The sequence below is a fragment of the Pelobates fuscus genome, chromosome 1 (genome assembly GCF_036172605.1).
Source record: "Pelobates fuscus isolate aPelFus1 chromosome 1, aPelFus1.pri, whole genome shotgun sequence".
NCBI classification, from domain to species: domain Eukaryota; kingdom Metazoa; phylum Chordata; class Amphibia; order Anura; family Pelobatidae; genus Pelobates; species Pelobates fuscus.
The window spans coordinates 176,174,163-176,246,251 of NC_086317.1; the positions used below are offsets into that span (position 1 = coordinate 176,174,163).

At 42.5% G+C, this 72,089-nt stretch overlaps 1 protein-coding gene across 4 annotated transcripts; it reads left to right on the forward strand.

Annotated features, from left to right (window-relative positions):
• Positions 1–3,523: 3,523 nt before the first annotated feature.
• On the forward strand, positions 3,524–12,263 carry SRSF1 (serine and arginine rich splicing factor 1). Of its 4 annotated transcripts, none has more exons than XM_063452965.1 (5): positions 3,524–4,073; positions 7,604–7,836; positions 9,510–9,682; positions 9,859–10,061; positions 11,777–12,259. In XM_063452965.1, the coding sequence occupies exons 1-4, from the start codon at positions 3,880–3,882 to the stop codon at positions 10,051–10,053; spliced, it is 795 nt and encodes a 264-aa protein (XP_063309035.1). In that variant the 5' UTR covers positions 3,524–3,879; the 3' UTR covers positions 10,054–10,061; positions 11,777–12,259. The 4 variants fall into 4 exon arrangements, 3 of the variants coding, with proteins under 3 accessions (XP_063309035.1, XP_063309025.1, XP_063309014.1); XR_010090795.1 differs by having other exon boundaries at positions 3,525–4,073; positions 9,859–10,482; positions 11,777–12,263; XM_063452955.1 differs by lacking the exon at positions 11,777–12,259 and adding an exon at positions 10,379–11,101 and having other exon boundaries at positions 3,525–4,073.
• The last annotated feature ends 59,826 nt before the right edge of the window (positions 12,264–72,089 follow it).

The window sequence follows — 72,089 nt, forward strand, 5'->3', positions numbered from 1 at the left end:
GCTTACCTATGGGGGGAAAAAAAATCTGACGCTGGATGTCCTCATGCAGAGCGTAAGGGTGTCCAGCATCAGATACCAGACCAAAGGTCCGTTTGGATGCAGGAAGCGCCTCCAGTGGTTGTCTGGGAAACAGCCACTGGAGGCAGACTTAGTGCTGCAATGTAAACATTGCAGTTTCTCTAGAACTGCAATGTTTAACATTGCAGCATTAATTGCAAAAGGGACACTGAAGCCAGATGACTTCAATGAGCTGAAGTGGTCTGGGTGCCCATGGTGTCCCTTTAAGGACGGAGGCAATTGTACAAGTTCTAATGAAAATAAAACCTGGATTTGCACTATATGTCTGTTCAACCATAACTTACCTCTTTCATATTAACCTCCCTGGCGGTATTCCCGAGCGTGACTCGGGGTTAATTTTCGCTGCCAGAAGCGGTAACCCCGAGTCACGCTCGGGGTAGATAACAGAGCTGGAGCTGGTAAGATGTACTTACCTCTGCCGCGATCCGCTTCGGGAGGACTGCCTCACAGCCCAGGCAGCCCTCCCACGGCAAATCAGGCCCCCGGGGGCCATGTGATCACTCTCAAAGAGCGATCACATGGCCCTCTATAGCTGGCTGTGGATCTGCCAGCAGGGGGACTGTTTGAAATATCAGACAGTCCCCCTGCTGGTGGGAAGTATAAAAAAAAAAATAAAAGACAAGTGTAAAAATAAATTAAATATATTTTTATATATATATAATATGTATATATATTATATATATAATATATATACATATTATATATATGTAACGTCATACAAAGTGTATTTTAATATTAATATAAGTATATATATTAATATTAAAATACACTTAGAATGACGTTACATATATATAATATGTATATATATTATATATATAATAGATGTACATATATATATTATATATAAATACGTATAATTAAAATAATAAATAAATAAAATAATAAAATAAATAAATAAAATATTGAAACAAAATTTAATATAAATTATATATGCATATGTAATTTCATTCTAACTGTATTTTGTTATTAATATATATATATCGGTAACAAAATACACTTAGAATGACATTCTATATATATCTATATATATATATAAAATACAAATAACCGCAAATATATATATATAGATAAATACATATAATTGCATAAAAGATTACATTAGTATACACGTAGAATTTAAATACCTATAAATGCATATATATTAAAATTCTACATGTATATTTAAATAATCTTTTAACGTAATTATGTGATTTGATTAATTAAAATTTGATTGACATGCCTGACAACACAGGAAGAAAGTGCAGAGAATTTAATTCGCAAGCACTATATTTGACCCTGTAACTCTCCAAGACACCATAAAACCTGTACATAGGGGGTACTGTTTTACTCGGGAGACTTCGCTGAACTCAAATATTCGTGTTTCAAACTGGTAAATTGTATTACAACGATGATATTTTAAGTAAAAGTGAAGTTTTTTGCATTTTTTACAAGCGAACTGCACTTTTATGGTCTATATTATTCTTGTAATATGTTTTACTGTTTTAAAACACTAATATTTGTGTTTAGTGAAGTCTCCCGAGAATAACAGTACCCCCCATGTACAGGTTTGATGGTGTTTTGGAAAGTTAGAGAGTCACATATAAGGCTTGCATTTCATTTTTTTCACATTGAAATTTGCCAGATTGGTTATGTTGCCTTTGAGAGCGTATGGTAGCCCAGGAATGAGAATTACCCCCATGATGGCATACCATTTGCAAAAGTAGACAACCCGAGGTATTGCAAGTGGGGTATGTCCAGTCTTTCTTAGTAGCCACTTAGTCACAAACACTGGCCAAATATTCGTTTTTTGCTTTTTTCACACAAAAACAAATATGAACGCTAACTTTGGCCAGTGTTTGTGACTAAGTGGCTACTAAAAAAGACTAAACATACCCCACTTTCAATACCTTGGCTTGTCTACTTTTTCAAATGGTATGCCATTATGGGGGTAATTCTCATTGCTGGGCTACCACACCGTCTCAAAGGTAACATTACCAATCTGGCAAATTTCAATTTGAAAATGGAATGTTCTATATTTGACCCTGTAACTTTCCAAAACAACATAAAACCTGTTAATGGGGGGTACTGTTGTACTCGTGAGACATCGCTGATTACAAATATGTGCATTTTTTTGCAGTAAAACCTAACAGTATTATGACATTCACAGTTAAAATGTCAGACGGAAATGCAAATTTAAAAAAAAATCTCATTTTCTCACATTTTTTTTACTTTTATTCATAATAAATGATGTTCCATATATGAATAGTTAATGATAGATTAAAGCCATGTTTCTCCTGAACAAAATGATATATAATAAGTGTGGGTGCATATAATTTGAAAGAGGGGAACTACGGGTGAACAGACATATAGCGCAAATTCCAGTTTTTGTTTACGTTTTGTTTTGATCAGAACGTGCACTATTGACTCCGTCCTGAAGGGGTTAACTTCTCTTTGCGATCCAGCGATGTCCCCGCGCTGTGATTGCCGGTGAGAGCCCCGGCGGATGCCTCCATCTGACTTCCTGGTTCCGTCTCTGTGAGCCGCAGAGGCTCATGGGGGCGGAACTGGGCGTGTAATTCAAATGCAAAAAAATGGTACCGCTTTTGGTACAAAATTCCTGACATAATCATACCGCCAGGGAGGTTAAGTGCACTTATTACAGTTGTGCACAAAAGTTTGCATACCCTTGGACAATTGGTAATATATGTACCATTTTTAAAGAAAACACGAGTGAGCAGGCAAAGCGCATTTCTTTTATTTCTTATGGGATTCATATTCAATTGTAGGTTATAACAGAATGGCACAATTACAAAACAAAGTGCACAGATTGTTAGTGGTAGCATGAGCTAGTGTAGGAATAGCTTAGATGTGTGGTAGGTTGTATCTCCAATGTGATATAACGAAGGTACAGTGGAACTAGGGCACAGCTGCCTTAGTTAATAACTAGGAGCTCTACTACTTTTGGTTGAAAGAGGAGAATCATCTTTGGGCTGTGTGTAACTAAAAGAAACATTTGTTTTACACCATTGGTTAGATTTATTTTTTTGTTTTTCTGTTAAGTGTTAGATGTTCATTATTACAAATATAACATATTTGGAAAACATGCTCCAGCTCACCTAGGAACAGAAGAATTATTGTAGCCCATGTTTGGGATTTAAATGTAGGTGCCAATCCGTGTTTAGTGAATAAACCCAGTATATACAATGAATTGGCATAGAACACTCTAAAGATAATAACAACATGCTGCATTCCCTTTAGGGGGGATGGTCCATAAAGGCTCAGCAGACTGACTCTCATTGAGCTCTGCTATTGGAGGGTTAAAACAAAGACAGATGGGAAATGGCGGCCAGCTCCCAGCTATACAAAGAGCGTGCGAGCCGTTACCCAGCGCGGCGCATGGCTGCATTCTGACTACTTCAAAACCTCCCACACCAGCCAATAGGAAGGCGACTTCGCTCTACCGGAAGTGACGTTGCGGTCGATTAATGCCGTGGGCGTCGTCTAAGCAGTCCGGGCTCGTCCCATCAGGTTTCGTGTTATAAATACTCGGCGGTTTCGCTTTATTGGTTTCTTGCGGTAGTGCTGTGTGTCCGGGAGGGCTGTTCGGGCGTTACGTGCGGTCACCGGGCCAGTGTAAAGTCACAATAACTGAGCTCTCCATCTGCAGCGGAAGGAGCCGTCCGTGTAGAGGCAGCGCCGCCATTTTGTGTTCGTTTCTCCATCGGCGCGCGCTCTGTGGAATCTGCTCCACGCGGTCCTGTGACCTTTTTTTTTTACCTTTTTCTCCTGGTCCCGTTTACACTAAAAGGCTTCAAGCTGGAGATGTCAGGGGGAGGCGTGATTAGGGGGCCGGCGGGCAATAACGATTGCCGAATATACGTGGGGAACCTGCCGCCCGATATCCGGACCAAGGACATAGAAGACGTCTTCTACAAGTATGGCGCCATCCGCGACATTGACCTCAAAAACCGGAGAGGGGGGCCGCCATTCGCCTTCGTGGAGTTTGAGGATCCCAGGTAAACACTGCTCGCTCGGTATCCGGGCGGCCTCCTAACGGCGGGGGTGGGGGTCGGTGCGATCTCATGGAAAGATATCGGCACTGCTTTGTTCATTGTAGGGACATCTACACCATCACCCTCTCTGAGCAGCAATCCTCCTCCTGAGTGGGGGCTGGAATTATTATTTTAAAAAAAATTGCCAGTGAAAAATGTGGTACTTGCTGAGGTTATAAAACTTAAATTAAATGTTAGTGGTGCCAAGGGTCTTAAAATGCAGTTACTTTACGAGTGTTAATGTAAACATCGGGTTTATTTCCCTTGGATATGTAATTTCGGTGTGTGTGTACATCTAAGCCATTTGTTCTCGTTAACGTGTCCTTAAATCGTGGTTTGAAGAGATCCAGATGTGCAGCCATTAACACGTGCACGCTTACCATAAGGGCTCTTTACTGCCCCCATCTGATTTTATATATTTTTTGTTCTGGCTTGCTTCTCTTGGCTGTTCTATGCACATTGTTCCTTTGTGTTTAGTATATTATCGATTAGAATACCATCCGCAATTGCATAGTGGTTTACTAAAGTGAACTTCAAACTTGAGGCCAGATTAGCTGAATTCAAAGGATGTATATTTTAGAGAATTTTTCTAGTCTGCCTATTTTTACCTTTTTAAACTTGAAAATCACCTTGGATTATCATTTTCGTAAATAACCATCCTGCTAGTGTTAAGTCTGCATTCCCTGATGAAACATAAGTTACACTTTAGCATTCATTGGCAAACCTTTTAAAGGAACACTATAGTCATCTAAATTACTTTAGCTAAATAAAGCAGTTTTAGTGTATCGATCATTCCCCTACAATTTCACTGCTCAATTCACTGTCATTTGGGAGTTAAATCACTTTGTTTCTGTTTATGCAGCCACTTGCCACACCTCCCCTGGCTATGATTGACAGAGCCTGCATGAAAAAAAAAACTGGTTTCACTTTCAAACAGATGTAATTTACCTTAAATAATTGTATCTCAATCTCTAAATTGAACTTTAATCACATACAGGAGGCTCTTGCAGGGTCTATCAAGCTATTAACATAGCAGGGGATAAGAAAATCTTAATTAAACAGAACTTGCAATAAAAGCCTAAATAGGGCTCTCTTTACAGGAAGTGTTTATGGAAGGCTGTGCAAGTTACATGCAGGGAGGTGTGACTAGGGTTCATAAACAAAGGGATTTAACTCCTAAATGGCAGAGGATTGAGCAGTGATGCTGCAGGGGCATGTTCTATACACCAAAACTGCTTCATTAACCCGTTAACGCCGTTACGGCGTTCCATGCCGTCCCCATTATAATGGGCTTTAAAACCGTTGCGGCGGCATGGAACGCCGTAACGGCTTTGAGCCCCAGGAGGTAAGTTATACTTACCTCCGCCGCGATCCTCTTCTGGGGGGCTGCCTGACAGCCCAGGCAGCCCTCCCACGGCAAATGAGGCCCCCGGGGGCCATGTGATCGCTCTCAAAGAGCGATCACATGGCCCCCTATAGCTGGCTGTGGATCTGCCAGCAGGGGGACTGTCTAAAATATCAGACAGTCCCCCTGCTGGTAAGAAAGTATAAAAAAAGAAATTAAACATGTTTAAAAATAAATTGAAAATATTTTTATATATATATAATATGTATATATATTATATATATAATATATATACATATTATATATATGTAACGTCATACAAAGTGTATTTTAATACTAATATAAGTATATATATTAGCATTAAAATACACTTAGAATGATGTTACATATATATAATATGTATATATATTATATATATAATAGATGTACATATATATATTATATATATATACGTATAATTAAAATAATAAATAAAATAATAAAATAAATAAAATATTGAAACAAAATTTAATATAAATTATATATTCATATGTAATTTCATTCTAACTGTATTTTGTTATTAATATATATATATTGGTAACAAAATACACTTAGAATGGCATTCTATATATATCTATCTATATATAAAATACAAATAACCGCAAATATATATATATAGATAAATACATATAATTACATAAAAAATTACATTAGTATACACGTAGAATTTAAATACATATATATGTATATATATTAAAATTCTACATGTATATTTAAATAATCTTTTAACATAATTATGTGATTTGATTAATTAAAATTTGATTGACATGCCTGACAACACAGGGAGAAAGTGCAGAGAATTTAATTTGCAAGCACTATATTTGACCCTGTAATACTCCACGACACCATAAAACCTGTACATAGGGGGTACTGTTTTACTCGGGAGACTTCGCTGAACTCAAATATTAGTGTTTCAAACTGGTAAATTGTATTACAACGATGATATTTTAAGTAAAAGTGACGTTTTTTGCATTTTTTACAAACAAACGGCACTTTTATGGACTATATTATTGTTGTAATATGTTTTACCGTTTTAAAACACTAATATTTGTGTTTAGTGAAGTCTCCCGAGAATAACAGTACCCCCCATGTACAGGTTTTATGGTGTTTTGGAAAGTTAGAGAGTCACATATAAGGCTTGCGTTTCATTTTTTTCACATTGAAATTTGCTAGATTGGTTATGTTGCCTTTGAGAGCGTATGGTAGCCCAGGAATGAGAATTACCCCCATGATGGCATACCATTTGCAAAAGTAGACAACCCGAGGTATTGCAAGTGGGGTATGTCCAGTCTTTCTTAGTAGCCACTTAGTCACAAACACTGGCCAAATATTAGTTTTTTGCTTTTTTCACACAAAAACAAATATGAACGCTAACTTTGGCCAGTGTTTGTGACTAAGTGGCTACTAACAAAGACTAAACATACCCCACTTTCAATACCTTGGCTTGTCTACTTTTTCAAATGGTATGCCATTATGGGGGTAATTCTCATTCCTGGGCTACCACACCGTCTCAAAGGTAACATTACTAATCTGGCAAATTTCAATTTGAAAATGGAACGTTCTATATTTGACCCTGTAACTTTCCAAAACAACATAAAACCTGTTAATGGGGGGTACTGTTGTACTCGTGAGACATCGCTGATTACAAATATGTGCATTTTGTTGCAGTAAAACCTAACAGTATTATGACATTTACAGCTAAAATGTGAGGTGGAACTACACATTTTTAAAAAATAAATAAATTTCTCAGTTTTTTTTATTTTATTCATAATAAATTATATTCCATATATGAATAGTTAATGGTAAATTAAAGCCCTGCTTCTCCTGAACAAAATGATATATAATAAGTGTGGGTGCATATAATATGAAAGAGGGGAACTACGGGTGAACAGACATATAGCGCAAATTCCAGTTTTTGTTTACGTTTTGTTTTGATCAGAACGTGCACTATTGACTCCGTCCTGAAGGGGTTAAGCTAAAGATGTTCAGGTGACTATAGTGTCCCTTTAAGTGGCTGTTAATGTTTTATTTTTAAGTTTTTTTTTTACTCCAGTCGTTCTGCTATTAGAAACTAAAAATGATTGTTTTATTTTTTTCCCTTCCCCCTCAGAGATGCAGAGGATGCAGTATATGGCAGAGATGGTTATGATTATGATGGCTATCGTCTCCGTGTGGAGTTTCCACGAAGTGGTCGTGGGGCTGGAGGAAGAGGTGGCGGTGGTGGAGGCGGCGGCGGTGGTGGAGGAGGAGGAGGTGGAGGCGGCGGCGGAGGCGGTGGGGGGGCACCTCGTGGAAGATATGGCCCTCCATCTAGACGTTCTGAGTACAGAGTAATTGTTTCAGGTGAGCATGTCGGTGAAAATCATTGTCGAACCATCTCAAACTTAATTTTTAAATAGCATATTTAACACATCCTTAAAAAGAAATACCAATTCAGTCCATTATGTTCACGTAATTATCTACCCCCCATAAACCTGTTAAACTTGCCTTGGGATCTTGAAAGTTAATGATGCAAGCCTTGTGTTGAAAGCAACTTTGAGAACCCGCCATGTTCAGAATAGACCATGGCAGTCTTAGCCTGTCCCTAGCAGATGAGCTGAGTTGCCAGCTTCCCAGCACCAATCTTTGTGTGCGACAGGGAACTAGGCTCATTCAAAATAAACTAAGTGTTTTGAAAATAGCCAGTAGGTTGCAACATACCGCCACTGTGTTAAATACAGCAAAACCCATATCTAATATCAGAATTCATATTGACAGTGGATTACCTTAGGATTAGATTTAGGGCTGAGAGTATAGTAGGGTTACTTATTGTGGGGGTAGGTTTAGGGTAAGCGCTATGGAATCTGTTGGCGCTATATAAACAACAATAATAATAGGGTCGAAGTTAAGAGTAAGGTTACGGTTGAGATACAGCTACTGTACGCATTGGGTAAGGTTGTAAAGTTGACAGTCAATTTAGATCCCAAGTATACTATGTATTTAGCAATCATGGCTGTTTTATGAATCTTTTTAATTGCACTTGATGTGCAAATATTATTATAATATAATTTTTTTTATTTAAATGTAATGTGTGTACACATGTAGGATGTTAAATGACAGTCCTTTTGCTAAAGCTTATGTGTGGGGGCACTTGAAGAGGAACCCTTAAATTTTGGTGGATAAATCTATAGCTCAAATTCAAGGTTTTGGTTCACAATGTGGACAACTGCCTCAATCTGTAAGGAGATAACATTTAGATTGCAGGGACAGGCAATCATAGGAAGTGAGTGCTTTAATTGCATCACTATCCAAAAATATGTTGCCATAATTAAATCCAAATGCTAATAGATGGTGGTAGTACAGTAAATTGTGAAACACTTCAGATTAGATGGCAGATTTTGCTAACATGGCATGATGCTAGGAAAATCTTAAAGCTGGGTTTTAATGTAGCTTTTTCAATCTGAAGAATCAAATTTTATTTTTTTTATACTTAAAACATTTTTGTCTTGTGTTTACCAAGGTTAGTAATGTAGTAGTAAACATTATAAGCCCTACTCAAATCAGGTTGTCCCTAAAAAAAAAACAAAGCAAGGAAGTTGTAAATTCCGCGCCCAGTTTTTGTCACTGTAAGTGCCATTGTGTGTTTTAAGTTTGCTACTTATTGGCAGACTGCACCAAGGCACTCTTGGCACTATAACCACCTTAGCATGATGGATATGGTGCTTGCATTGTTCCTTTTCTTCAACCCAAAAGCTACAGTTCCAGCTGCTGGAGTACTCTGGGTCGCTTATAGATAAATTATTTAAAAATTAAATCTGCATTTATTAATACAATGTTCAGTCCAGACCTTGCATCCATGTGTCTTGTCAAGGCAAAGTTCAATTCCCTAGAGTTCCCTTTAGATAGGGCAAATTGGTTAGCACAGGTAAAATTATATTGTGTAAAACAAGAAAATTTTGATATTTGTGAACTACTGATAACATCCCTATGTATTTAACATTTGTTAATCACATTTTATATCCATATTTATCTTATAGGGCTGCCTCCAAGTGGAAGTTGGCAGGATCTGAAGGATCACATGCGTGAGGCAGGTGATGTATGTTATGCTGATGTTTATCGAGATGGTACCGGAGTTGTGGAATTTGTGCGGAAAGAAGATATGACCTACGCAGTGCGGAAACTGGATAACACTAAATTTAGGTCGCATGAGGTAGGTATTTATCCATAATTGCCTATGTGGAAAATTGTGAGTTTTTTCTTTTATAACTTTTACTTCTTAAGGTAAGAATATCACTGTTGTGAAACCAATCTGGTTTATCTAGTTGCCTAAGATGCATAACTGGTTAAGCTTTGCTTGTTCAATCCTAGGTTCTTTTTCTTTAATAGGGTGAAACTGCCTACATTCGTGTTAAGGTTGATGGACCAAGAAGCCCCAGTTATGGAAGATCGCGGTCTCGCAGCCGCAGTCGTAGCAGGAGCCGTAGTAGAAGCAATAGTCGTAGCCGAAGCTATTCTCCAAGAAGAAGCCGTGGATCTCCTCGCTACTCTCCCCGTCACAGCAGATCCCGCTCCCGCACATAAATAATCAAGTGATACATTTTTTTCTTTTTTTTTGTATACCTTCTTGTTGTATACAGTTTGATTCCATATTTCACCCTTTTTTTTTTACCATGTTTGCTTAAGTGTCTTGTGTAGTATCAATTTGTTCCTTAACATCTGCATTCTCCTCATGCTTGATACTGTATTTTAACAGTTAGATTGAATTCTTCAATGTAGCCACTCTGAAGCCATTTTATTAATTTTTTTTTGTCTGATATGGTGTTTGGCACTAAAGCGCTGGGGTGGCTATGGTTGAATATTGTGGGAAATTTTGTTTTACCTTGCCTTTTCATGTGTCTTTCTGTAGACATATCTGAAGAGATGGATTAAAGAATTGTGGAGGACATTTCAAACATTTTAGGATTGTCAAAAGGAGGCTTGTGGAGGATCAGATCATAAATGGAGGCCATGGTATGACTCCAATGCTATTGTCAGACAAAATGGCAGTATTGACCTTATGCTACGAATTCTTAATTGAACTCATTAAGCTAGTGGTACTAGGCTCCTATATTCATGTTAGGCCGTATTATTGAGATTCCTGCCACTTGAGGTTACCATCTTTCATCCGCATGTCCTGTGGGCCTCTAAAGTATAATATCAATACTGCTAACCATGCATGTCCTCTTTGACTAGTGTTTTTTTTTTTTTTTTGTAAGAATTTAAATTTAATGTTGTAGGCAGATGTGAGGGTTTAGTGACCTTGTGCCCCCTCAGCCTTAATGCACCTGGATGCTGGCTGATCTAATTATTTTTAATTTACTTTTTTTTTGCATGGGCACAGACGTCCACCTAACTTAAGCTAGAAAAGAAATTACTCTTGAAATACTTTTTTTTTTTTTTGTGATTACTTTAATAACAAGAACAATGTAATGAGGCAGTCCAGCAGTGGGATAAAACTTTTTGTAGTTACCATGAATGTTGACTCAAAATGTTATGCAAGACTAAACAGATATTCCTGCTAGCACAATACTTTTTCTAATACATGCAGTGCATCTGATATTAAATTTTATATTTGGTTTCCACCTGATAAGTATGTGGGTTTTGTTCTTCTAGAAGTTGGCACATTTAAATGTAGAATACAGTACTTTTCAGTAAAATCTGAATATACTTTATATAACTTTAGAAAAACATTTTTTGGTTATCAATCTAAACTACACACCACTGACACTATAAAATGTAAGTTTGATAACAAATACTTTGTTTTGGCATGTCTGGTTCACACTCAGTTTAGTTTCCTTCAATATTAGTATGCCATAAAATGAATACACTGAACACCTAAACTAGCAGATGGCTTAAATAGAAAGTACTGTGCAAATGCATTAGATCCAGCATCCCAGTAAAGCTGCATAGTGGAAAGGCTTGTGTGCTCATGCTAACATTTGGCCAAAGGAGGACTAATTTAAAAATCTTGATAGACCTAACCCTTTTGAAGTTGGCCCCTCCCCCTCTTTTTATGAAGATGCATTACAACATGCAAAGTATATAATTTAAACCCCTCCCCAATCGGCTTCACGCTTCAACATGCAGCTATGATTTAAAAAAAACAAAAAAAAAAACTGTGCCATACCATTCAATAGATCTTTGTTTTGGGAAGGTGAATAGTTATCTATGCATACTTCAAACTGCACACATAACTTTTCACTTCCCAGACATGTGTTTTGACAATATCTAACTATTCCTCTTTTTGGTTTTGCTGGTTATTAAGGTTTGGATTGGAGAGGGCTCACTGGATCCCAATCCTGGAGCTGGATCATTGGATTCAAATCATAGGAATGCATAGGATAGGGAGGATGAATGACCAGGATTCATGGAGCGGGATCATAAAACAAGGATCATAGGAGTGGATTCCTGCCAAATCTAAACCGCATTCGTATGGAAGTTTTTTTTTTTCTTTTCTCCATACACCAATTGGCAATACCATACAAAATAATGTTGACAAGTGGAGCCTTGGCTTTTTTAAGAGAAAAGAGGAGACCAGAGGCACGCTGGAGCCATCTCCTGGGAAGGATACAACTCGAATAGATGGTAAATGTAAAGGGATAAGGGGGATTAAATGAAACACCACTAGTAATCTAATTTTTAAAATGGGATTTAAAGTAGGCTTTCAATTGGCGAATAAGGCTTTGTTTTGAAAAATAAAATAAAAAAAAAAAAGCAGAAACTGTGTGATTGCTTTTTGTTAATCTCTTTATAATCTGTGGGCCCCTGTTGTCTATTGCTGGCAGCAATTTCTTTTTCCAAGCCAAAAAAACTGGTTGCTGATTTGCAACAACTCAGGTATGTTTGGGTTACTGGGTAACAATGTTGTACATATTACACTCTTTAACTTTTTTTTTTTTTTTTTTTTTATTAACTGGGAAGCCATGGACATGCCTGGAGACTAAAACACATCAGATAAGGGAGCACAAATCATTAAAGCTGCTCAATTATCAAATTCTTGATTTGTTTAATAAAAAAAAACTGGCGTTCACAAAATGATTGGTCTCTTAAAATTCAAAATGTTATCTTTATGAACTGGAACACTTGTCAAACTTGAGGAATCCACCTGCTGTTTAACAATTTATGCTGATTTGGATTGCAAAAGTTTGGATTTGTGCCCATTTTTCCTATTTGTCCAAACTTGTCATATGGTGGTGATATTTTTAACTGGTTTTGGTTGGCTTGCATTATCTTTATATGTGCACATTTTAGCAATGCTACAAAGGCAGTGCATACAACAGAGCATTATACATTTTACTGTAGTTCAAAATGTCAAAACAAAAAACCCACCAAGGCCAACATGATATAAATAACGCATTAGAGGTACTCTGTAGGCACTCATGCCACTTAATCGCCATGAACATGTTTGTTTTGCCATGTCTTATTTACAAAAAGTGCATATTGGCACTTTGCATTAAGCAACCTTGTTACACTACTTGGCTGTCAAACAATCTGTCCTATTCCTGATTTTGTTGAATCAGTGGAGCTAAAATTGAGGCAGATGATGGCTTAGAGAGCTGCCTTGGGAAGTCTGGTTGGACCGCTATAAATTTTAGATTAGCAGGGGAGTACCTGGAAAGACAGTAGACAAATGGTATATAACTTGTGCAAACTGTCCTTGGATATACCCTAGTGACCAAATGCGTAATTGCACATCTTCTTTGGGATAGATTTGCTAAAGTGTTTTTGTATTTAGACAGTGTAGTGTACCTTTTTTGCTCTGGCAAGGGTGGCTCAGTCACATTATATTACCAGTACTGGTGGTCCTATGAAGGATCACTAAAGTGTCAGAATTACAAACCTGTATTCCAGACACAATAACTGTAATATCACTATATAGGCCACTCCCTGTCAGGAAAGTAAAATTACTTTTTTTTTTTTAATACAGCACTGCGTGGGTCCGGTTGCAGCGGACTTCACCTTCTTTATTGAGATCAAAATTGACATTCTGCCGATCCAATGCCATTGCATTGCATTGGATTAGCACGGCAAAACACTGCTGCACCAATCAGCGTCGCCTCATGGAGCTGCATTGAAATAATGAATCACTATGGGGCAATGTTCAGCATGGAGACTCTAAACATTTTGCAGCACCTCTAGTGGCAGGCTTAGTGACTGCCACAGGTTTTCCTTGGCAGCAATGTAAACACTGCTTTTTCTCTTAACAGGGACAGGCTATAGACCCCAGAACCACTACATTGAGCTGCAGTTTTAGCGACTATAGTGTTCCTTTATATTTCTATATGCTTGAGCTTTCACACACCACTAGCAATGAAGAATGACCAGGGCTCACACGTTCATGATGTAAAGGTAGGTAAGTGGCGGTGAATCTCTTTGCAAAGACCACCAATGGTGTTGGCAACCTAATGAAAACCCTCAAACAAAAATGTGCATTGGTTTCATATGACACAACTGTTATACTTTGTCAATTTCAATGCATGTCACTGCTGTTGGGACATGAAAGCTTGTTAAATTAACTCATGCACAAAAAGATAGAATTTTGGAAACGAAAAAAAATAATGAAAGACTTTCTGAAGTATTTCCATACCAAATGCTACATCTGTGTTTGTCTCCTATGAGCCAATGTCACTTTAATGGTTTTGGACCTAGAACCCACCCGGGCTTAGGAGTTAAACAATTGGAGAGCAGTTTTACACCCAGGGTGCTCTTGGTCTGTTACTGCAGCACGCTGTAGTGGTTAACAAAACTTAGCAGAAGCTTCACTTTCTCTGAAGGAGTGGTAAAACTGGAACTATTGGTATTTGTCTGTCCCTGCACCTTGGCCGCTTGGGAGAGTTTTGGCACTGTCCCACAGTATGTGGTAATCACTTAATAACAAGTCCCCTGTTGCGCACACACAGCGTTGTGATGTAATTTAGGCGGTTAATATTTCCATATTAACCTTAAGGACTGACCAAATGTACACATTGTGATCCAAACCTGGAATCTGACTGTCTGTTCAACCGTAATTCGTAATTCACCTTTCATATTAAGAGCACCCACAACATTTGTTATTCAGGGGAAACAGGGCTTTCATTTACCATCAAATATTTAGGTATGAAACCGTTATAATATGAATATATTATAAAAAAAAAAAAATGGGAGAAAATAAGAATTTATTTCAGTTCTATGTGACATTTTAACTGTGAATGTCATAATTCTGTATATTTTTACAGCAATAAAATATACATTTCTATTCAGCGATGTCTCGCGTGTAAAACAATACCACCCACCCCCCCATGTACAGGTTTTATGGTGTTTTGGAAAGTTACAGGGTCAAATATAGAATGTTAAATTATTTACTTTTTTCCCACATTGAAATTTGCAAGATTGGTTACGTTGCCTTTGAGCCCGTATGGTAGCCCAGGAATGAGAATTACCCCCATGATGTCACACCATTTGCAATAGTAGACAACCCAAGGTATTGCAAATGGGGTATGTTCAGTCTTTTTTTTATTTTTTATTTTACTCCATCCAGCCTCCCTACCTTTGGGAGTGCTGGCATGGAGTCTATGTCCAGTGGGGCTGCTGAGCGGCTGGCGCCGAGGCAGCAGTGATCTTCCTGCTTAACAGGAAAAAGAGAAAACCCAGAAGGGTATCTTGCAAGAAGACAACCAAAAGGGTAGGAACCCAGTCCAATCTTAATGTTAATAGAGTAGCAAAAAACAAAAAAACTTTATTGACGTCTAAAAAAACTGGGACAGCTGAGTGATGGACAGTCACATAAGGAGAGAGATGGCATGGAAAGAGGGCTTGCAATAAGCCAAAAAACAAAAAAAAACCACAAAAAAACGAGAGGGAGACAGTATACTAAACCATGCAAAAATCAGGGTACAAAAGCAGTAGGGGAGAGAAAAGGGAAGGAGGGAGGAAGGGAAGATGCACACTCCCAAACTAACTCTCCTAGATAACCCCTTCGTGGATGTTCTAATCTAGACTCAGTCCACACTTCTAAAGCCCCAGGTTCTATACACTAAACAACCATAAGTGCTCAAGAAAGTGAAAACAAACTAATCCCGACGCGTGTTTCGGCGTAACCGTACGCCGTCATCAGGGGTATCTGGAGAAAGGCTGTCCCCGCGGTTTATTTTATATCTATACCTCATTAGGTCCACCTGTGTATCTGCCAATCCGGGTGCTCGAAACATTCCGGCCGTCTCGCGGGTGGGGCTTAGGGGGCGTGGTATGACGCACCGCAAGCCCCGCCCCCACCGACACGTAATGAACGGCTGGAGAATACACGCACAGATCGGAAGAGAGGATTAACCCTTAGAGTGCACAGTTATCCCCAAATGACGTTATGAATAGCTATTCTTTAGTTTACTGTGGTATATACTACATGTAAAAACGGAGGAAAAGGTTAATTCATAATTGTAACCCATAAATGAATATCAAATAGCCAGATGGACAATTTTGTGAGAACCTGGCGAAATAGTAACAGATACTGTGTTTCCACTTATGATGTATCCAACTTATCAATGAATCAATAATTGAGTATACTCCTAAACAGTATATATACACACAGGTAATAGTCTTAAATTTAAAGGTCATAACCAGGAATATGTGATTAGGCACTCAGATAAAGGAGACTGAGTAGATAACATACCATCAATACATGATGGAAATATAGACATGGGGTAGCCACAAGATATGGAATAGACATAAATAAAGAATTATATACATATATACAAGCTTAACTTTAGATATCATTATTTATCAGAATTTGGCAGTACTTTTAGATAAATGGGGAGTAGGAGAAGCCTTCATTCAGCCCCATGGGTGACTGTTAAATGATAGATCCAAAATGCCTCCCTTTGTCTTAGTCTTAAATCCCAATTCCCTTTCCCAGGAGGTTGTGGTATATGTTCGAGACCCATGAATCGAATGCCTGCTGAAGAATGGTTATGGTGTTGATGTAAATGTCTTGAGACAGGCGTCTCCAGATGTCTCCTGACAGAGTTCACGTGCTCACGTATCCTAAATCTAAAATGACAAAACGTCTTGCCCACATATTTTAGGCCACAGGAGCAAGTCAACAAATAGATTACTCCTGTTGTGTGACAGTTGAAGAAGGAACGAGGTTTGAAATTCTTCAGATCACTACTGTCAGGGACCATCTTGGATTGTCTACTGATAAATGGGCACGCACTGAAACGTACCCATTGGTAAGTATTTTTGAAAATAGCCAGAGGGAGAGCAGGTCGAGAGATGACTAGGTGCTAGAATGTCTCTCAAGTTTCTACCTCTTCTTGCTGTAATCGAAGGGAATAGTGGCAGTATTTCTTTAAGGTGCTTATCAGATTTAAGGATAGGCCAGAACTTATTAAAGACATTTGACATAGTATCCCATCCTGCATCAAATGTACCAATGCAGCGTATTTTGTTTTCCTCAGTCTTACGACTCCCATCTGTAATCAGAGTTTCCTGTTCAGTATGGATTGCCCTAAGGTATGCTCTTTTTAGAACCCTATTAGGGTAACCCTTGGCCTTAAACATATGACGCAAGTCTTTCGCCTTTAGTTTAAACTCTTCCATGGTAGAGCAGTTCCGGCGAAGTCTCAAGTATTGGCCTATCGGGATTCCAGATTTGAGTGGTGTGGGGTGATGACTCGACCAACATAACAAGTTATTGGAGGCCGTCTTTTTTCTATACAGTGTTGTTTCGATTTTGCCTCCAGATACCTGTAAAGTTAGGTCTAGAAAACAAAGATTTTGACCCCCTACTTCACTAGTGAACCGTAGATTGAAATCATTAATATTAAGCAGACGTACAAATTCTTTGAATTTGTCTGATGTGTCTAGCCATATTAGAAACACATCGTCGATATATCTTTTCCAATAAAAGATCTGATCGATGTAAGATTTCAGCTTTGGGTCCATCCTGATACATCTCTCCCACCAGCCAAGATGGAGATTGGCATATGAGGGCGCGCAAGACGTCCCCATAGCTGTACCAGTGGTCTGGTGGAAGATTTTGCCATTAAACAGGAAGACATTACGAGTTAGAATGAATTCAAGTAGTTCAGTCACAAAGTTCACATAGTGTTCAGGTAAGTCCGTTTCAAGTTTCAGCAGTTCACGGGTATGTTTGATACCAAGGTTATGGGGAATTGAGCTATAAAGGGACTCCACGTCTAGGCTGCATAGAATAGCATTTGGAGGTAACTTTGGTTAGTAGGTTCAGCATTTGTTTGGTATCTCTGAGAAAAGATGGTAGCTTCTGTACTACTGGAGACAGGATTTTATCAACATAAATGCTCGCATTTTGAGTTAAGTTGTCACAACCGGAGACAATCGGCCTACCGGTTGGATCTGTTAGCGATTTGTGCACTTTAGGCAAACAGTAAAAGGTAGATAGACATGGTTGTTTTGTGCACATAAACCCAAACTCATCTAGATTGATGAGTTGATGATTAACAGCTTTTGTAAGTAAGCTTTTTAACTCAATTTGGAATTGTTTCGTAGGATCTTTAGGTAATACACGATAAGTACTTTCATCAGATAATAATCTTTCAGCTATACGAATATAGTGGTCTTTATTGAGTACCCCCACATTCCCCCCCCTTATCAGAGGGTTTTAAAATCAAATTCGTATAGTTCTGTAGTTTTTTCAGAGCTAGTACTTCCTGTGAACTCAGTTTACCGCTAGGGGATAGATCAAAATCCTCCACATTTATATTTTCAATTTCCCTAGTTACCATTTCAAGAAATACCTCCAGATTTTTATAATCTTGAAAATGTGGAGTAAACTTACTCTTGGGTTTCAAATTAGTATATGGAATGTCATGATGTGTAGAACCATCCCCAGAGTTAAGTAATTCCACAAGAGTATCAAGGCACTCCAGGTCTTTTGGTGATAGACCCAAATTTTGTGCCTTAGTTTCTTTTCGTACTGCATGATATTTATATAGAGCCAACTTTCTCACAAATAGATTAACATCCTTGGTCCAGGTGAACTTGCTAAATGTCGGGTACAAATGATAGTCCCTTCTCCAGTACGCTAAGTTCAGTTGCGCCAAGGGTGGTATCTGAGAGGTTAATGACGCGCAGAGAAGACTCTTTCATTCCCTGCGTCGTCTCTGACCTCTGCCTCGGTATCTGGTGTGTGGACCCTGAGTTAAGTCCGCTTGTCTCAGGCCTAAAAAATCCACCCCTTTCTTAAGGATACTTTTGGGTGGATTTCTAGGGGTGGGAACTTGGGATTTTTCAGTTTACGTATCTTTTGAGTCATACTCAGATGTACTGAATTGATCAGAGTCCACTTTTGACATCTTTTTAACCCCTTAAGAGCGCAGCCAAATGTACAAGTTATGAACGAAACAAAATGTAAACAAAACCTGGCATTTGCGCTATATGTCTGTCCAACCGTAATTCACCTCTTTCATATTAAATGCACCCCCCCTTATTATATATCATTTTATTCAGGGGAAACAGGGCTTTCATTTAATATCAAATATTTAGCTATGAAACATAATTTAATATGAAAAAAAGATTTTATTTTATTTTTTTAGTTCTACGTGACATTTTAACTGTCAATGTCATAATACTGCTTGCTTTTACTGCAATAAAATACACATATTTGTATTCAGCAAAGTCTCACGTGTAAAACAGTACCCCCTATGTACAGGTTTTATGGTGTTTTGGGAAGTTACAGGGTCAAATATAGCGTGTTACATTTGAAATTGAAATTCGGCAGATTGGTTACGTTGCCTTTGAGACTGTATAGTAGCCCAGGAAATAAATTTACATCCATAATGGCATACCATTTGCAATAGTAGACGACCCAAGGTATTGCAAATGGGGTATGTCCAGTCTTTTTTAGTAGCCATTTGGTGACAAACACTGGCCAAAGTTAGCGTTAGTATTTGTTTGTGTGTGAAAAATGCAAAAAACGCCAATTTTGGCCAGTGTTTGTGACTAAGTGGCTACTAAAAAAGACTGGACATACCCCATTTGCAATACCTTGGGTTATCTACTATTGCAAATAGTATGCCATCATAGGGGTAATTTTCATTCTTGGGCTACCATAGGGTCATAAAGGCAACGTAAGCAATCTGGCGAATTTTAATGTGAAAAAAATGAAACACAAGCCTTATATTTGACGCTGTAATTTTTGAAAATACCATAAAACCTGTACATGAGGGGTACTGTTGTACTCGGCAGACTTCGCTGAACACAAATATTTGTGTTTCAAAACAGTAAAAAGTATTGCAGCAATAATATCGTCCGTGTAAGTGCTGTTTGTGTGTGAAAAATGCAAAAAACATCACTTTTACTGGCGATATCATCGTTGTAATACATTTTACTGTTTTGAAACACTAATATTTGTGTTCAGCGAAGTCTCCCGAGTAAAACAGTACCCCCCATGTACAGGTTTTATGGTGTCTTGGAAAGTTATAGGGTTAAATATAGTGCTAGCAAATTAAATTCCCTATACTTTCGGCATGGGTTGTCAGGCAGGTCCCGCTAATTGTAATTAATTAGGATACCTAATTATGTAAAATTATTACATAAATATATGTGTAGAATTAATATATGTATACATATGTGTATATATACGTATATATATATATATATATATAATTTTTTAAAAATATTTTTATTTATATATAGGTATATATATAGTGATATATACGTATATATTTATGTATATAGATATATATATTATTTCGTTCTACGTGTATTTTGATATAAATATATATATATATATATATTAATATCACAATACAGTTAGAACGAAATAAAACACATCTATATAATTTTTTATATTTTATTTTTAATTTTTTTTTTTTTTTTTTTTTACGTATTTACATATTTTTTTTATATTATATATAAATATATTTAACAATAATTATATATATATTTAATCAGTATCAGTCTACGTGTAATTTGATATTAATATATATATATAATTATATATATATTAATATTAAAATACACCTAGACAGTGTATGTGTGTGTGTGTATATGTGTATATATATATTTAGATCATATATATATAATATATATATATGATCTAAGTATATATATATATATTTTTTTACACTTATTTAACTTATTTTAATTTGATTTTCAGCCAGCAGGGGGACTGTCATTACAGGCAGTCCTCCTGCTGGCAATGCACCAGCCAGCTATCCCGGCCATGTGATAGTGAGGTCCTAGCAAGGACCTCACTCTCACATGGCCCGGGGGGCTGAAGAGGGCAGACGTGCCGCGGGGGGCTCCCTGGGAGTCCCCCCAACCGCGATCGCCGGCGTGGGATCGCCGGCGACCGGGTAAGTGAAAAAAAAACGGAGGGCGTACTATTACGCCCTGCGGCGTTTAGAGACGCTTTAAAAAGGACGTAATAGTACGCCCTCCGGTCTTAAGGGGTTAAAGGAACGGTAGACTCTACCTTGTTCAAAATCCTTTATGTCTCTCATGTATTTCTGATGTTTCCTCACTTTTATTATATGTGAGAATTTATCCAGATTGGATTTCAATTTTATTTCTAGTGTCTCAAATTGTGGTTCTGCTTTAAATCCCTGGACCAACTCAATTTCTTTGTCCAATTCAAGTTGAACATTGGTTAGTTTCATAGACTCATATTTACAAATGATATTCATAAAGGTATTTGAGCACTTAGATGCTGCCTCATCCCATTCCTTATAAAACTCTTCCATCTCAACTTGTCTTGCCGGGAAAGTCTGAACCCTTAACCCTCTAGGTATAATATTTTTGGAAATATATTTTTCGAGGGTAGAGACTTCAAAGCTTATCTTTATCTGCTGTTTGAAGAGTTTAGTTAGTTTATTAAAACTAGTATGAATATTAGGGGGAGACAGTGTTTCTAATGTGCTATCTGTACAGAAAACGGAATCAACGTCCGCACACCAGGTACTTGCATTGGGCTTATTGGATAGAAAGCCAGCCATTACAAATTTAAAAAAGAGTAACAAAACTGATAAATAGTAATGATGGTGACCATTTAGGTGAATAACACCAATTTCTGAAATAGAAAAATAGAGACCTCAAGGGGCCGGAAGACTGGGAAGAAAAAATCGTGCCCAACTTCCGTGCCTCAAGAGAAACAAGGTCACCTAGACTGGGTGATAGGGAGTAACCCAAGAGTTAAATAACATGAAAAAGAGAAAACCCAGAAGGGTATCTTGCAAGAAGACAACCAAAAGGGTAGGAACCCAGTCCAATCTTAATGTTAATAGAGTAGCAAAAAACAAAAAAACTTGCGTCATATGTTTAAGGCCAAGGGTTACCCTAATAGGGTTCTAAAAAGAGCATACCTTAGGGCAATCCATACTGAACGGGAAACTGATTACAGATGGGAGTCGTAAGACTGAGGAAAACAAAATACGCTGCATTGGTACATTTGATGCAGGATGGGATACTATGTCAAATGTCTTTAATAAGTTCTGGCCTATCCTTAAATCTGATAAGCACCTTAAAGAAATACTGCCACTATTCCCTTCGATTACAGCAAGAAGAGGTAGAAACTTGAGAGACATTCTAGCACCTAGTCATCTCTCAACCTGCTCTCCCTCTGGCTATTTTCAAAAATACTTACCAATGGGTACGTTTCAGTGCGTGCCCATTTATCAGTAGACAATCCAAGATGGTCCCTGACAGTAGTGATCTGAAGAATTTCAAACCTCGTTCCTTCTTCAACTGTCACACAACAGGAGTAATCTATTTGTTGACTTGCTCCTGTGGCCTAAAATATGTGGGCAAGACGTTTTGTCATTTTAGATTTAGGATACGTGAGCACGTGAACTCTGTCAGGAGACATCTGGAGACGCCTGTCTCAAGACATTTACATCAACACCATAACCATTCTTCAGCAGGCATTCGATTCATGGGTCTCGAACATATACCACAACCTCCTGGGAAAGGGAATTGGGATTTAAGACTAAGACAAAGGGAGGCATTTTGGATCTATCATTTAAAAACAGTCACCCATGGGGCTGAATGAAGGCTTCTCCTACTCCCCATTTATCTAAAAGTACTGCCAAATTCTGATAAATAATGATATCTAAAGTTAAGCTTGTATATATGTATATAATTCTTTATTTATGTCTATTCCATATCTTGTGGCTACCCCATGTCTATATTTCCATCATGTATTGATGGTATGTTATCTACTCAGTCTCCTTTATCTGAGTGCCTAATCACATATCCCTGGTTATGACCTTTAAATTTAAGACTATTACCTGTGTGTATATATACTGTTTAGGAGTATACTCAATTATTGATTCATTGATAAGTTGGATACATCATAAGTGGAAACACAGTATCTGTTACTATTTCGCCAGGTTCTCACAAAATTGTCCATCTGGCTATTTGATATTCACTTATGGGTTACAATTATGAATTAACCTTTTCCTCAGTTTTTACATGTAGTATATACCACAGTAAACTAAAGAATAGCTATTCATAACGTCATTTGGGGATAACTGTGCACTCTAAGGGTTAATCCTCTCTTCCGATCTGTGCGTGTGCGTTTATTCTCCAGCCGTTCATTACGTGTCAGTGGGGGCGGGGCTTGCGGTGCGTCATACCACGCCCCCTCAGCCCCACTCGCGAGACGGCCGGAATGTTTCGAGCACCCGGATTGGCAGATACACAGGTGGACCTAAAATAAACCGCGGGGACAGCCTTTCTCCAGATACCCCTGATGACGGCGTACGGTTACGCCGAAACGCGCGTCGGGATTAGTTTGTTTTCACTTTCTTGAGCACTTTGCACTCTGCACTTATGGTTGTTTAGTGTATAGAACCTGGGGCTTTAGATGTGTGGACTGAGTCTAGATTAGAACACCCACGAAGGTGTTATCTAGGAGAGTAAGGGCTAGCACAGCGAGCAAGGGATTAGTTTGGGAGTGTGCATCTTCCCTTCCTCCCTCCTTCCCTTTTCTCTCCCCTACTGCTTTTGTACCCTGATTTTTGCATGGTTTAGTATACTGTCTCCCTCTCGTTTTTTTGTGAGGGTTTTTTTCGTTTTTTGGCTTATTGCAAGCCGTCTTTCCATGCCATCTCTCTCCTTATGTGACTCTGTCCATCACTCAGCTGTCCCAGTTTTTTTAGACTTCAATAAAGTTTTTTTGTTTTTTGCTACTCTATTAACATTAAGATTGGACTGGGTTCCTACCCTTTTGGTTGTCTTCTTGCAAGATACCCTTCTGGGTTTTCTCTTTTTCCTGTTAAGCAGGAAGATCACTGCTGCCTCGTCGCCAGCCGCTCAGCAGCCCCACTGGACCACAGGGACATAGACTCCATGCCAGCACTCCCAAAGGTAGGGAGGCTGGGTGGAGTAAAAAAAAAAAAAATTGTATGTGTGTTTAGCAGTGAGAATGTGTGTGTGTGTATGTATCTGTGTGTCAAGGTTTCTGTATGTCACTAAGTGTGTGTTTGTGTATATCCAGGGCTGGACGGGCCCACAGGGATACTGTGAAATTTCCCGGTGGGTTGGGCCTGGGCTGACAGCCCTAATCATCACTGGGAGCAGGGGGCGCCAGACGGCCGACACAGCTCACACATGGCCGGCCGGGATTATAAAAAAAAAAAAATCCCAATATTGCGGTGGGGGTAAATTAGCCGGGTAACTGCAGCATGGGAGGCAGCAAGGAGTCCCTGCTTCCCCAACAACCAGTCTCCAGGAGCTCCAAGTAATGTGGAGGTAAGAAGAAGGTCAGTGTGTGTGACTGTCTGCCTGTGTGTGTGGCTATCTGACTGTCTCTGTGTGTGTGTGCATCTGAGTGAGTGAGCGCATCTGCTAGTGAGTGTGCGTCTGTGTGTGTGCATCTGCTAGTGAGGGAGCTTCTGTGTGTGTGCCTGCTTGTGAGGGAGCTTGTATGTGTGTCTGTGAGCTTGTCTGTAGGGATCATGTGTGTGTGTGTGTGTTAGTGAGCTTGTCTGTCTGTGGTGAGCATGTGTGTGCAGTGAGCTTGTCTGTAGGAAGCATGTGTGTGTCAATGGGCTTGTCTGTAGTGAGCGTGTGTGCGCATTAGTACGCTTGTCTGTAGTGAGCGTGTGTGTGTATCAAAGTTTGTGCTAAATTTGTAAGCGTACCAGTAACCTTGTCTGTGTGTTTCATTGAGATTGTCTGTCTGCATGTGAGGATGCTTTACTGTATAATTTAATTACCCAGGACTAATATTTTGAATTAGAAAAAGAAATCTACCAATGATATATATATATATATATATATATATATATATAACACACTACATAGCATAATGACCATGGGGCTGAAATAGATTTTTTCCAGGGCTGCTCTGTATCCTCTGTCCGGCCCTGTGTATATCTGTCAGTGTGTGTATGTGTCAATGTGTGTATCTATTGGTGCAAGTGTGTGTATATATGTTACTGTGTGTATCTGAGTGTGTGTGTGTGTATTTGTGAGTCAAGATGTGTGTATGTATCACTGTGTGCATCTGAGTATGTGTATTTGTGTGTCATTGTGTATCTGTGTGTCAGATACATACACCGGCACATACAAACACAGATACACATGTTTTGACACATAGATACACATACAGATACACAGTGTGTGTATCTGTGTGTCAGATTCATAGACACTGGCATATATAAACACAGATACACACACCTTGATACACAGAGACACACTGTGTGTCAAGGTGTATGTATCTGTTACAGTATATGTATCTGTGTGTCAGATACATACACACACTGGAACATACAAAAAGGAGGGGGTTCCACGATGTTGATACACTATGTCAAAGGGTTCCACTGGAAAAAATTAATTGGGAACCCCTGCTCTAGATATTACCTAACAAGAGAAAGGTTGTTTTGGGAAATTATTCCTGGGCAATACTCATCATTCCTGCAAACTTATTACTTTTTAGGGTTGTAGTGAGGGCGTGCACAAGTCAGTACACATATAACCATATTTAAAGCTTTTCAGCTCCATAGACTGTGCACTGTCATGGTTTCCATTTGGTTATATTTTGTTTTCTGGCATTGACCATGGCTTCTTTCTTCTGTGTATTTCTGTAACACTGACTGTCTTGCCCATGGCACATAATTGTTGAAATATGGAATATTTGTGTAGTGCATATATCATTTGGCTACCTAGTAGAGGTGATATCACTAATCATAGCATAAGACGGGTTAATTTGATGATAAATAAATGTGATAGATGTCAGAAAGTTTACCATATGAATTGCTCTTTTGAAGCTGTAACTCCAACCAATGTTCCTCTGCCAGGTGTGAATTGTTATATATGAGTTGCCTCTAAGTCTAGCTTCAGTGTAAACTAACTGACTAATACAGCCACATAGAAAGCAATGGTATATCTCCCCATAGATATTTGATCCTTTTGCTGTACTAAGTGACCATTAGCAGTCAGAAGACCATTGTCTGCCAGAGTCATATCCAAGAGAACCATTTATAATAACACAGAGATTAATCATGCCTCCTGTTGTATGTATTCAGAACGGCAAAAGCACGCTCTACAAAAGGAGTCTTAAGCTGTTCTGAAGGAATTGTGAAGTTTGTAGTATTTAGTCATAAGTAGGAAGTGTGAAATATCTATGAAATTGATTAATTACAACAAATTCATAGATACAAGATTTATTTCTGTGGCAAGCATAGAACAGACAATTTACATTTTTATTTAGATTGCTATCTGTCTGAAACACAAAGGGGAGGCATCTTATTGTTCCTATAGGTATGCATTTCCTCAGCCTATACCACCTGCGTGCCGGCTTAGAAACGTGAGATGTATGAAGCGGGTATAAATCTGATAATATGAAAATGACTTGTGTGTTTATTAGAGACCAATATCTAATTTTGAGTAAGTCGCTATCTATCCTTGCCAGAGCCCACTCAGGCAGTAGATCAGGGCCATCATCAGGGTGAGACAACTGTGATGGTTGTCACAGGATCGGACTGCTTGGGGAGACTGTATCCCTCTGATTCTGTAAGCCACCATGTGCCTGCCCTGAACCCTATTCCCCCGTCCCCCAATGTGCATAGATTATATACAAATTTGTGGTCGGGGCAAAAAGCCATAATGAGAGCATATTAGAAATAGTTATGTAAGGTCCCTATATGAGACCTATATTAATATGAAAAAGTTGGTTGTGGTGTGCCAGAACCGACTATGCGGTGGGCCTGTAATAAAAAGAAGGCAAAAAGAGTATACCATACACATTTTTACAGCCTACAAATCAAGCACATTACAGTATATTACTGTGACAGACCGCCTGGCACCCCGACCGGGTATCTCCGTCAATCACTGCTTCCTAGTACTTGTGAGCACCATAAGCACTGTAATGGAACACCATAACCACCGTAAACCCCACGAACCACCGCATCTTGGTTGGGGTCTCGCTGTACTCCACTCACCCTGGACCCAAGACCAGGAATCAGCTTCTAGTGGGTAGACCTCTCCTAGTCCAGAGAGCGTAGCAGGACCAGCTTTTATAATAGCTAGTGTTTATACTCAGGGGAGTATTGTGATATAGCAATCCCCAGAGTGAATGTAGTTCTCCAATCCCCCAAACATGTGCCAAGACTTCATGAAGGGGTAAACGCATCTCTCTTTAATGGGAGCCACACTTGGCCTTATATGGCAATCCCCATGCAAGGGTTACGCCCACAGGGACCTTGTGGGGGACTGATTTGCAACTTCACAGACCAATAATAATAAGGTTACAAGACACAACACTCCCACACACAGCACACAATCCCTCCCCTCTGTTCGGGAGATAATTGGATTAGTGACTGTACTAATTCTAATCCAATTATCTCCAAGCACAGAAAAAACAAAAGTACCCCAAAAAATACATAAAACTTCCTGGAAATCTTATTTTTGACCGACTGTGGACATGGTCCCATGCCCAAAACAGTTCCAGAGAATTAGTTCTAACGGTCAGTCTCTCTGTCTGGAGTACAAAAGTACATACTTCACATGAACAGAGCCTTTTAAAGTATTTTAGCCAGGTCTATTGCAGGGGCCATAGTCACATTGATTGGGGGTTCAGGTCTGATCATATTGTAAAATAGGCCAATGTTGGATAAAGATGTCCTTTATAGGTTGCCACTGTTTGTTGAAGGTACCAATGCGTCTTATCATCTGGTTGGTGGGGATAGGTCTGGTTGACCGAAGACTATTGCGCCTATCTTGATTGAGAGCTCTCTGAAAGGCTTTTTTTAAAGATTCTATTAGGGTATCCTTTGTTCTTGAATCTAATGCGCAGTTTATTAGCCTCGGCTTGAAAGGACTCGTCATTGGAGCAATTCCTCCTTGCCCTCAAGTACTGTCCATATGGTATCCTTGCCTTGAGACGATATGGATGAAAACTCTGCCAATGGAGAAGGCTGTTTGATGCCGTACTCTTCCTATATAGTTTGGTGTCTACCGTGACATCCATGTTTAATAGGATTCTAAGATCTAAGAATTCCAATTGAGATTCATGGATAACGTGTGTGAGTTTCAGTCCTATCTGGTTATTAATGAGAACTTTGGCCATATCTGTGAAATTGGTACAGGAACTAGTCCAGAACATCAGAATATCGTCGATATATCTTAGCCATTTGTGGATGTGTTCCTGGTATTGCTTTGAAGTTATGTCTTTGAGGATGGTTTCTTCCCGCCACCCAAGGTACAAGTTGGTGTAAATTGGGGCACAAGCTGTGCCCATTGATGTGCCCCGTAGTTGGAGGTAATAGGTACGATCAAAAACAAAATAGTTGTGATTAAGAACAAATTCCAGTAGAGATAATATTAGTGTGATTTGTTCAGAACTGTACTTGGTAGACTTATTTAAAAAAATAGGATGTGGCACATAGTTGTACAAAGACACAACATCCAAACTTGCAAGGTGTGTGTATGGAGGGACCACAAGATTTTCAAGCATTAAAAGAGTTTGCTTTGTGTCCTGGACGTAATAGTCTAAATTGATCACAAATGGATGGAGTAACTTTTCTAAGAATTTACTGGCCTTTTCGGTCAGAGAATTGTTACCGGAGATAATAGGTCTCCCTGGAGGTTTGTTGAGACACTTATGGACTTTAGGGAGACAGTAGAACGTAGGGATGGTAGGGTGATTGTTGGGAATCATAAAGTGACGTTCTTCTTTGCTGATTATATCATTCTCTAATGCCTGAGTTAAAAGACTTCTAAGTTCAGTAAGGAATGAAGTGGTCGGATCCTGAGGTAATATTCTATATTGAGAGGTGTCCCTAAAATGTTCCATACACATCTCAATGTAGATTTCTTGATCCATTACGATCTTACCCCCTTTATCCGAAGGTTTAATGATTAAGTCTTTATTATCTCTAAGGTCCCTGAGTGCTTCTCGTTCATCCCTTGTTAGGTTGTCCTCAAATTTATCTGGAGGTGCAAGTGACTCAATAGATTTTGTCGTCATTTGGACAAATAAATCCACACTGGATACTTTCTTAAAATTTCGAGTGTACCAGCTGGGGGGTTTACAGTCAGTGAGGGGTTGATTGGTAGCAGGAGAGGGAACGAATGACAAGCCCTTACTTAGCAAAGATTTATGCTTATTCTCAAGATTAAAAGTCGAGAGATTTATAATCAAATTGTCCTCCATACTATTGTGGTTTATTGGTTCTTGTAACCTCCTTTGTTGTTTTTGTACCCCCATCTTGTTCTGTCCCTGAGTTTGCCTCTCTGGGGCAGAGGCCACTCTTGTTCTAAAAAAGAAGATGGTCCTTGTTGGGATAATGTAGGTGGAGTAATGAGGTTAGTGGTAATCTTGGGTGGATTAGTGTATTGTATGTCTGGAAAAGAAATATTTTTCTCTACTGATTTTAGTATTCCTTTTCTTCCCTGTTGATTATAATTTGTGGTTTTTGTTGTATTTCTACCACGTCTCCGGGGACCGGAGTCAGAATCAGACCAGTCAGTGTCACCTGATGTTGAATTCTGTCTACTACTCCACCTTTTTCTAATGTTGATTCTCTGTCTGAAGATGGTAACTTCTTTAAAGTCTCTATGGTTACGTTGAAATTGTAGTTGTTTTTTCTCCCTAATATGTTTTTTGTAGCTTTCTAGATTGTTGTTGAGTTTTATTTCCATTGATTTAAAATCGGAATGTGTTTGGAAATATTTTATATTATTAATTTCTACTTGAAGGTTTTGATTTACTATTTCCAAATGGGATTCCTCAAGTTTAATTAGAAATTCCATAAGTTTGATTGAACCGTCTATCATAATGTTGTTCCATTCTTTTATTTGTGTATCAGTTTTAACATAATCCGGTCTTGGGATATCAGATCTTAGTCCTCTAGGGACCAATTTTTACATGTTTTTGTAAACTAGACCCCTGATCTGTTGTTTGTACAGATTTTGTATATCAAAAAAACTCTCATTGATTTCAGTAGAATGATGTCTAATAAGGGGGTCAAGGGAAAAAACATTGTTAAAATCAGTTGTGCTTAAATCAGGATTAATGACATTGATTAAATATGAGGTCATTTTATATTCGTGAGACTGTGGATGCTTCCTAGAGTAGGTATTGAAACCTTGTAGAAATTGAAAGAACAAAGCAGGAAGAGGAAGCTCGTATTGTGGTTAACCCATGAACAAAAGAGATAAAGAAAAGAAGAAATGAGTGTCCTAACTAATTAAAATGTAACTTTTTTTTTTCAATTCTTTGTTTTTGCATATGATACAACATATTTCGGTGAGTAACAGGTTAAAGATAGTAACATTACTTGTATTCAAACGTCACCCAGCTGGGTCAACTCCTTTTTATGTTTTGTAGGGGCTTGCGCACCCAGGCTCATCTATGGTTGGTCCTAGGACGAGTGGTTTGGGGGGTGCTGGGGTCGGGCCGCATGCGCCTTATGGCCAATCTGTGTTGCTCCTTGTCCTGTGAGCTATACTAGGGCGCTTATTTATGGTGTGCGTAGGTGTTGAGCTGCGCTAGTCTGGGCCTGCGTGTTCGCTCGGTATTGCTGGTCCAATAGCTTTAGGTCATGCGCTGTGTAGTCTGGGGTCTGCTATTTTTGTGCAGTGGTGTGGCTTAATAACCGTGTGCTGCGTAGGGGGGGGGTGCTTGGTATCTTAGTGTTAGAGCTACTTCTAAGGCTTACGGAGCCGGCAACTGTACAACATAGGCATTATTTATAAACAGTATTCAACATTGATAAAAAATAAACAAACAAATAAATAAATAAAACGATATTTATAGAACTGTGTAAGGAACATCTTGTGTAATATGATGTATAGGTAAGTTCAGTCCCCAAGTTCAGGGTGGCAGTTCCTCTGCCGTAGGTGCTTCCCCTCTGGGCACAAATGGGGTGATGTTGGCTATGTTCCAAGCCGGGTGGACCGCCGTCGGCGTCGTTGTCAGGCCAAGGGCTTGCAGGAAGGTTGTCGCCTCGCTGGTGTGCGATATTGTGTGGGTCTTCCCTGCTTTGTCAGCGAGTAATCGGCGGGGTCCCCATTTGTAGACTATGGATTTCTCTTGGAGAAGCTGGGTAATAGGCTTGAGAGATCTCCCCCAAGATAGAGTATGTCTGGAGAAGTCCCGGAAAAAAGCTAGTTGTGCTCCCTCAAAGAATACTGTAGGGGTGTCTCTCACTGCTCCCATAATAATACCCCTGTCAGAATCCCGCACCATTTTGAGCAGTACATCCCTGGGTACCTCTTGGGTTGCGTTGGTCGCCTTGTTGAGCCGGAAGCAAGAGTCCACCACCAGCTGTTTAGACTGTTTGGGCATGAGGAGGGTGGCAAGTAGCCTCCTGCAGTAGTGAGGGAGTTCTGCTTCCACTACGGTTTCCGGCACTCCCTTGATCCTTAGATTGCGTGCCCTGGCTTTGTCCTCCAGGTTAGCGAGCTGAGCCTGATGGTCGGCGCACTGCTTCTGTAGGGCACCAAGGGCTGTGCCAGCTTGTGGCCTGCCTTAAAATGTAACTTTTAATAGTGATGCTAAAATCTACAGGGAGTGCAGAATTATTAGGCAAGTTGTATTTTTGAGGATTAATTTTATTATTGAACAACAACCATGTTCTCAATGAACCCAAAAAACTCATTAATATCAAAGCTGAATATTTTTGGAAGTAGTTTTTAGTTTGTTTTTAGTTATAGCTATTTTAGGGGGATATCTGTATGTGCAGGTGACTATTACTGTGCATAATTATTAGGCAACTTAACAAAAAACAAATATATACCCATTTCAATTATTTATTTTTACCAGTGAAACCAATATAACATCTCAACATTCACAAATATACATTTCTGACATTCAAAAACAAAACAAAAACAAATCAGTGACCAATATAGCCACCTTTCTTTGCAAGGACACTCAAAAGCCTGCCATCCATGGATTCTGTCAGTGTTTTGATCTGTTCACCATCAACATTGCGTGCAGCAGCAACCACAGCCTCCCAGACACTGTTCAGAGAGGTGTACTGTTTTCCCTCCTTGTAAATCTCACATTTGATGATGGACCACAGGTTCTCAATGGGGTTCAGATCAGGTGAACAAGGAGGCCATGTCATTAGATTTTCTTCTTTTATACCCTTTCTTGCCAGCCACTCTGTGGAGTACTTGGACGCGTGTGATGGAGCATTGTCCTGCATGAAAATCATGTTTTTCTTGAAGGATGCAGACTTCTTCCTGTACCACTGCTTGAAGAAGGTGTCTTCCAGAAACTGGCAGTAGGGCTGGGAGTTGAGCTTGACTCCATCCTCAACCCGAAAAGGCCCCACAAGCTCATCTTTGATGATACCAGCCCAAACCAGTACTCAACCTCCACCTTGCTGGCGTCTGAGTCGGACTGGAGCTCTCTGCCCTTTACCAATCCATCCATCTGGCCCATCAAGACTCACTCTCATTTCATCAGTCCCTAAAACCTTAGAAAAATCAGTCTTGAGATATTTCTTGGCCCAGTCTTGACGTTTCAGCTTGTGTGTCTTGTTCAGTGGTGGTCGTCTTTCAGCCTTTCTTACCTTGGCCATGTCTCTGAGTATTGCACACCTTGTGCTTTTGGGCACTCCAGTGATGTTGCAGCTCTGAAATATGGCCAAACTGGTGGCAAGTGGCATCTTGGCAGCTGCACGCTTGACTTTTCTCAGTTCATGGGCAGTTATTTTGCGCCTTGGTTTCTCCACACGCTTCTTGCGACCCTGTTGACTATTTTGAATGAAACGCTTGATTGTTCGATGATCACGCTTCAGAAGCTTTGCAATTTTAAGAGTGCTGCATCCCTCTGCAAGATATCTCACTATTTTTGACTTTTCTGAGCCTGTCAAGTCCTTCTTTTGACCCATTTTGCCAAAGGAAAGGAAGTTGCCTAATAATTATGCACACCTGATATAGGGTGTTGATGTCATTAGACCACACCCCTTCTCATTACAGAGATGCACATCACCTAATATGCTTAATTGGTAGTAGGCTTTCGAGCCTATACAGCTTGGAGTAAGACAACATGCATAAAGAGGATGATGTGGTCAAAATACTCTAATGCCTAATAATTCTGCACTCCCTGTATATCTATAAAGAAAAAATATATCTATAAAGAAAAAATAATCATTATCACCTGAAGGAAATGTATTAACCACCATTAAAGGTTTTTTATTTTCACCAAAACTTACCAGTATGGGCAATTAACCACTTGAATGTGAACATTAACCATATAGATTACTGTGGATTTAAGAAAGACAAGATGTTGCATAAAGATATGTACAACTAATTTATTTTATAAACAACTAATTTATTTTATTTTTTTACTATATACTTTGATACTGTTATATCTTCATATATGTTTTAATGCCCATTGATGGAGGGACCCTTAAGGGTCTATCTGCCAGACCTCATCAAAACTCTGACCAATAACCTCTTGCTACATGAATAATAATCAGAAGAAATGGCTACAAATATATGGACAAAAATCTGAAATGACCAGCAATTGCCAGACTGCATTAGCCGAGTACCCTGCTGACGTCACGTTTCGAAAACGAGGCTAGGAACGCAAGGAAGTGAATTAACAGCTCAAGAAAACCTAAACCCGGCACCACTCCAGGTGAGAGTGTTCGCCGGGCTGTTTTGTTTGTTACCATAGAGATAGGTTACGTACTATCCCATATGGAAGTTACACGCACAAATGTGAATGATTCCCCAATTAGGAGGATACATAAACAGAAGCTAGGAACTTCATTACGCTGATCCGGCTGAGGAAGCCACATCTAGTGGTGAAACGCGTACCGGTATATTTTGTATGGACATTGTTCCCTATTTTATTTGTGTATTTTTTTTTTCTTTTCTTTATTTTTCTTTTCCTCTGGTTACATAACAGAGACCTGTAGCGCCACAACAGCGAGTACAGGCATTTCAATGGCATACATTGTCATGGCAGAGATAAACAGCACATTTTTTGTTTGAGAGAAATCAGGCTAGAAATACTTGTTTGGTAAGGAATGTGCGTCAGATTATTACATGCTGTAGTCATAGTTAGTGAATGCATCGCACTTTTGCTTTCATATAGGGAAATTCACAGGATTGTTTTGTATGCTTTAAATTTAACGTTTGGTACATCATAGTAGTTGCACTTTGTTAAAGGAAGAAAAGAAAGAAAAAGGAAAAACAGGTAAACACAGTGAGCAAAGCTTAGTAGTTTGGGCAGTCGTCAGCTTATGGTTAGTCTTGGGGGATAGATACACCTGTTTGCTGGAGTGGTAATGACTTAGATATGTCATTCAGGAAACCCCCTTACTGTGGGGTCTAACTTGTCAGCTATGGTATTGTTTGGTGATGAGGGGTCTTTGCAAAATCCCTTTCCAACCATGAGAGTAATATGTGATGCAGTCAAGGCTTATCTGTGTGGTATGACTCCCACATGTCTCTTGTGAAGTACAGGTTAGAGACAGGGGAGACTAGGTGTGGCTTGCGACAGGGCTACGATACCCTGCAGGTACATATCCCTATGCCTGTCCAGAGTAAAACAGCCCAACGGTCGCTGACAGGCAATAGTGCTTGGCCCCATATAGCGAGTAGCCCATGGGCGTAGGGGTGATTTCTAGCCCCTTATTAGTATGCTATGCAGTGCCCAGTGTGGAGAGAAAGGGAGAATAAAGAAAATAAGAACAGGGTAAAGAAGGTGAAGAAAGCGTTACATTAGGATGGACTGTGGCTGGGATGTGCCACTGGAGTCCCCCAAGGCAGGCCGCGCAGCCCTCCTGGCTCAGCTCTCCGTGAGTGCAGTGGATGGCTTATAGACAGTCCCGCCAGATCTTACTGCTTCGTTCCCGTCTCTCCTCGTGTCCAACCTGCAAGCCCTATGAAAGGTTGGGAGGATGTCATCCCCATGGTCTATGAGCGCATATCGCCTGTGCCTCAGTTTCCTCTGCCAGGGATGGTCGTGTACGGGATTCCCGGGTAAAGTGTCGTCAGGATGCGGTTCAGGGATCGTCATCAGGGTGCTCTAGGCCCCGGTGGGCAGTCGCTGGGACCGGGTTGGAGTGCTGTGAACGAGGGCCGGTCAGCCGAGGCAGCTCTGCTGCTTAGCAGGATGAGGTGCAACGATAGTCCAGGGTTTGAGAGTTGTGGTGGTTTAATCCAGTAAGCCACATGAGCACCGGTAGCGCGGTCGGGCCCAGCGTATGCTACGCTGCCGCCATCTTGTTGGTCGGGCGCCGAGGCCCACCCGGTGTTCTTCCAGTGGGGGCCGGGATAACCCCCGCCGGCCCATGGGGGGGGGGGCGGGGCCTGTGAGGGGTATCACAAAGCCGCAGGGTGCTTGTCAGGCATGTGAACCGGGCAGCGGACGTCTGCCCTGCTCCTCTCCCTGGTAGGCCGCATTCTCCAAAGTCTTGTACCACCCGTAGGGCCCCCAAAACTCCCGATCTCAGAGTCCACGGTGTCACCAATGGCTTCTTGCACCCTTGGGTACCTTTCACAGCTAAATTAGTTGCAGTGAGTCTATTAGTTTTGCTGAAAAAGCCAAGATCAACAGGAGCCTCTGCAGCATGAGACCGGTCAGGATGGCTGCCAGGCCCCGCCCCCGCCTATTTGTGTATTTTTTAACAAGATTTAATAAATGTATACAAGCTTTTATTTGGTTCCTGACTTTTAAAGATACCTGCTAAAAAAAAGGGGGAGTGTAGCCCTATACCTACACAACATGCTACTACAGAGCCACAGGGGCTCTGTGCTTGTAAGTACTCAATTGGCACTGATTTAACATACTCCTTCACCTGACTGTACTACCCTATTGTGTGTCTATATATTTTCCCTCAGGACGTAAAATACATTCTAAATAGGGGTGGGTCGCCTAAACGGACCCAGAAGCTATCAACACTGGAGCTAGGTTTTATAGCTCCTTGTTTGTGAGTGTTTTATTCATAGACTTTATTTCACTGTACCACCTTTCTTATTTATAAGCTGCACTATGTGCTATTGTTTGTTCCTCTAGGTTCATGAAATTGTAACCCTATAACAAACCACCATAACTTCTGTTGCTAAGGTAACCTTTTGTATTTAAGAGCGCTACACTTCTGAAATATTTTTGTATCTTGTTGGTGTCTGTGGAGAAGTCGCACTTCCTAGTGTTGGCTGCTATTATTATTATACCAATATTTTGAGGATTATACCAAAAAATATTTACATATAAGTGCTAGTACCCTTTTCCCTTTTTTTCTATTTGTATTTAAGAAGAGGATGTATATATCTGGAGTAAACGGAGGCCTCCATCGTCTCAAAGTCCTATTAGTATCTACCGAATATTCCTGGAGGTATGGTTGTCAGCACTGATGTGGAAGGAGTGACCAGCTTAATTACCTGAATTAAGACCTTATCTGACCATGCAGTAAAATCCTCAGATAAAGTCTGACTTACTTTTCGTTAGAGTATTGTCGTGTAAGGCTAGTAGGAGCAGATCAGGGGAACCTTGAACGGAGGTTAGGTCGTTATCCCGAATTATTACTGACAGAAATGTAAAATATCATTTAGTAGTGTTAAAATATTTAAGTAACAGGTGGCAAAAGAAGTAAAATCGACCGTTGTACTCAAGAAGCTTGATTACAACAAAAAAAAAGTCGCCACCAAAAAAAAAGGTTACACACTTTAATATTTTGTTGGACCACCTTTAGCTTTGATTACGGCGTGCATTTGCTGTGGCATTGTTTCGATAAGCTTCTGCAATGTCACAATATTTATTTCCGTCCAGTTTTGCATTAATTTTTCACTAAGATCTTGTATTGATGATGGGAGAGTCGGACAACTGCGCAAAGCCTTCTCCAGCACATCCTAAGGGGGTTAAGTTCTGGACTCTGTGGTGGCCAATCCATGTGTGAAAATGATGTCTCATTCTCCCTGAACCACTTTTTCACAATTTGAGCCCGATGAATCCTGGCATTGTCATCTTGGAATATGCCGTTGCCATCAGGGAAGAAAAAATCCATTGATGGAATAACCTGGCCATTTCGTATATTCAGGTAGTCAGCTGACCTCATTCTTTGGGCACATAATGTTGCCGAACCTAGACCTGACCAACTGCAGCAACCCAGATCATAGCACTGCCCTCACAGGCTTGTACAGTAGGCACTAGGCATGATGGCTGCATCACTTCATCTCTCTCTCTTCTTACCCTGATGCGCCCATCACTCAGGAACAGGGTAAATCTGAACTCATCAGACCACATGACATTCCATTGCTCCAGAGTCCAATCTTTATGCTCCCTAGCAAATTGAAGCCTTTTTTTCTGATTAGCCTCACTGATTAGTGGTTTCCTAAAGGCCACAGAGCTGTTCATTCCCAATCCCTTGAGTTCCCTTCTCATTGTGCGTGTGGAACTGCTCTTACGTTCACTATTAAACTTAGCCATGAGTTCTACTGTTGTTGTTTTTCTACGATTTGATTTTACCAAACGTTTAAGTGATCGCTGATCACGATCAATCAGGATTTTTTTTCCGACCACATTTCTTCCTCAAAGACGATGGTTCCCCATTATCCTTCCAGTTTTTAATAATGTATTGGACAGTTCTTTAGTGTATTGGACAATTTTAGTAGTTTCTGCAATCTCCTTAGATGTTTTCTCTGCTTGATGCATTCCAATGATTTGACCCTTCTCAAACAGACTAACATCTTTTCCATGAACACGGGCTGTGTCTTTTGACATGGTTGTTTAAGAAATGACAAGCTACTCATTGCATCAGTTGGGGTTAAATAAATTGTTGAGAGCTGAAAGATAATCTCCCATGCAGTAACTATCCAATAGGAGGCTCTTACCTATTTGCTTAGTTAACTCCAGGTGGCGACTTTTTTTTGGCCAGGCAGTGTATATATACTTGTATGTAATCTATGCACATTGGGGGACGATATATATATATATTAATTTTTTATTATTTTTTTTTTTTTTTAGGATAGTCTGGCACTCAACGTAAATATTGCAAAAATCAATATGCCCTAGCGGGCCCTGCTGTCTTCAATAATGAAGAGAGGAGGCCAAGTTCCACCTCCGGCAGTGTCCTCTCACAAGCCCCAGCTGTCAGAGCGTTGCCGCACGTTGCCATGACATTAAGTTCTGCAAATTGAGTATTGTATTCTAATGTGGTCTTCAGAGAAGACTTAAAACTATTGCCACAAAGTGGAAACAAGGCCATGTAACTAAACTATGCGTGAAAACACAAGAATGAAGGTTCACAAAAAAGGCAGTAGGTGTTCTTCTGGACTGAGGAGTAAAAATAAAATATCTGGCAAAAGGCAGTTTGTTTGCTAACCAGTGAGAGAGCAGTACAGGCAATAGTAAAGCATGGTGGTATCTTGCAAGACTCATTTCTGGAAATGGAGTTTGGTATTTTGTCAGAATTAATGGTCTCCTCAATGTTTAGAAGTTCAAGGCAACTACTGTACAACTCTGTGTTTTTATATGTGCCTCAATAAAAATTCTGATCAACCAAAAAAAGACAGAGAGGAAAGAACAGAAGAGTGACTGACTACCATATGACTGACGGTTTTCCTGGTCTTTGGAAAGTTTCCCAGATGAAACACTTTTTCTGAAAAGATGAAAGGCACTCTGAGCTACCAGTGTAAGTTTTTAAAATATTTTTTGCTCACGAGAGCTTATACCCTCCATTGTTCTAGTTAAAAGGTATGCTCAGGGCTCAAGACTTGGTCATCTATGAAAAATAGTTGCTAAAAGGGTTTGTACCTCTTCCCAAAATGTTAGAATCTTGGGGTATGAACACTACATATGCACATAAGTGACTCTGTCACTGCATAATCTCCAGCAATTGTCAGTATGGGTGTGATTGTATGATTGTTCTTGGAGTTTGTATTATATATGTGTGCACTAGCCTCCCATATCTCCTACCGTCCTCCTCTCTCCAATGCCTCTCTCAGCTCTGCCTCCCATTGTTCTATACACCAGAGCCTAACCTGTTCGTTAGAGACAGCACTTAAATGACCATATAAAAGCTTCACAATTGGCGACGTCTCCAACCTTAAGCTGAATATGAGCAAGTCAGAAGCCCTCCCGATCTCGCTCACAACTGAGAGAATCACACATCTACGTGCGCAGTTCCACTTTTCGTGGTGCGACTCCAAACTTAAGTATCTCGGCGTCTGGCTGCCTAACGACCTGACACTCCTTTATCAGTTGAACTTCCTCACCATACTCTCAGTTCTACAATCAGACCTACGGCGCTGGAAAGGCCTCTATGTCTCCTGGTTCGGCCGGATTAATGCCGTAAAGATGAACGTGCTCCCGTGCCTTCTGTTCCTGTTCCAAACGATTCCCATTACTATACCCAGAACGTATTTCCAAACACTAAACGCGGCGATACGACAATTCGTTTGGAACGGGAAAGCGAGTCAGCAAGATGCTGCTAGAGCGACCTAAATCCCGTGGAGGCGCGGGTCTCCCGTCCTTCCAGGGATACTACCACGCAGCACATTTACTAAGGGTGATAGATTGGCATGCACGTCCCACAGCAAAGCTATGGGTCCCCATGGAACAAGTGCAAGCGGGAGGCACGCTCCCCTCCCGCCTCTGGCTCAGCTCCCTCACGCTGGGATCGCTGCGAACGGGCAACCCACTGATCTACGCCATGCTCCGGGTCTGGTGCTCATTACGCTACTCACACCAACTCACCACCACGGATGGCCCCCTCACTCCCATCACACACAACCCGGGGGTGAGGAGGGGGACTCACGCCCGCAGACCTACACTCATTTACTGACACAGACTGGCTCAGCTTCCAGCAGCTACTGCATGGGAACCGACTCAAACCCTTGACGAATATCCTGGGAGACAAGACGCCCACAGGCCTAGACCCCCTCCACTATTTTCAAATACGAGCATACTATGCGACCTTCCCCAACAAACAGTGCCTACACAGACCCCCCACGCAGTTTGAAACACTATGCACAACCCGATCTCACCCGGAAAGGGGAGTCTCCATTCTGTATGCAACCCTCCTCAACAGTGCACACCAGACACACCCCAGATACGTAACCAGATGGGAGAAAGAATCGGGGTCCACGCTTTCTGACCAGGACTGGGATAAGATATTCATACTGACGCATAAATGCTCCATCAGCTCCAAATCTCAGGAGACAAGCTTTAAGATTCTCACACACTGGTATAGGACCCCAGACGTTCTGCACCGTATAGACCCAGAGACGGCAGACGAATGCTGGAGATGCGGTGCCCCCGACGGCTCATTTATCCACATATGGTGGAGCTGCCCTGACATCGCACCATTCTGGACAATAATTAGAGAGACCATCCGACTCATTACAGACATTGCCTTACCGCTCCATTCCCTCACCATGCTCCTACATCACACGGACATGTCCATCTCAGCATACAAAAAATCCCTAGTTAAACACCTTCTGACAGCAACCATTACACTAATCCCAACTAGGTGGAAACAAAAGGATGTGCCCACTCTCCGGCAATGGATGGATAGGGTGGGGGAGATATACCACTTGGAAACACTCACGGCGGCACTGCATGACAGGCAAGAGAAATGCACCCGCACCTGGACGCCATGGCTGTGGTACCTGGCGACGGGCGGGGCCGGGCTCCGAAGGCCTTTGCCTCTCCCCCCCTTACCCTCCCTTTCCCCCTCTCCCCCCCTTACCCTCCCTTTCCTCCTCTCCCCCCCCCTTTCCCCTCCCAATTGACTTGAGGGACGGTTATGCCTCTACCCAAGAGCTGTTCCTCCCAACCCCCCCGCCACACTTTCCCCCCAAGTCCGACCCCGTGATAACACTCACGAGTTGAACCCCAGAATGGTAAACGTCAGAATCACCGAACCGAAGAGCCACTCATTCCAGAACCACCTGGATATGACCCCACACATTTCCTATTCACATAGCCCGCCTTAGCTATGCTATATATACCAGCCTAACCAGCAGATCCCTAGCCAAGGGACTGTTGTCTTCGCCACCACACCGATCCGAACTCCGAGGCTGGAGTACGCTGACCCCCTTCGCGGGGGACATGCCCCGATACGACCTGTACCTTAGCAGACAGACGCTTCACCCTGACTTCACACAGCTGACCGATACGTCTGCATCCTCCGCAGTCACAGACCGGGGAATCCTCCCCAACACGCCCCAACCATAACCCCCGAAACGGCTGGAACACATTAACGTTACCTTCAGTCACCAAGAAGCCGAACAGCCCCCCCACATTTACCACAGCTTGTTCAACGTTCACTGTTTGATGATGCAATGTGTAAGAGTATATGCCTATGTGCCTCCCCTGGTTTGTTGATAAGTTTGTGAAATCGTTTAACTGCTCTCGAACTATCATTAGTGACTTCAGGTACTCAACTGTATCTCCCATGAGGTGCCCGGCGCCTCGGTTATTTATGCCTATTGTCATGCAAGTTGTACAACCGCTTTACCATATTCTGTTGATGTTGTTATCTAAAACTGCATTTTACTTCACCTGTACTTCGTTAACTAAAATAAAGATTGTCAAAAAAAAAATAAAAAAAATAAAAGCTTCACAAAACCCTTCTATGATGTTTCTGCTAAGCAGAGTTTCTCAAAAAAAAAGGTAAGATATTTTTTTTTTGCTGCAACAACATGACCAACTGATCTCTATATGAATAACAAGAAAAAGGAAACTCAAAAGGCTGGAAAGTGGGGGGGGAGGAAAAGACACTCCCGTATCCCACTGCCGAGCCTCCAGAGTATAGAGGTCACCTGGACTGGTTAAAAGGGGGTAACCCTGGAAATTGTAGAAAAAAGGAAGAAAAGACCCAAAAAGGGATGTCTTATATAAAGACCGCCCAGAGGGTAAATACCCAGTCCAATCTCAACAGTAGTGTAGTTGCCAAAAAATAAAAAAGCCTTTATTGAAATCTATTACAAACCTGGGTTATCAGTGATGGACAGAATAATATAGGGAGAAATATGTATGGTAGGAACAGGGCTAGTCAAGAGCCTAATAGCCAAAAGGAACCCTCACAAAAAACGGAGAGGGGATAGAAGGCAATATGTACCCCCATACATAACTCAGGTAACAAAGCAGTAGGAGAGAACAAGGAAAGGGAGAAAGAAACACTCCCAACCAAACAGTAGTGCTATGCTAATACCCTATCTCCTATAAAACACCTTCGTGGGTGTTCTAATCTAAATGCTGTCATAACATCTGAAGCCCCAGGTTACACACACATGCTAGAAAAACATAAATGAAAAAGGTGCTCAGAGCAAAGTGCTCAAAGAGTATTAAAAACACAGAAGAACCCGACGTACGTTTCGGCGTGACCACACGCCGTCCTCAGGGGTATCAGCAGTGAGCAGAAACTGTCCGGGTGGTAAATTTATACCTTAAGCTCATAAGCTTTATTGTAATCACCTGTGATTGTGTCTAAGCTGCTCTGGTCCTCCTGCGAATGGGGGTGTGGTGTAACACACCATAGTGTCAGCCCACATTTCTATGTCAGAGGTGGCCAGAACAGAAAGCTGAACATAATCAGGTGGAAGGGAATTAACCCTTTGAGTGCCCCGCCCGGAACAGATATAAATGGATACTTACTATGTCTAAAGGGCAGTATCCATAGCTTAACAGTTAACCCTTGGAATGTCCAAATTGTGTCATATAGGCCAAGTATGTGGATTGATTCTTATGGCTGTATTGTGTAACTTTAGTACAATTAAAGAAACAACTTATAACCGTTGTAAACCAGTAAGGGATAAGTACAATGGCTATATGGGCAATCATACACAGAAGCCGACAATTATTTTATTGCCACTGTAAATAGTAACCCATTAGTTTTGCAAACACAAAACAGACCCCTAAACTCTTAGACCTATAATACAAGTAAAGTGAATGGACATATGAACACCAAATATTAATAGAAATAAATAAAGAATATATACATATATACAGGCATAACTTAAGATACCATTTATTATCAGAATTATTGCAGTACTTTAAATAAACGGGGAATATGAAAACCCTTCATTTAACCCCAGGGGAGATAGCGTTTTGAGATGGTAAATCCAAAACGCCTCTCTTTGTCTTAGTTTTAGGTCCCAGTTTCCTTTCCTAGGAGGCTGTGGTACATGTTCAAGACCCATGAACCGGATGCCTGCCGAGGAGTGATTGTGATGTAGATGTAAATGCCTTGAGATGGGTGTTTCCAAACGTCTCTTGACAGAATTTACATGTTCACGTATCCTTAGCCTAAAGTGGCGAAAAGTCTTGCCTACATATTTTAGGCCACAGGAGCAAGACAGTAGGTAAACTACTCCTGTTGTGTTACAATTAAAGAAGGAACATGGTTTGAAATTCATTAAGCCCTTGCTGTCAGAGGCCCTCTTGGTAATAAACGGGCATGCACTGCAGTGACCACATTGGAAAGAACCCATTGGTAGGTATTTTTGAAAATAACCTGACGGGGACGTAGTTGAGAGGTGACTAGGTGCTAGGATATCTCTCAAGTTTTTGCCCCTCCGTGCTGTAATTGAAGGGAGTGATGGCAGAATTTCCTTCAAATGCTTATCTGATTGGAGGATAGGACAAAATTTTTGAAAGACATTCAGCATAGTGTCCCATCCTGCATCATATGTACCGATGCAGCGTATTTTATTTCCCTCAGTCTTACGACCCCCATCTGTAATTAGGGTTTCCCGTTCAGTGTGGATTGCCCTCAGATAGGCTCTTTTCAGAACCCTATTTGGGTAACCTTTGGCCTTAAACATGTGACGCAGCTCATTAGCTTTTAATTTGAACTCCTCCATCGTGGAGCAGTTTCGTCGAAGTCTCAAATATTGGCCTATTGGGATACCGGATTTGATTGATATGGGGTGATGACTAGACCAGCATAGCAGGTTATTTGAGGCTGTCTTCTTTCTGTACAAGGTTGTTTCAATTTTGCCTTCTTTAGATACCTGTAGTGCTAGATCTAGAAAGCAAAGGTTTTGACCCCCTACTTCACTAGTGAATCGTAAGTTAAAATCGTTGCTGTTCAGCAGACATACAAATTCTTTGAATCACTCTGATGTATGAATGCGTAGATCGCTGTACACTGGTGTTTTAAAATCCTCAAAAATCCCTTGCTCGCATCCCTGCCCAAAAGGCTTGATTTCCAAAAAAGGGAGTCACTGGAGACAGAGAGATAGCAATGGAGAATTTAGAATCAAGTAAAAGGTTGTGCGTAGGATCGCCCTTCGAGTTGAATTTGAACCCATCAACAAGAACTCTAAATAAACCCACCTTCTCTCCTCCTAACAAACTGCACCAAGAAATAATACATGAACAAATGGGACAATCCTACAATCCCAAACAGCTAATTTTGGTCTATAGAGCAAGCTCCTACCAAGTCACTGCCAGATACATTTTTCTATAGCTAGTCGGAGACTGGCCAAGTCCCTCCTGGTAAACACAACTGAGAATGGTTAAAAAAGGAATAAAATGCTGTAGAGAATTTCCTGTGTAGGAAATTATTTGTAAAGAATGCTGTATTGGAGCATAGCCTGTTGGGGGCATAATTATTTATACAATTGGGGATGTGTACATGCCATTGTCCACCACCAAATCATTAATTTTTACTTTAAAATGTTTTACTTTTTAAATTTACTTTTCCATGTAGCAGTTGGCTAGCAAGCACTGGCAATCTACCACATAATTAACCCTTGCAGCACCAAGGGTTTTTTTTTTTTTTTTAAGTATTTGCCCACTGTCTACTAGTACTATCAGTGGGCAAATAGTTCTCCATGAGCAGCTCCTGTAAACTAACACTCTTTAACCCTAAAAAAAACATGTTTTTCTCGCGAAAACACAGACCAGCAGCATGGATCTTCGGAACAAAAAGGGGACTGAATCCAGGGAGAGGCTGGCTCACCGAGCTACAGTCCCCTGGGGGAGAGGACTTCGTTCCCCAAGATGGTGCCTTCTCAGGCAGTGAGCGGAGCGGACGACCGCTGCCCCACTATCGGAGGTCCGGATCGGCGCAGACCTGGCCCCGTTCCCCCCCCTCTGGGCCGGGGGGGTGATCCCGGTCCCGATACAGTGGCAACAACAACACCCAAGACCTACCAGCTTCACCACCACGAGCTGCGGCCTCAACCTTAAGATGGCGGACGCCACGCGCGCCGACAGCCTGCAACAATCCAGCGCCCCCAACGCAAAGCACTCACAAGCACATGCTAGCCCATCACCCACTACACCCAGAGGTAAACTCATATTCAAGCACCTCGACAAGATAGATACCCTCTGAGATGTGCTCCGGGGCTCCGACCCCAGCTCCACGACGGGTCTGAAACCAGCGAAAGAGAATGGGGCACAACAAGCCAGTACCCGCATTGCCAGGGACCACACGGACGGCACACAAGGAAGCACATCCACCTCAGACGTGCCGAAGAACCAATTTCCCACACGGAGAGCCATCCATGCCGCACTTTTACATCTACGGAAGACGTCGTAAAGCATACAGACAGCCGGGCTGCTACTCCAACGCACTGCCATTACCTCATCAGTGGAGTACCCAGAATTAAAGGACTGCTCTATCGTGGCGAAGTGTGGCATGGGCTAAAAGCAACAACAGAGCTCCCTGATGTTAGGCTCCACGGGAGAATACTGTTCCCCGCCTGCCTCAACAAGCAACAAGCAGGACTTATAACTAACGTAACCTGACATTCTAATGCAGCCGGACATATCAAAGTATGTGTGCATAAAGTTATTGCCTAGCTTAAAGGGTCCCAAGCGAAATAAGGTGGGTCTCTCTTACCATCCCCATACATACCACTACCTCCTCTACCTCAAAGTTTAACTTGCCCCCAAAGCACAAGCCACCTTATTAAATAGGGGTACTTAGACCTTGGGCTGGCTACCTTGTGTGATGCGCTATCAGCGACCTGCAACCCACTGGGAATGTCTTAATTAACTTGCCATAATGCTGTACGTGCGACCTACAACACAAACATTAAGCTGATGACTCTGTCTCATAAGCACTGTGACATAAAAGCATGTTCTAACGCACTACTAGTTCAGCTCGTTTGCATTAAAGCATCACAATTGATGTAAAAATTCTGCCGACCTAATCGACAGGACAGGTTAAGCACGATCTAACGCACTCCTCACTGTTGTTAAAATTTTACAGACCTAAACGACAGGACATAATTGACCAAACTTGTATGCAACATATTGTATTAACCTTCTCCTAATAATACCAAAAATGTGTATGTTTCTCATCTACCCCAATGTAATCTATAAATTTGAAACGCTGGAGGATTGCCTTTGGGGTACCTCACACGCGACTGTTACATGTTTATGCACTAACAAAAATAAAGAATTTAAAAAATATATATATATCCTTATCCAGATAAGTCAATATATCTGGGTTAAATTCATTATTCTAAATTTTGGCAAATTACCAGCTGTGTTGTAGAGTTTCTATCAGACTTGAAGATATGTCCTAGGAATTGTGAATGGAAGTATGATGAGAATTGTGGGAAATAGGAAAGTTTTCAGAGTTCTGAATTTTAAAGAATTTCAAAGTTAAGTGTAAGTTGGAAAAGATACAAAAGAGTTAGGTATGTCCAGCTTTGGCCCCAGATGTCAGATCTTAGATGTTAGGTGTGAGATGTTCCTTTCCCAGAGAGTGGCTTTCTCTCCTTCGTCCTTAATTTTTTTATTTAGTATTTTTGTTGTGCATGCTGGGTGTAACATACAAGCCCGTGGGGTCCCAATAGCAGTCCTCGAGCGCATTGTCATATCTAACAATAGGAGTATTAGCTAAGCAGGCACATTTTTAAGGCAATATGAAGATTCACAGAAGCATATACATCATGGTGCTAAGTGTTTACAGGCTATAAATGCAGGGTGTAGCTGCCACGGGCACCAACACGTAGTGTGTGGAACTATGCGGGAATGGTCTACTATTGCTCCCCAAGAAAGGCCTGGGGTTGAGTGTGTCAGTTGTGGGGGTGTCTGTCAGAGTCTACTGCAATTGTGCTGGGTATATGCGGTGGCGTATGTCTGCCAAGTGCTGTCTTGTGTCGGTTAGGTTAAGCTTAATGCAGGATTGTCAGGTGGGTCAGATCATGTGTGGAGCTGTGTGTGCTGGCTGTTATGTCAGTGTTTGCAGGGGTAGTCCAATGCTTCAGGTTTGAGGTGGAAAGTCCAGAATTTGCCGATGCCCCGGCTTGGTGGTAAGCTTAGGGGGCAGCAAGAGATCAGGAGGCAGAGTTCAAGTAAGCCCTCCCCAAAGCCCCAGGCCGTCTTGGAGACCTGCATCTGCAGACCAGGAACTCGGGTACTCTTGGAGGAGGCCACGTTCTTCCCTGACCTGGGGCTGCTGTGGATCCTGGTGAAGTCGCCATCTGTGGCGTCGGATCTTCTGCTTCAGGGATGATCCCCTGGTGGTCTTTAGCCCAAGTAGGCCCATCTTGTAAGGCTGTGTGTTTGTTTTGTGAGGAGTGCCCAGGGGGGACCCACTCTTTTCCCACCCTTCAACTCTCTGCTTACTTTTCACTGTTGGTGCTTTTGGCAGCCTAGGATTGTGTCGGAGGCATTCGAGGTTTGCAGGTTGGCTCTGCCGTTCGGGCATACTTGTGTTCTGTGTCATCTCACTCTTTGCCTGCACACGTGGCTGTGGGATATCCGCCATCTTGGGGTGAGCCGTCTGGTCTGTACTCTGCGGCATAGTTGGTGCTTGGGCCTGGCGGTAGTTCGTTTTGGTTGCCCGTGGGGACCGGGATAGCCCACACCATTCCGGGGGGGGGCGACAGCAAGACCAGTGTCTGAAAACTGGGGGAGCGGCCGTCTCTCCCCAGCTCAAGCTCGGATAGGCCTCAGGCCTCGATCGGGTTAATCCGATGCCATGCCAATTTGAGTAGGTGGCTGTTGATGGCATGAAGTTAGCTCAAATTTTCTAGCCCAGATGAGGCACGTCTGATCCGTTCAGTGTTCAGGCTCTGCCCCCCTTTGTCCTTAAATTTTAAAGGAAAAGTTCTCTATATGTCTCTAGTTGACAGTAAACAATAGAGTAAGGTGGGGGTGTCTTCCCTACAGACTATCATCTAGAATTTGGTCAGTAGATGGCGCAATTACATCACAAAAAATGATTGTCAGGGGGTCCATTTACCTTTTTGTATAATGGGTTAACTGAATTTCATAATGCGCTTGACGTCATCTGTCTTAATCTTTATGATGCCCATCTATCAAAAAGCTGTCACACAGGGGCGGGGCCGGACCGCCGAGCTGGACGGTCGCAAGCGAGTTCAGATCCTGCAACCTATCCACAAAAAACATAGAAAACGACATAAAAACTGACCGACAGCGAGGGTCTTCAATGCCACGGGGATACCGGATCCAGGGAGAGGCTGGCTCCTCGAGCTTTAGTCCCCAGGAGGTGAAGCCACCGACGACCAAGTAGGGGCCTAAGCCAGTGGTGAGAGGGGTGGACGGCCGCTGCCCCACTATCCTGCCTCATGGTGCCCAGTTGGAGGCCAAGACCCGGGTAGACCTGCCCCTGTTCCCCCCCCCTATGGACCGGCGGGGGTGATCCCGGTCCTCACCCAGGGGCCATGCATCCAGAGCCCAGAGACACTAACACCCCACTCGAGGGCCCGAGCGCGACACCCAAGATGGCAGTGGCCATGTGCGATGGAATCGGCAGAAGGGAATGCCCTCCCACAAAGACCGGAGCAACTGATGGGGTATCCAGACACGGGTCTAAGGGGCTAGAAGAGCTCAACTTACTCTGCACAGCAGCCCCACAAGAGACCGCATACCCGTCCACTCCACGAGCCATGACACAGGCGAGTAGTAGCGGAGACCTAGCAGGACCCACACTGGCTGCCATGCTGGCAGACCACCACACCACACAATGTCTACTCCTGCCAGCGACCACCGACCCCGCAGCAGAGCAAGCTACTCCCACAGCGCGGCCGACCACATGCTCACGCCACACACATCCAACAACACAGCAGCTCCGATGAGAGCCTAACAAAGGCGCCCGGCAGCCAGTTGTACCACACAGCGCCCAAACACTCATCCGGGTGGTCACTCACTTTCGGAAGCCCAGAAGAGGTACACCTGGCCAGATGGGAAAGCGGCCTCAAAGACACCAACGAGGAGCACAGAGAGACACTGCCCGAACCCCTGCATCAGCGGACACTCATAGCCAGTCACACCGACACGGCAGATCGGGCATTGGTTAAGTACAGGTCCACCGGTACCCGTGAAGCCTCGGGCCCGCCATGCAGATAGCCTATGGAACACAAGCCAGCTCATGGACTCTGGGGGGGCCAGAGTGATATAATAATACTTGTATCGTTAGCATCAGCGTGCTTATATACTAACTCTCTTGGTAAAGCATATCGTCTAATATTTTGATTTTTTTTTTTTTTTTCTTTTAACCCCTTAAGGACCAAACTTCTGGAATAAAAGGGAATCATGACATGTCACACATGTCATGTGTCCTTAAGGGGTTAAAGCAATATATAGGCATGCATCCATATAACTAGATTGCTTCACACAGTATACAGACACTTCTGCTAGTTTAATAATCTGTCACACTACTTACTGTGCTTTCAATGACTATATGCCACATTAATTACAAGCTACGCACATACAATCCCAAGCGCAACAAGTTTTGATATATGCATATCTGGCCTAGTGTGTTATATTATAAAATGCCACTGTCTAATAGCCTGTTACCCTCACGTTATACAAAAATTGTGCCATCTAAATTGCTACACATTGAAATGTCATGAAAATGCAGGTAGATGCTGTTGTGGCACTGTATGCTTGTTGTCAATATTTGCACAATAAAAAATTAAGAATTAAAAAAAAAAAAAAGCTTGTGTCTTCAATTTTGGCTATACGTTAGATTTCTGACACGTCCTAAACTCTTCTTCACCTCTCTATACAATATAACTTTGTATCAGATCCTTAATATTTAAGAAGTAAAATTAATTATTTAGTGTTATCTGCCATTGGTAATCCTGTGTCTGGTTTTCTTGTGTGAAACTGTGTGTAGCGCATAGTAATGTTACACATGTGATTTATACAGGTCTATTGCACATATTCCACTAACGTTAGTAAACATTTCTTCATTGATATTTTATCCATCAATATTCTATATTATTAACTTAGTACTATTTATATATGATTAATATAATTACAGTTAGTTATATGTGGATAGTGTGTATGTATGTATGTGTGTGTATATACTTTTAATTTCTGTCTTAACACGAAATGTTTGCCAGTATAAATATACGGACAGGGCAGATGGCAGACAGCGTGTATGGCGCTGTGTGAGTTAGCGTTTTGCTGATGTCAATGTTGCGGATCGAGTGGCCCATGATGGTGGTGGGGTTATAGCATGGGCAGGCGTATGTTATGGACAACGAACACAGGTGCATTTTATTGATTTTGTATGCACAGAGATACCGTGACGAGATCCTGAGGCCCTTTGTTGTGGGCGACCTTCCACGACCTTCTACTGAAAAGCTGTTCCACAAACCCAGGACTGTACGCATTCTGGAAATGTGCTCCCTAATGCCAGCACTGTGTGTCAGGTACCTTATATTATCTGCTAAAATGCTTAATTTGAAAAAACAACCATATTAATAAATCCTATAAACACACTGCTCGTTATTAACAATTTATAATAAATATAAAGGATATACTTCTTCCTAGAACAAGAGTAACCATATATAAAACCGAGTAACCATATATAAAACAGCGCCTAAAATGTCCTTTTGGAGATTTATTCAATGACAAAAAGAAGATACAACAAGAACTGATAGTGTAGCACAAGCATGTCAAACTCAAAGAGTGGCATGGGCCACATAAACAAGGTTTAAGTTTATGTGGTCCGCACACACACACACACACACACATACTCACTGACAGACACACACGCATACTCACTGACAGACAGACACACACACATACTCACTGACAGACAGACACACACATACCCACTGACAGACAGACACACACATACTCACAGACAGACTCATACTCACAGACAGACACACACATACTCACAGACACACACACACTGACAGACAGACACATACTCACAGACACACAGACAGACACATACTCACAGACAGACACATACAGACACACACACTGACAGACACACACACATACTTGCGGACAGACAGACACACACATACCCACTGACAGACAGACACACACATACTCACAGACAGACTCATACTCACAGACAGACACACACATACTCACAGACACACACACACTGACAGACAGACACATACTCACAGACACACAGACAGACACATACTCACAGACAGACACATACAGACACACACACTGACAGACACACACACATACTTGCGGACAGACACACACACATACTTGCGGACAGACACAGACAGACACACAGACACATACTCACAGACAGGCACATACAGACACACTGACAGACACACACACATACTTGCTGACAGACACACACACATACTTGCTGACAGACACACACACACTTGCTGACAGACACAGACACACACACACATACTTTCTTTATTGCTCCTTACCTTATGGAGCCGATGGGGGGCATCTCCCTGGGGTCCTTCCAGCTCCTCACGGCTCCCTCGCGTGCGGTTTAGTGATGCCGGGTGCCGGAATATGACATCATATTCCGGCACCCGGCTTCACTTCAGTCGGCGCGCGCAAGGGAGCAGTGAGGAGCAGGAACACTGAGCTCCCTCGCGGCCCTCCTTCACGGCCGGGTAAATGAGCAGAGTAGGCACCTGCAATATGGGGAAAGCAGGTGCCTACTCTGCTATAACACTCAGCATGCACTCGCGGCTCGCTGGCCCGCAAAGATGGTCCTTGTGGGCCGCATGCGGGCCGCAGGCCGCGAGTTTGACATGCTTGGTGTAGCAAGTTAGTAACTTCTTAATGGAATAAGGGTAATTAAAATTTTACCACATGACAGGAGGCTTCCTATTTTGCATTAACTTTCTTTAAGTTACTCCAGCAGCAAAGTATTAACCAATCAAAAAGAAGAAACACAGAGTATATAAGTCTAGGTCCGCCCACACACTTCCTCTTTCTTTGCTGCTCCAGCAGGATACAGGTCAGAGTGCTCACTCCAGCTGTTAGATTTTACAGTATTTATTTATTTATTAAGACTTTGATGTTCTCATGTTATCTGCCTATTCTACTACTTTATGCTCTCTAGCTAACTATAACCTTGCGCCCCCCTCCCCTTTTTCTCACCACCTGTTTTTCTGTCCCCCCTTGGGGCCTGTCACTACACTAGGGGCTCTCTCCCCCGTTACAGGATGACCCGTGGTGCACCATGTCGGACTCACCGCAGCAAACTCAGGTCTTTCAGTCCATAATCAACGCTTCAGTTGCTGCCTCCATGGAAAAGGCCATTTCAAAAATACTGACTCACCTCCCTCCGGAAAACCCCACCCAACCTATGGTGGTGGTGGCCCAAGACACGGAGGTCTTCCACCTCTACCCAAAGAAACAAGAAGGGCTTAGCGGTCCCTAAAACTAAGGGTAAGGGGCCGGTCAAACGCCCCAGACAGCGGCGTACTGCAGCTGCGACCGGGCCCGTCACTCTAGGGGGCCTGGCCGCCCTGCGGACCCCTGTGACCGGGTATCCGCCACCCTCATCTTCTGCGGCCCCGGCCCGTGTGGCAAACGACCGGGGCCGCCGTCCAAGGGGTCCATCGGGTGGCCCATGCTATCAGGGCCACCCGATGGATATGGATTGTCAGGAAGCACGGTTAATGCTGGGCGCTATAACAGCACGACCGGGCCCTCTGTGATGACATCACAAGCTGGGAGGATGTGACTGCATGTCACTCCTCCCAGCATACAGAGAGCCCACGCGGGAGGAAGCAGAACTCTGACTCCCATCCACCTAAACCACCACTGAACCCCAGGGAATGTCACCCTCCTGCACCTTAAAGGTAGGAAACAGGAGGGTGACTAAAATAGTTTTGGTGTGTGTGTTTGTTTGTGTGTATGTGTCTTTGTATGTATGTCTTGTGTGTGTCTTTGTATGTAATGTCTGTATGTGTGTATGTGTCTGTATGTGTCTTTGTATGTGTTGTGTGTGTGTCTGTCTGTATGTATGTATGTATGTGTGTCGTATGTATGTATGTGTGCATGTCTGTGTGTGTCTGTCTGTATGTGTGTATGTGTGCCTGTCTGTTTGTATGTATGTGTCTTTGTATGTATGTGTCTTTGTATGTATGTGTCTTTGTATGTATGTGTGTCTTGTGTGTGTGTGTCTGTATGTGTGCCTGTCTGTGTGTGTGCCTGTCTGTGCCTGTGTGTGTGTCTGTGTGTGTCAGTCTGTATGTATGTATGTATGTGTCTGTATGTATGTATGTGTGCCTGTCTGTTTGTATGTATGTGTGCCTGTATGGATGTGTGTGTGTGTGTCTGTCGGGGGGAGGTGGAAGAGGGAGGGAGGGGGGCCCACGGATCAGTTTCGCACCGGGGCCCCATGGATTGTGTGTACGCCACTGGCCCCAGATGTGTAGCCTTGATCGAACCCCCCACTCCCCACGCTGTCATCTGGGGAGGAGGATGACTACCTAACCACTTCACTGGACGTGGTAGATGAATGGCGGGTAGAAGACTCAGAATCTGACCGAGACGCAGAATGGCAGGACGTTCCATTCTCGGACCCCAGTTTCACAGGGGACTCCTATGTGAAAGGTTACCTCCCACATGACAAAGGGGACGACTTTGCCACTGAGGGTGAAGGCCTCTTCTTGGACACCAAAGGCTCCCCACTGTTTGACCCTAGGACTGTCAGACACCCTAGGTCCTCTGAATGGAGCCTACCGACTCACCTGGCTAAGTTCATAAATTATTGGCTCAGGAATCCCCTAGACTGTCATAAACTTAAGGTAACAGAACTCCTTCGTGATATCCCGCCACTTCAAAATGGAGGGAATCCATCTTCTCCGGAACCTCCTATCGAAGAGCGACTGGTTCACCCATCTAGATCTCAAGGACACCTACCTATCGGTACCGGTGGACCCCTCACCGATGGTTCCTCCGCTTTCACTGGCGAGGCAGACCGTGCCAGTTCACTTGCCTCCCTTTCGGACTCAGCTTGGTGCCATGGTGCTTCACAAACTGGTGAAACCAGTCATGGCTCAACTCCGTTCCATGGGAATAAGATGCATAATTTACCTAGACGATTTGCTGATTTTCTGCGATTCCGTGTCTCCACTACAATCTCAGACGAACTTTACCACACAATTCCTCGAAACCTTGGGCTTCATAGTCAACAGGGACAAATCAGCACTGACGCCGACCCAGATCATCCAATTCCTGTTACTGGCCAGGATTGTCGGCCTCCTCTCAGTCTCAATACAGGCAATTCACCCTGGCCCCCTCCATGCAGAGAATGAAGGCACACTACCTACGGTCAGGGTTCTCATACGACCAGAAGGTTCCACTCAACAATGAAGTACGGACGGAACTTCATTGGTGGCTCCATCACATGCAAGCGTGGAACGGAAAAGTCATATTTGGCCCATCACCAGATTTCGTGGTAGAGTCGGATGCCAGCCTCTAGTGCTGGGGAGCACACTGCATAGAATCTTCCACGGGAGGACCTTGGCTGGGCGAAGAGACCGATATACATATCAACTGCTTGGAATTAATTGCAGGGTCCTTTGCCATTCACAGTCTGGCTTGCAACATGTCCAATTGCTGCATTCTCCTGCGCATGGACACAATACATCAACCATCTGGGCGGTGCTCGCTTTCAGACCCTATCGGAAGAGGCCAATGAAATATACAGTTTCTGCCTCCCCCGCAACATAACTGTACGGGCGGAATAGCTACCAGGAATATCCAACTGCACGGCAGATTGGTACTCACGACGACACAAACCGTCAACTTCCAAGATTCTTCAGCTGGCTTCCGGACCCGGAATGCAAGGTGGTAGATGCATTCCTCCAGAGGTGGCCACCAATCGGTGCCTACGCCTTCCCTCCATTCTCCATGCTGGCGTGGATTCTCCACCAAGCTCGAGCTCAGGGAACCTCACTGCTTCTCATCGCACCATTCTGGCCAAGCCAGGCGTGGTTCCCGGACCTATTGGAACTATCATCCAAGGACCCGCTGCTCACCCCTTCGTTCCCTCACCTCCTAACTGACACTCAGGAAATTCATCACCCACTAATCCTCCAAGACCGGTTGGAACTCGTGGCTTGGACGATTTCAGGAGTTCCTGGGTGACCGATGGCCTATCGCAGGTCACTAGGGACCTACTGTGGGACTCGTGGGTGCCAGGCACTAGGCGCAGTTAGATCAATGCTGGGAACAAATGGTCTGGCTGGTGTTTAGAACAAGACTCCGATCCCTTTACGGCACATTCCCATAGTACTGAATTTTCTGTCGCGGTTTTGCTCATCAGGATTAGCCTATCGCTCCATCAACGTCTCACGCTCTGCCATCCCACTTGTTTCGGAGCACATTCGGTACATGGCGCGGCTGCGTCACAGGCTTTTTCTTCGGGCATTTTGCTTCCTGATATTATGCGGTCAGTCAACTAATCACGGGAAGATACTTTCCGTGTTTTCTATTTTCGTCCTTCTTCTCACGCTTCTTTTGCTCTTCTTCCTTAGCGTTAAAAATGCAAAATAGGAAGCCTCCTGTTATGTGGTAAAATTAAGATTATAGGTACACTACGTTAACATACTCTACAATTGTGCACTTACACGTTTAGGAAGCTTGAATACAGCTCCAACTTGAATGCCTGGGCCAAATAATCCCTGCAAAAAGGATATAATGTGGGGCAGGCTCTTCAGGTAGTGGTGCAAGGACTACCTACACCAGGGGTAGGCAACCTTCTGCACTCTAGATGCTGTGGACTACATCTCGCACAATGCTTTTACAGGCATAATGCTGGCAAGCCATCATGGGAAGTGTAGTCCAAAACATCTGCTGTGACAGAGGTTGCCAATCCCTGACCTACACTATCTGCTCTGCTACACTATCAGTTCTTTTAGTCTCTTTTAGTCATTGCATGTATATCTAAAAGGACATTTCAAGCGCTACACCTACTTTTCTGTTTATTCCTTATCGGAAAAGTGAGACTCTTTAATTGGCGATTAAGCTGCCTTCTGAACTATATCAGTATTATACAAGCGCTGATTTTTTTTTCTGTTTTTAAGATTAACAATGTGTATCCAATTATGACAATCCTTTTACCAAAAAAATATACACAATTAAAAATCTAAATTAAAATCCTGCATATGAATTTTATGTTGTTGATATCAAGGCTTAACTTTATGTTTTCAAGATTTATTAGGGCTGTTTCTAATCTTGCTATAACATAGAATTTTAGTGCTTCCAGCACTATGTGTACCATATTTTGATCTTGGTCTTTTGACCAACATAAACATTCGTACCAGAAATATCTTTTTTTAAGTGTCAAATACTTCTGCCAAGAGACTAGGTGATTTGCAAGCACTCACACATCTTGAGTTGTATCTGGCTTTGCAATTTGAGAGTTCACCTGACTTTTTTATGCTTTACAGTGTCCTGAGATCAGATCATCACTCGAGATAATTTTGTCATCATTTTGCCAAGATTCAGAGAACAACATAGAATCTAAACTTTGAAAAATGAGAGAAGAACCATGCTAGGGATCAAATCTAAATAGATTACAATCTGTATTTAAAACACTCCTTTGAGGTAAAAGAAGTTAAAATTTTATGTATTATATTAAAACTAAGAACAAAACAACTAAGGAAAAACTGTGTTAAGTGTCGAAAAAACTCTTGGGAAATGTGTTGCTGCACTGAAACGTGCATTGAGTTAATGGCACTCTTGAACATGTGTGATTTATTTTACTTTTACTTAACCCTTTGGCTTTATATCTGGTTCATATTACAACTTAGCAATGGAAGCTCCTAGTTAGTTACTGGGCTGCCGTGAAACAGTATGGGGTCTGTATATACTTAGAGTACAGGATAGTATGTTTTAGCTGCAGTTAACAGCTGACAGGTTACTGGCTATCTGTACCCTCAATAATCTAACATTTCTTATTAAACATCCTAATTGGTGTGACAGGCGAGAGCTATATAAGGATAATTTTCCTAGGGTCAGTCATATCTGAAACTATATTCATTAATGGTTTACCTATATTTAGTAGTAAAAAAAATCTTGTTGGGGATGAAGAACTCTAGATTTGCATATCAGCTGATAAATGTCTTTCTCATCTCTAAGCAATATAAGAGTGTAATTTGGAGTATAGAATATAGTGGCACCTGATGACATCAGGGGGTTCTCCTAATCTCCTTTATATATTCTGATCCTAAACTATATGCTCTTCCTATATAATATAATATAAATATAATATAAGACTCACATAATAGTAGCAAGTTTTAAAATCAGACTATAAACCACAGTGATAGTAAATCCTGATAGTTAAAAGATATATCTATCAGAAAATATGTAAGAGGGAATAAGACAGAAAGTAATGTAAAAGCTCTGAAACTGGAAAAAGTGGGGTTTCACCAAATCCCATAAGTATTCACAAGTATTAAAGATAAAAGCATCCAGGAGCTTATAACATATAGCTAATAGATACTAGATATATAGTATATATAAATTTCAATATTATTACAATCTTAAAATTCTAAAGCACTTAAAACATCCAAAAAAGGGTTAATATGCAGTTCCTTAATCCTATGTATCAACAATCCATAGGAGTTCAAGTTATAAATAGATGAGGGATCAGTCCAAGTATAAAAGCAATTAATTATAGCACATATAGTCTTTGAGCATGTATCATAAAAAACTCATGACCTGCTTGAATATACAATGCAGAATCACATGAGGATCTTATGACTTTATTATACTTCCTAATATGAAAGAATAAAAATATGAAATGAAATAGGGCAGCACACTATGAAACGCATAAGGCTGTGAAACTAACACGGAGAGAAGAGCTGGAGAGAATGGTACTCGGTGATCCATAGACATTTCTATCAGTAACCTGACGTCATCCTGGAGGCTTACCTCTTGATGTGAGGTCGGAGGTGGAGTGCCAAAGAACGCGGACGCCGTCCTCACCGGCTGCTGCAGTACCAACTTGGAAGGTTAATACCATCATCCTCAGCCATCCAGACCAACGGTTCAGGTTATGTGGTCTTTTCACCTTTCTCTACTTCGGAACATTTTAGTTGTACACTATTCACCCAGCATTTCATGTTTTATTAGAATTATTTATTATTATTTTTTTTAACATGAATAAAGTACCTTTTTTGAACAGACTATTTTCTACAAGTCATCTTTGATGTATATGGATGTAATTTTAAAGTATCATTTGAACACGGAATACTTCAGTATCTATTTTTGGTTTGCTACAGTTGATGCTTCTGGCGGTTAGCCCAGATTTTTCATATTGGAGACTGTTAATTAGGCTGTTAGTTTGCGATACTAATAAGCTTAGATTTAGGTTTTTTTTTATATATTTTTATTCTTTCATATTAGGAAGTATAATAAAGTCATAAGATCCTCATGTGATTCTGCATTGTATATTCAAGCAGGTCATGAGTTTTTTATGATACATGCTCAAAGACTATATGTGCTATAATTAATTGCTTTTATACTTGGACTGATACCTCATCTATTTATAACTTGAACTCCTATGGATTGTTGATACATAGGATTAAGGAACTGCATATTAACCCTTTTTTGGATGTTTTAAGTGCTTTAGAATTTTAAGATTGTAATAATATTGAAATTTACATATACTATATATCTAGTATCTATTAGCTATATGTTATAAGCTCCTGGATGCTTTTATCTTTAATACTTATAAACCACAGTGGTTTTCACTTAAATACAGTTTTTCTTTAGTTGTTTTGTTCTTAGTTTTAAAGGATCACTATAGTGATATACTAACAAAGCAGTTTTCCTGACACTATAGTGCCCGGAGGGTGCCCCCACCCTCAGGGTCCCCATCCCGTGGCGCTGAAGGGGTTAAAACCCCTTCAGCAGCGTACCTTAATCCAGCGCCGGGCTCCATCAGCGCTGGTGACCTCTCCTCCCTGTCCGACGTCAGTGGAGCCAAATGCGCATGCGTGGCAAGTGCAGCGCGCATTCAAAGTGTCCATAGGAAAGCAAGGCGAAAAGTGCCTCCAGCGTCGCAGATTCGCCTCTAGTGTCTGTCGGGAAGACACCACTAGAGGCTGGATTAACCCCCAAATGTAAATATAGCAGTTTATTCTGAAACTGCTATGTTTGCAGCTGAAGGGTTAAAACATGAGGGACCTGGCACCCAGACCACTTCATTGAGCTGAAGTGGTCTGGGTGACTATAGTGTCCCTTTAATCTAATAAATAAAATTTTAACTTGTTTTACCTCAAAGGAGCATTTTAGATACAGTTAGTAATCTATCAAGATTTGATCCCTTGCAGGGTTCTTCTCTCATTTGTTCAAAGCTATTTAATTTGAATTTACCACTTCCTAGATTACCATGTAACTCCTTTTGGCTTCAACATACGTTGTATGTTTGATGGTCTTCCTTTCAAATTTAAAATCGAAACTTCATTCACTAGATGTGATACAGGCTTGTTTGGTCAACCTTGAAATAACTAAGGAGTTTCACAAATAAGAGCATCTTTGCACCCTATATCAAGATGGCGCTAATGGTAATATGGCTTCAAGAGCCACTTGGATTTTAGAGACGATTTCCCTGGCATACTATTCACAAGATAAGTCACCTCCTCCTCTGCTGCTGGCTTATTCTACTAGGTCAATCTCAATCTTGGATAAAACACTGGCTTAAAAATAGTGCAGAGAGAAAATGGAAAATTTGCAGGTTGGACAAAAGTGGTAAGTGGATTGCTTCATGGTTCTGTCCTGGGTCCACTTCTCTTAAATCTATTTATATCTTGAAGTGGACATTGAAAGTAATTTGTCGGTGTTTGCCAATGGCACAAAACTAGGTAAGAAAATACAGTCTGAACATGATCTAACTTATCTACAGAGGGATTTGGATAAATTGGGGGATTGGGCAGGCAAGTGGCAGATTAATTTCAATACAAAAAATGCAAAATGGAACCCACAAGCAGGGCCGGACTGTGAAAAAAATTCGGCCCGGGCATTTTTCAATCACAGCGGCCCCCTGAGAAAGGGGCGGGGCCAGAGAGGGTATGTTTTGTCATCACTAATGACAAGCACGCCCCCTCTCGAAGTGAGCATGTTGGTTCAATGCGCAGAGCCCCGCTGAGGAGCTCTAGCATTATAAAAAGGCCCTGTATTTGTTCTGCACAGTGCAAGCAAATTTAATAACAAGCTTGCGCTGTGTTTGCTTTTAACTTGTCTCTGGTGTCTCCATAAGTGGGATACCAGAGGACAAAAGGGCCAGAAACGCGTATGGTGCATGTGTTTGGAGCATGCTTGTGGGATTGCGTGTGTGTGCATACAGGCTGTAGTGTGTGTAGGGGTTGTAAAGAGTGTGTGTTTAGAGAATGTAGTATGTGTTTGCTTACAAGGAATGTAGTGTGTGCATAGAGGATCCAGAGTTTGTATGTCAGGAATGTAGTGTGTGTAGGTGGTGCAGTGTGTGTAGGGGATCTTGTGTGTAAAGGACCCATAGTGTGTATAGGAGATTGTGTGTGTGTGTGTGTTTGTATAGAGGATTCAGAGTGTAAATAGGGTAAGGGATCTAGCATGCATCTGGAGCGTAATGTGTGTAGTGGTGCTGTAGTATATAATATTGTAAAGCGCTACAGAATCTGTTGGTGCTATATAAATGGCATTTGGTTTTGGGCAGAAAAGCCATGCTGCATTTGGTCACAAAGGACTTTGATCTATCTTTTGAACCAATGGACCAATTTGGATGATTTTGACATATGTTTGTATTTGGAGTATGCTGATTCGGAAAATGTAAGTGTGATGCATACTTTCAACGTTATAAATATTGTGTAAAAACTGTATTCCTCTGCCTGTGATAATGGGATTACCCATTGTTTTCAGTAATCATCACAGGCAGAGGGGGAGGAGTTTGTGTGGGAGTGTCTGTGTGTATTGTACGGATTGATTGGTTGTTCTGTAAAACCCTGTGGGCTGTACTGTGGTTGTGGATTGGGAATAAAAGAGGCTGTATCTGCCAGGACAGTCAGATTCTGCTTAACACTCAAAACGAAGTGTCGTCTCGTTAATGGGGGAATTGGATTGTATGCTGACTGCCAGGAGTGTAACCCTTTTGTATGGTTTTCCTGTCTGGCTGTTTCCAGGATTCGTAGAGTTTGCAGTTCGGGAGATTGGTGCTTACAGTAGCTGTCGGTGTATCTGGAAAGAGGAATATCGCCTAAACGGTTTTAACCTCTGGTGAGCAAAACTGTCCGTTACACCTCTCTAGAACAAACTTGCAAGGCAGCCACATGAAGTTTTAATTTTGGGTGAAAGGTGCTCTAGGCAGCTATTAAATAAATACTTAATTTATTTCATAAAAACTTTCGGTGAGGTCACACACAATAAATATTAAATTTTACCAACATCTTGTCAGGATTACTAGTTGATCCAGCACGTAGAATTGTATCACTTGGGAAACCATGACAGGGCAATGATGAAAAGGCATAAGGAGTTTAAATTAGCCTATTTCGGTTCTGATTGTCCGAAAATCGGGCTTTGACCCCAGAGCGTGCTCGTGCGTTATACCGCGTGACATCACATGCACACCAACGTAGTCATCAACATGGGCGGACTGGGGCTATAATTTGGCATGGATCCGCCACAAGGTAAGGCTGAATATGTTACATTACCCCCCCACCTGAAGACAGCCCACTGGGCAGGCAGGACCAGGCTTGAGAGGAAACTTGGTGTGGAAAGAGCGAATCTTGTGACCAGAATGAATGTAGTAAGCCAGAACCCAAGAACGCTCCGCAGGCCCATACCCCCTCCAATCAACCAAATACTGCAAGGAACCACGAGCAAATCTGGAATTGATTATGGAAGAGACCTCATACTCCTCCTATCCAGAAACAACAAATGGAGGAGGGGGGGCATTTAGGACAGTATACCTACTGCAGATAAGAGGTTTGAGCAGAGGAACATGAAAGGTGTTAAGAATACGTAAGGAGGCAGGAAGCACCACAGAATAGGAGACAGGATTAATCCTCCTAACGATATGGAATGGACCAAGGAATCTGGGGGCAAACTTCATGGTAGGGACCTTCAGTTTAATGTTGTGCGATGATAACCACACCCTCTCACCTCCTTGGTAAACAGGGTTGGCACCCCGCCGTTTATCTGCAAAAAATTTGAAACGATCAGCCAAGGTTTTGAGAGCGGAGTGAACCTTGATCCAAGTATCACGAATAGAAGCAAGGTGCTCAACCAAAGCAGGGATAGCAGTGTCAGAGAAGACAGCTGACAGGACAGTAGGATGACGACCGTTACTGACAAAAAATGGGCTATGTCCAGAAGAGTCTTGATTAGCATTGTTCCTAGCAAACTCGGCCCAGGGCAGTAAATCGGACTAATTAGCCTGAGCGCAATTAACAAAACAATGCAGATATAATTCTAATGACTGATTAGCCCTTTCGGCCATGCCATTGGTTTGTGGCTGGTAAGAGGACAAAACGACAACTCAATGCCCAACTGTTTATTGAAAGCCCTCCAAAACCGAGACACAAACTGGGAACCTCTGTCAGACACAATATTGTGAGAAATGCATTGCAGACGGACAATTTTCCGTATAAAAATAAAAAAACAAGTCTTGAGAGGAAGGCAACTTTTTGAGTGGAACAAAATGAGCCATCTTGGAAAAGCAATCAACTACCATAAGGATGGTGGCATAGCCATTAGAACTAGGAAGTTCCACAATGAAATCCATGGACAAATGGGACCACAGACACTAGGCACTGGAAATGGGTGCAACAAGCCACATGGAAGCTTATGAGGAACTTTCGAAACTGCGCAAACTGAACAACCCTGCACATAATCCTTAACGTCTTTCCTGAGAGTATCCCACCAAAATGATCTCATGATTGTAGATATGGATTTATTAATGCCTGGGTGCCCAGCAGTCATGTTGTTGTGGAACACCCTTATGACATTCTCTCTTTCACTCAATGGAACAAATAATTTATCTAGTGGTTTACTGCATGGCGCCTGAGACTGAGCCTCCATGATGGCGCCAAGCAGAGGTGAAGATAATGAAAGATAATGGAAGCGACGATACACTCAGGTGGAACAATAGGGGACGTCTCTTGATTCAGTATCAAACTGTCTGGACAAGGTCTCCGCCTTCATGTTTTTGGTGAGGTCGGTTAGTTATAAGAAACTTGAAGTGAGATAGGAACAAAGACCATCTAGCCTGTCTAGAAGATAGTCGCTTAGCGTGCCCTATGTATGCCAAATTCTTATGGTCAGTAATGATCAAAAGGGGATCCTTGGAACCCTCCAAAAGATGTCGCCACTCTTTAAGTGCTAATATAATGGCCAACAACTCTCTATTGCCAATATCATAATTCCGCTCAGCGGGGGACAATTTTCTAGAGAAGTACCCACATGGATGCAAAGGGGTTCCCTGACTCTCCCTCTGAGAGAGAACCGCCCCTACCCCAGTTTCGGAGGCATCAACCTCCAGTATGTATTGTTTGCTGGTGTTAGGATGTATCAATATATCTGCAAAAGCCTCTCTAGCGTCCTTAGACCATATCGTACTGTTAGCCCCCTTGCGTGTCATATTGCTGATGGGGGGCTATTACAGAAGAGAACCATTTAATAAATCTTCTGTAGTAATTGGCAAACCCAATGAACCTTTGAATGGCTTTTAGTCCATTGGGCAATGGACAATGTAGAACAGCCTTTAGTTTATGAGGGTCCATCTGAAAACCAGAAGCAGAAATGTTATACACCAGAAATTGTACTTCAGTCTGATCAAAGATGCACTTTTCCAGTTTTCAATAAAGTTGATTATTTAAAGTTTGTAATACTTGTTTGACCTGTTTGTGGTGAGTCTGAAGGTCAGGAAAATAAATAAGGATATCATCCAGGTATACCAGGACAAATGAATAAATATAGTCCCTGAGTACATCATTTATACAGTCCTGGAACACAGCCGGCGCATTGCATAACCCGAAGGGCATAACAAGGTACTCATAGTGCCCACTTCTAGTGTTAAATGCCGTTTTCAACTCGTGATTTTCTTTAAGCCTTACCAAATTGTATGCACTCCTGAGGTCAAGTTTAGTAAAGATTTTGGCACCCTGGACTCTGTCAAACAATTCGAAAATGAGTGGAATTGGATAGGCATTTTTAATTGTGATCTTGTTTAGTGCCCTGTAGTCAATGCATGAATGTAACTCTCCATCTTTTTTTTTCTTCAAAAAAGAAGCCAGCACTAGCAGGCGAGGATGACTTATGTATGTGGCCCTTACTTAGGGAGTCTTTGATGTATTATTCCATTATTCTACTCTCCTGTGGCGATAAGGAATATACTGCTCCCTTGGGTGGCATAGCGCCGGGAAATAGATTTATGGAACAGTCGTATGACCTGTGAGGAGGTAGAATATTGGACTGATTTTTACTGAATACCTCCTTAACCTCCCAGTATTGTATGGGAACCTCTGGGTTTTGAGGCATAGCAGTGGGTAATGTAATTATGCCCACTCTCTTAGTAATGTGTAACATACATCTCTCAATACAGTCCTTGCCCCATTCCCAGTCAATATGAGGATTGTGCTTAATAAGCCAAGGGAATCCCAATATGATGTGACAAGACCGAGAAACAATTATTTGGAAAGTTATGTCTTCCTTGTGTAGAGCACGAATGGAAATGTTAATGGACAAGGTTTCATGGGTAATTAAGGGTTGAGAGAGGGGTCTCCCGTCAATAGCCTCAACGGTCAGAGGTGATAATCTCTCCTTGATAGATATGGAATGTTTTTTGACAAAATGTATATCAATGAAGTTTCCAGCCGCACCTGAGTCTATCAGGGATTTGCATGAAAAGTCCTTATCACATTTGTCCGTAATCTTGAGGAGGAATCTATTTTTGTTATTACCAGGGGACATATCCATCACACCTAAGACCTGTCCCCTTAGAGTTCTTAGGTGCAGAAGTTTTCTGGACATGTGGGACAAGAACTCCTGATATGTCCTTTTCTACAGCAGTATAGGCATAGAGCCTCTTTCTGTGATCAGTATAACTTGGGGAGCAACATATGTAAAAATCACATGAATCCGTCCAGGGGTTAAAAAGTTAGGTGAGGGGGCAGGGCTGGACCGCCGAGCTGGACGGCAGCATGGCAGCTCAGCTCCTACACATTACTAACTAAATAGCCATAAAACGATTTCTAACTATACCAAGGACCACCAGCGCCTGTCCTCAGGGTACAGAGGACACTGGATCCAGGTTGAGGCTGGCTCCCCGAGCTACAGTCCCCAGGAGGAGAGATCCTTGATGCCCTAATTGGGGCCTACTCCGGTGGTGAGTAGGGCGGACGGCCGCTGCTCCACTATCCTGCCAAACGGACCCAACCAGAGGACGGCAATCAGGTGGATCTGGCCCTGTTTCCCCCCCCCCCCCCCCCGGACCAGTGGGGGTGATCCCGGTCCGCACCGCGGGAACCAGACCGAGACAGCGCAACCCGGGGCCAAGCACATTACCACCCAGCCTCGTGGCCCAAACGCCTCAACTAAAATGGCGGCTGACAGAAGCGCAGAGGCCAGAGGGAAGGCATACCTTCTCCCCGAGCCAGAAGGGAGCCATGCGACCTCCGGGAACAAGCGGGTCCGCAGTCTATTGTGGTAAGCAACAAGCCACTACTATAGCGACCAAGCACAGAAAGGCTCACCACTCACAGCCATCCCTGGTGAGAACACGCCGCCAACTACCGTCCAACCTACATCTGGGCTGCAATAACCTCACAGGGGGCACCGATAATGCAGCAACAACTGACTGGGTACCCAGATGCTGGTCTGAGGGGTTAGAAAAGCCCAGGCCTAGCTCCCTCTGCACAACAACCCCACAAGCGAACGCTCACCTAACCACTCCACTTGGCAAGACACAGGCAAGCAGCGGCGGAGACCCGGCAGGACCCAAACTGCTTGCTACGCTGATAGACCGCCACAAGCCTGCCTCAGCCAGCGTCCACCAACCTCGCAGCAGAGCAAAGTATTCACCCCACACCCACCTTGCAACACGACGGCCCTGAAGAGGGCTCAACAAAGCCGCCCAGCGGTTCCAGCGCTTTCTCTCACTCAGGCCCACGGCGGCACCACGGAGGTCACTCAGGAGAGTGCACACAAGGGCACAGCTGCAGCTGGAGAAGCTGAAAAGAACCCCCCAAAAAAACGACCAAAGCACCAACTTACCTACCCACAATCAATTGTGCCGCCATGCAGTGTGACTGCTTGGGATGGGACTGTGCTATACCCCAGGCCGGCATGGGCAGACCGGGGCTAGGACTGAGCTGTGAGTAAAGCCTCTGGCTGCTCGCTACTGAAACTTTCCTGTACACCCCCACACATAAGTACAACTAGCATGGATACACACACGCATATAGTCTGGTATGTGACACTGTAATAATATCGAGCATATCGTCTAATATTTCCTTATTTCTTTAGCATCTGCTAAACAACCAGCCTGCTAACTAGACATGATGTGTATCCTCACAGCTTAACTGTTATATAGATTGCCCAGGTCTTATACTGCAAATCTTAGCTAGGCACAAACTATTTTTTTTTTACATTCACAACAACGTTCTGCCTAATGTACCTACTATACACATGCCTTGCTACTACTCGTGTTTTACTGTTCATCCTCACTTTAAATATAAAACGTGCACGAGTCTCTGTATACCCCACTGTAACAAATGTTATTGATCTTAGCAAGTGGAATACCTTTGGGGTACCACAAGCATGCCTGTCAAACCTATATGCACGACGACAAAAATAAAGAATAAAAAAAAACAAAAAAACGCCAGCGGTCGGCTGGCAGGTCTGGGTCCGCCACCCAGTTTTCCCGTTCTGCGTCCATGCTTTGTGGCTGACATGAGTTGAGTAGTTCCACATAGTCCATCTCCAGCTCTCGTTCCATGGCAGCGAAACGGCAGAGTTCTTCTCCCAGTCCAATAGATCTCGGGCCCTGTAACATCTCACCTCGGTAATGAAAGATAGCCCAGTACCGTGACTCTGCTGTACTGCCGAAGTCGACGTCCTCCGCTAAGGCTTTCCACAACAGGCCAGTGCTCGTGTAGTTCTCCCCCTCTGGCTGGATGCCCTCTGCCCTCCACGTCTCTGGCTGGACAGTGCACCACCACAGTTCCTGGTATGAGGCGTCCAGGCTCAGTTCCCTTTCCACGAGGTACTCAAGCTGTCTTACCCGTTGGTCTCCCAGAAGCAGCATCCGCCAGGCCATTTGTTCCTCCAACCGGTATGCGACACCAGGTAGGCGCTGCTGCCGTTGAAACTGAACTTCCTCCAGGGCATCGTACCAAAATTCTTTCTGGACATTATCTCTCCATTCCAATTCACTCTCTTCCTCAGGTGTGTGTGCTGCCCAGGGATCCACAAACCCCATTTTCCCAAATCTTTCTGTAGATAGGGACGCTGTATGAACCCTAGTGTCGCCCTCAATTTGTAAATCCAGGAACGGTGTCTCTGAGCTGCTTTACCTTGCACTAGGACGCCATCCCACCGCTTTCCACCAATGTAACGGATCGCCTGGCACCCCGACTGGGTACCTCCGTTGAAAGATGCTCCTAGCGCTTCCTGAGGACTCCAAGCACTCTGGCAGACACCACACTCACCGAACTGAAGAAGCATATAAATCCTCTCAAGCATATGAATGCTGTATACAGCCAAATAGGACAAACCATGCGAATAGGTTTACACTCCTAGCACTCAAACTGGAACAGCATACAATAAATCCACCCCCAATAATGAGACGACACTTCACTTTGAGGGTTAAGCAGGAACTGGCTGTACTGGCCCATACAGCCTATTTTATTCCCAATCCCCAAACACATTACAGCCCACAGGGTTTTGCAGAACAACCAATAAACACATTACAACTCATACAATGCAAGTACAGCGGCCAATCAGACACAATGGGACAATAGAAACACAACCAGCATATTCCTCCCCTCTGCTTAGGAGATAATTGAGTCAATTACTGTATCTACTCAATTATCTCCAAGCTAAAAAGTTACACTTTTTATACATTTTTATAACTATAATAAAACTTATATTTCTGTGATCAGCATAATTTGGGGAGCAACATATGTAAAAATCACATGAATCCGTCACGTCACCTTCCCAGGGATTCAAAGGGGAAGAAAAGGTGTCCAAAAAGTTTCCATGTGTTTTAAAAGGACCAGCACTGTACAATAACGGTCCATAAGCCCAAATATGGTGCCTTAAAGGGCAATCCATCCCAGGGCCATAGTCGCAGGGCAGGAGGCTAGCAAGCAGTCCCCTCCAGAGAACTGGGGCAGACTCTGGTGCAGAGTCCAGTCCGCTACACTCATTTAGTTTTTTAGGTAGTTCTTTGGCAGCAATCTCATCCAATATTGTCTCAGATAATCCTGTTTTAAATGCAGAGATTAACGAACGGTTACTGGGAAATTAGGTCACATTAGGTAACCAATCTTGGCTCTATCTGAGGGAAAAGATCACGGTGAGACCTCAAAATGATACTCAAAATGGTTCAGATATCACCGGCATTCTTGAATATTCCCATCAAAATGTGGGGGAGGAGATTGGGAGATAGTAGGTGCCTTGTGTACAGTAGGTCGAGGTACATTTGGCGAAGGAGACATAGTGGGAGAAGCTTCAGGTTGTAGGTGCGCTGTTCGGGTAAGAAGCGTACTGAAAACCTGGGAAAACTGATCCATACAGTGATCATTCTCCTCTAGCTTTCCCTTGCAAGCTGTTATGTGCTGACACAATTCTACAGGATCTATGGCCATGTCGTAATGTCAGGATTACTAGTTGATCCAGCACGTAGAATTGTATCACAGCTAGGACTAATAGGTAACGTCTTACCGGACCTTAGGATGGTTGGACTAAATGTACTAAATGTACTGTCGGGGATACAGAAAGAGACACAAAGATTAGGGAAAGACAGAAGTCAGGGATATCAGAATACAGCGAAGTCAATATGAAGCCAAAGTCAATAACCAGAAGTAAACGCTCAGAAACACACTCTCGGACAACCACTAGGGAAACCACGACAGGGCAATGATTAAAAAGGCATACTAAATAAGCCTATTTCAGTTCTGATTGGCTGAAAATCGTCCTTTGACCCCAGAATGTGCATGTGCATCTCCCGCATGACATCACACGCACGCCGATGTCGTTGTCAACGTGGGCGGACTTGGGTCTATAATTTGGCGTGGATCCACAGTGGCCGGTGTCTGTCAACATGTTGCAGGAGTCAGTTATACAGATGCATGGCCGCGGAGTGCAAATGCTGCAAGGTGAGGCTGAATATGTTACACATCTAGAGTATCAATTGAAACCTAGAAATTAATTAAAAACCAAATCATAGTGTATTAACTGATATATACATATATCGTTTAAAGTAGAGATTAGTCTCACTCACATGCACCTGAACCGAAAAAAGCTGGCTCAGGCTATACAGGTTCCAAATTAATGGCACTGGTGGATTTCTTAGTTATGGCCCAATAGTAGTTCCTGAACAGTAGTAAGTAGATAAAGTAGTAGATATTCCATCCAAACTCAAATTTTAATTAAAAGAAATGAGTGTAAAAGGAAAATATAGTAACAAAAATACACAAACTGGCTCCAATAAAGGACACCAAAACGCTCTAATGCATTTTAACTAGAACATGGGTGTCAAACCCAAGGCCCGGGACTGCTAACAGTGCGGCCCGGTTGCAGGCCGGGCTGCCGGGTAGCGAGGGTGGCAGGGAGCCCTTTACATACTGTGCTCCCCATGGACAGCTCCCTCGTGTGCCTTATGATGTCATTCCAGCATAGCCCTTACTACTGGGCATTCAAGGAACCTGTGCAGGAAGAGCACAGAGATCCCATCACAGCAGCAACCACTAGCCACCAGGAGTACTAAATGTATATAAATGTAATTTTATCACATGACAGGAGGCTTCGTATTTTGCATAATCTTTCTTTACTAACTCCATAGCAGCAAAGAAAAGTGACAAAACTCAGAACCAATCACAATGTAGTATAGGGTATAAGAGGCGTGACATATGACATAATTTCCTCTTTCTTTGCTGCGCCATCACAAGAGCTAAGTACACAATTTTTCTCTGTCATATTTGCTGAACTGTGATTTATACATATTCATACTATCATTGTTTACCTAACTGATATTTTCATACATTTTGTATTGTTTTCTATTGATTACCTCTACTGTAATGGGGGCTACCCCTCTCCTTTGGGGTCTGTTCAACCTCCCCTCAGGGACATCCCTTCCCTCCACTCCACCCCTGGCTTCTGGGGTATTTCCCGGTCCCCAAAAGGATTTTGGGACTCCCCAGCCATTTATTCTCGGCGCCATTACTATTCCGGCAGGCTTCTTCTTTATACCATGCGTTCGCGGAACTTTCCCGCCTTCTGTTCACCCTTTCGCCACACGTACGGCACTAATATCTTGCCGTGCGTTCGCGGAAGGACGTTCACTCCTTTCTACCGAACGCTAACCGTTCGGCAGTTTTACTCGATCGCCGTTTGGCGTTCACATTCGCATGCTCGTTCGCAAAAACACCCGAACAGCATTACCAGAAAGCTCACGTTCGGCTGTTTGTGCCCACGAACGCCTGCATTCATGCAAATCCTTGATTTGCCGCCCAGACAAGGGGAGGTACTATTAGTCCGGTGGCCATTTTAAAGGGATATTGCTACCAAACTGCCTATCTCTACAGCTCTGAGTCAAAGCAAACCTGTTACTATACCCTGCCTGTTTTCAATCAGTGGGACCAAATCAAGTTAGTGTCTAACACTTGGGGTTGGTTAAGCCAGTTGGGTTATCCCTTATTCTGGCCAGGGTGAGCCCCCATTCATGTGCTGCTGAACGGACCTGTTTATGCAGCACTCCGGTTACCTGGGTGAGCCCCAGTGACAAGCCCTCTCATCACCTTCCTATGACCTACAGGTCCTATAATCTCCAGGTAAATTATTATCGAAACAATACCACCCCTGGTCCCCAGGCCTCTCCAACTAACGTTACCAAGTGCCCTCATGCATAGTTAATCAGGTGAGCCCCGAGTGTTAATTTCAGAGCAAATGGAGGATTCACAAAACCCCTCAGAGCTCCAGGTCATGATCGCAGCAGCTGTAGCTGCAGCTATGGAAAAGGCCTCCTCTAAGTCCTTCCAGATGGAACAGGACTCCCCTAAGTCCATCTCCAAACGGACTCACTATGGTGCAGACTCTGAAGACTCTGACTCTTCCAGGGAACGCTCTCATCGGCCTAAACGCCACTGCAAAGGTGAGGCCGCTGCACCGTGAAAATCAAAAGGAAAAGCCCCTGCTAAAAGCAGAATGACCACGACCCGTACGGTCCACGAACCCACTCAGATTTCCTCAGGCGAGGAAGACGCGGAACCCACACATGCACTGGCTGTGCTGGATGAATGGCAGGCGGTGGTCTCCAAACAGGAGGACTCCGACAGGGACTCCGCAGCCAACTCTGACCCTTATCTAATAAGGGAGCAGATCCTGGGTGAGCCCCAGGACTCCATGATCACATCCATGGGTAACCCACAGGAGGGTACAGAGATTTTCCTTGACAGTTCGGGCCTCCAAATGTTTGACCCTACAACCATCCATCATCCCCGCTCGGAGGAGTAGTCCCCTCTCGAACATTTAGCCAGGTTTATGCACTTCTGGCTCAGAAAATCTCTGGACAAAGAAGTGCGGAAACGGATGAAATCAGAATGCCCTCGCCCAATTCTGCCAGACAAGGTGGCACACCCCCCGAATTCGACCCACTCATGACCACTTTCATGTCCCGAGGGGGTCGGGACCCGCGCAAGGGCATAGAACGTGGTTTTAAGGGAGCCCAGGACAAGCTGCTAGACGCCATTGGGCCGCTAGCAAGAATTATGGACATGGCGGATGACGCCTATGAGAGGGCTGACGATTTTACCCCAGATACGGT

Excerpts from the sequence above, each read along its gene's own strand:
- SRSF1 (XM_063452965.1), top strand. The coding sequence starts at position 3,880 with ATGTCAGGGGGAGGCGTGATTAGGGGGCCGGCGGGCAATAACGATTGC. Across the intron at positions 7,837-9,509 it reads GTACAGAGTAATTGTTTCAG|GGCTGCCTCCAAGTGGAAGT; the intron begins GTGAGCATGTCG and ends TTTATCTTATAG. Across the intron at positions 9,683-9,858 it reads CTAAATTTAGGTCGCATGAG|GGTGAAACTGCCTACATTCG; the intron begins GTAGGTATTTAT and ends TTTCTTTAATAG.